General features: G+C 45.6%; 1 protein-coding gene and 1 long non-coding RNA gene across 4 annotated transcripts; both read left to right on the top strand.

The window, feature by feature from the left end:
* Positions 1 to 18071: 18071 nt before the first annotated feature.
* Positions 18072 to 40377, top strand: LOC119166792 (uncharacterized). Its single transcript, XR_012889141.1, has 2 exons — positions 18072 to 18890; positions 40056 to 40377. It is a non-coding gene; the product is annotated as an uncharacterized LOC119166792 (long non-coding RNA).
* A 1110-nt stretch (positions 40378 to 41487) lies between these two features.
* On the top strand, positions 41488 to 54286 carry LOC142786726 (uncharacterized). 3 transcript variants are annotated; one of them, XM_075884365.1, is made up of 4 exons: positions 41488 to 43019; positions 48012 to 48066; positions 50227 to 50315; positions 53730 to 54286. In XM_075884365.1, exons 1-4 carry the CDS (start codon positions 42873 to 42875, stop codon positions 54006 to 54008), a joined length of 570 nt encoding a protein of 189 aa, XP_075740480.1. In that variant the 5' UTR covers positions 41488 to 42872; the 3' UTR covers positions 54009 to 54286. The 3 variants fall into 3 exon arrangements, with proteins under 3 accessions (XP_075740480.1, XP_075740481.1, XP_075740482.1); XM_075884366.1 differs by having other exon boundaries at positions 53473 to 53869; XM_075884367.1 differs by having other exon boundaries at positions 42888 to 43019; positions 48004 to 48066.
* The last annotated feature ends 17803 nt before the right edge of the window (positions 54287 to 72089 follow it).

The raw sequence follows: 72089 nt of genomic DNA on the forward strand, positions 1-72089 counted from the left end.
ATCTTCAAAGCTATCAGCCCAAAGAAAAAAAAGCGCCGCACCACCTCCGGGTGGGCTCGAACCTCCAACCTTTCGGTTAACAGCCGATCGCGCTAGCCTATTGCACCACGGAGACAGTCGTGCTCCACTCTCACCACCGTCAGAACATTTCTTCAGAGCTATCACCCCAAAAAAAAAGAGCCGCAGCACCACCGGGTGGGCTCGAACCTCCAACCTTTCGGTTAACAGCCGATCGCGCTAGCCAATTGCGCCACGAAGACAGTCCTGCTGCACTCTCACCACCATCAGAACATATCTTCAAACTATCAGCGCAAAAAAAAAGCGCCGCACCACCACCGGGTGGGCTCGAAACTCCAACCTTTTGGTTAACAGCCGATCGCGCTAGCCAATTGCGCCACAGAGACAGTCTTGCTCCACTCTCAACACAATCAGAACATATCTTCAAAGCTACAAGCGCAAAGAAAAAAAAGCGCCGCACCACCACCGGGTGGGCTCGAACCTCCAACCTTTCGGTTAACAGCCGATCGCGCTAGCCAATTGCGCCATGGAGACAGTCCTGCTCCACTCTCACCACCATCAGAACATATCTTCAAAGCCATCAGCCCAAAGAAAAAAAAGCACCGCACCACCACCGGGTGTGCTCGAACCTCCAACCTTTCGGTTAACAGCCAATCGCGCTAACCCAATGCGCCACGGGGACAGTCTTGCTCCACTCTCACCACCATCAGAACATATCTTCAAAGCCATAAGCCCAAAGAAAAAAAAGCACCGCACCACCACCGGGTGGGCTCGAACCTCCAACCTTTCGGTTAACAGCCAATCGCGCTAGCCAATTGCGCCACGGAGACAGTCCTGCTCCACTCTCACCACCATCAGAACATATCTTCAAAGCTATTAGCGCAAAGAAAAAAAAGCGCCGCGCCACCACCGGGTGGGCTCGAACCTCCAACCTTTCGGTTAACAGCCGATCGCGCTAACCCAATGCGCCACGGGGACAGTCTTGCTCCACTCTCACCACCATCAGAACATATCTTCAAAGCTATCAGCGCAAAAAAAAATAGCGCCGCACCACCACCGGGTGGGCTCGAACCTCCAACCTTTCGGTTAACAGCCGATCGCGCTAGCCAATTGCGCCACGGAGACAGTCTTGCTCCACTCTCAACACCATCAGAACATATCTTCAATGCTACAAGCGCAAAGAAAAAAAAGCGCCGCACCACCACCGGGTGGGCTCGAACCTCCAACCTTTCGGTTAACAGCCAATCGCGTTAGCCAATAGCGCCACGGAGACAGTCCTGCTTCACTCTCACCACCATCAGAACATATCTTCAAAGCTATCAGCACAAAGAGAAAAAACCGCCGCACCACCACCGGGTGGGCTCGAAACTCCAACCTTTCGGTTAACAGCCGATCGCGATAGCCACTTGCGCCATGGAGACAGTCCTGCTTCACTCTCACCACCATCAGAACACATCTTCAAAGCTATTAGCGCAAAGAAAACAAGCGCCGCGCCACCTTCGGGTGGGCTCGAACCTCCAACCTTTCGGTTAACAGCCGATAGCGCTAACCCATTGCGCCACGGGGACAGTCTTGCTCCACTCTCACCACTATCAGAACATATCTTCAAAGCTATCAGCGCAAAGAAAAAAAAGCGCCGCACCACCACCGGGTGGGCTCGAACCTCCAACCTTTCGGTTAACAGCCGATTGCGCAAGCCAATTGCGCCACGGAGACAGTCCTGCTCCACTCTCGCCACCATCAGAACATATCTTCAAAGCTATCAGCCTAAAGAAAAAAAGCACCGCACCACCACCGGGTGGGCTCGAACTTCCAATCTTTCGGTTAACAGCCAATCGCGCTAGCCAATTCCGCCACGGAGACAGTCCTGCTTCACTCTCACCACCATCAGAACATATCTTCAAAGCTATCAGCACAAAGAAAAAAAGCGCCACACCATCATCGGGTGGGCTCGAACCTCCAACCTTTCGGTTAACAGCCGATCGCGCAAGCCAATTGCGCCACGGAGACAGTCCTGCTCCACACTCACCACCGTCAAAACATTTCTTCAGAGCTATCACCCCAAAGAAAAAAAAGCGCCGCACCACCACCGGGTGGGCTCGAACCTCCAACCTTTCAGTTAACAGCCGATCGCGCTAGCCGATTGCGCCACGGAGACAGTCCTGGTCCACTCTCACCACCATCAGAACATATCTTCAAAGCTTTCAGCGCAAAGAAAAAAAAGCGCCGCGCCACCACCGGGTGGGCTCGAACCTCCAACCTTTCGGTTAACAGCCGATCGCGCTAACCCATTGCGCCAGGGGGACAGTCTTGCTCCACTCTCACCACTATCAGAACATATCTTCAAAGCTATCAGCGCAAAGAAAAAAAAGCGCCGCACCACCACCGGGTGGGCTCGAACCTCCAACCTTTCGGTTAACAGCCGATCGCGCTAGCCAATTGCGCCACAGAGACAGTCTTGCTCCACTCTCAACACCATCAGAACATATCTTCAAAGCTACAAGCGCAAAGAAAAAATAGCGCCGCACCACCACCGGGTGGGCTCGAACCTCCAACCTTTCGGTTAACAGCAGATCGCGCTAGCCAATTGCGCCACGGGGACAGTCTTGCTCCACTCTCACCACCATCAGAACATATCTTCAAAGCTATCAGCGCAAAGAAAAAAAAGCGCCGCACCACCACCGGGTGGGCTCGAACCTCCAACCTTTCGGTTAACAGCCGATCGCGCTAGCCAATTGCGCCACAGAGACAGTCTTGCTCCACTCTCACCACCATCAGAACATATCTTCAAAGCTACAAGCGCAAAGAAAAAAAAGCGCCGCACCACCACCGGGTGGGCTCGAACCTCCAACCTTTCGGTTAACAGCCGATCGCGCTAGCCAATTGCGCCACGGGGACAGTCTTGCTCCACTCTCACCACCATCAGAACATATCTTCAAAGCTATCAGCGCAAAGAAAAAAAAGCGCCGCACCACCACCGGGTGGGCTCGAACCTCCAACCTTTCGGTTAACAGCCGATCGCGCTAGCCAATTGCGCCAGGGAGACAGTCCTGCTCCACTCTCACCACCATCAGAACATATCATCAAAGCTATCAGCCCAAAGAAAAAAAAGCGCCGCACCACCACCGGGTGGGCTCGAACCTTCAACCTTTCGGTTAACAGCCGATCGCACTAGCCAATTGCGCCACGGAGGCAGTCGTGCTCCACTCTTACCACCATCAGAACATATCTTCAAAGCTATCAGCACAAAGAAAAAAGCAACACACCACTCCCGGGAGGGCTCGAACCTCCAACTTTTCGGTTAACAGCCGATCGCGCTGGCCAATTGCTCCACGGAGACAGTCCTGCTCCACTCTCACCACCATTAGAACATATATTTCAAGCTATCAGCCCAAAGAAAAAAAAGCGCCGCACCACCACCGGGTGGGCTCGAACCTCCAACCTTTTGGTTAACGGCCGATCGCGCTAGCCAATTGCGCCACGGAGACAATCGTGCTCCACGCTCACCAACATCAGAAAATATCTTCAAAGCTATCATCGCAAAGAAAAAAAGCAACACACCCCACCCGGGAGGGCTCGAACCTCCAACTTTTTGGTTAAAAGCCGATCGCGCTAGCCAAGTTGTACAAGTAGCAGCCAATATGGGCGGAGCCATCCAATAAGACCGGCATTATTGGCCCGCCGTTTGAACGTTATTGCCGGCGTCAGCTGAAAAGTCAACATCACGATGTCATAATATTAGAATATGAGCCAATTTCTTCGTGTGCTGCTTTTTGGCGCTGTTCTGGCCCCAATTCACGCGCCGATTTTTCAAGTTAGAGAGAGAGTAATATATGTGCCGGGCACACTATTAGAACTATCTTTTCGTCATTAAACCATGCCCCGCCGCGGCGGTCTAGTGGCTAAGGTACTCGGCTGCTGACCCGCAGGTTGCGGGTTCGAATCCCGGCTGCGGCGGCTGCATTTCCGATGGAGGCGGAAATGTTGTAGGCCCGTGTGCTCAGATTTGGGTGCACGTTAAAGAACCCCAGGTGGTCGAAATTTCCGGAGCCCTCCACTACGGCGTCTCTCATAATTATATGGTGGTTTTGGGACGTTAAACCCCACATATCAATCAATAAATCATTAAACCATGCACAGCTCGTTGAAATGCATAATCGTTGGTTGAAGTTGTGCAAGGTAGACTTTTTAAGTGAGAAAAAATTACCGATCAAGTTTCTCTGTCAGACGTGACGTCCGATGCGGTGCTATCCGTACGTATGACGAAGCTGCTGCGGATACCGCTGTCTTACGCGTGCATGTAGACGTCGAACATCTGACGCAAATCTTAACGTATCATGTGTCGGGCTAGCTATCTACGCGACCTATTCTAATCTGTTTTGCGTTCACAGCACAGTACGGTTAACGGCACTTGCTGCTGCTTGACGCGTGGGAAGAGCGGGGGTCGTCAGTTGCGTTATGGTGACTGAATCATACAGCATATGCAGTTGCCGTGATCTAACACACAGACGCGCGTGCGCGCGCACGCACGCGCTATATTAATGCAACGACCACACGAATTCCCAACAACATCGCAGCGAACGGTTGGTAAGGTGTTGCGGAGTGTGTTGGGCGTCGTATAGGGCACCCTGTCGGTGCCCAGCTCGTTGCGAACGCGAATTTCGGCGTGGAACGCATCTTTTTTATGTACTTTTTTTACGTGTGCCCAAAACGGTAGGCTGCGCGATACGAGAAGTACGACACACAAAAAAAAAAAAGAAACGTGAATGCATAGGGCAAATTGTTAATAACAAAAAAAAAACCACGCACGGTCACGCCACTGCAGTGGCGTGAGCGTGCGTGTTTTTTTCTTATTAACGAAGCACATGTGCTTCCATAAAACATGACAGCCAAGAATGATGAAGTATTCATTTACATACAAATTACTATGAGTTGCTGAAACTCACGCAAAAGAACATAATTTTCTTCCTCGGATATTGATCGAGTGCCTTGGAATTATGCTATGTGAATTTGACACATCAACAGTGCATTATGATTCCCACCATAAGGGGCCACAATCTTGGCAAGTAATAGAAGTACTCTTCCCACCTGATGTGCACCTAACGTAAAGAGGCCTTGTTTCTCAAGTTAGCAATATATATCATATATATATGTATATATAACCACTGGAAAAATATACCAGGTGTAACCAGAAAAAGGTGCACCTGCAAATTTAAAGTTTAAAAGAAGCAATGACATGCCAACCATCCAAAATAGAACGCCTGAGAAAGGAGCATCAATCAGTATTACAGCAGCTAAAAGCCTGCTAACAGCTGAAGGTAGTCATGCTGCTCTTCCATTCAAGTATAGTGTACACTGAGAAAAGATACTGAAGATACACCATCAGCAAATGACAAAAGCAATACAGACCGAGCTTTCTCTTATAATACAAAAAGTTTTTAGCTGAGGAGGAAAATAAGTCATTGGCACACAATAAGTGCACAAAAAAAAAGCTGTCGCACGAGACTGTCAGCGCTTAGACAACACAGGCAAAAATACAGTAGACTGAAGAAGGGAAAACCCATAGCAAAAGTTACCATACTCCTGAGTTCTTGCTTTGCGTGCAAATGAAGCTAGCGTGAAGTTGAACACTAGATTAAAGCACCACAATCAAAATCTGGAAGTCAATGCTTTAGGAATAATACAAAGTACTGAAGAAGCATGCAAGGAGCATTCCTGTGAAGGAAAATATAAATAAAGACTGAAAGCTCTGTGGCCCTGAACAAGACAACACCACAATCAATCGAAGAGCCGTTCGGACACACCAGCAGTTCTGGCCAACACTGAAAAGTCACAAAAACATACCTTTAATGCCTTTTTTACAAGAGAACTTCAAAAGAAATGTGCATACACCAATGCCAGAAGTATCGATGGAAGCTATTACTCATATTCAGCTCTTCATTGAAACACTGACAGAAGATACTTGTACCTGGATGCTTAATTACTTTGGTACAACTCAAGAGCGTCGACGCAAAGTGGCAAAAAAATTATGATGGAAGACTACAATGTGATCAAATGCACACGTCAACCACCAACCAAGGTCCTATGCTAGAGTGAATATCGCAAAAGTCTTGAATGCCTAATGTCACTGGCTCATACTCAGCGTTTTCAATCAAAATCTTGACCTCCCACACAGCATATTATTTCAACAACCTGCCACCTCTCACCATGTCATGAAACAAGCTCGAGTATACACAAACCCTCCTCACCGTTAGGTAGTTAGATAGCTCCACTAGGGCTTCACTCTTGGAACACATAGACCAGGGCCGTAACTAGACGGGTAGTGAGGAGGTTCTGAGCCCCTCAAGTATTTTCATGCTCTGACTTTTCGTCAACAATAGCTTAATCTGGGCAAGTTGGTTCATCGTGGTTGTGTTCTAGTAACAGTGAGAAAAGTTGAGGAAGAGACAAAAAGGACAGGAAAGAGCGCTGACTGCCAACTAAATTTTATTGAAGGTACTACGCCCACTTTTTTACAGAGTACAAGAACAGTGCTCATGCACAACGACACATGTGAGACCATGATAATATAATCTTAACTGAGAAAAGAATACTCTCTCTCCGAATGGATGAGTGAAGGTATACTGATGCACTGATCCATGGCCTTCCTGACAAGAAAATGCTTTCACAGTCTCTCTTTCATTTCTTGTTCTTGCTTTTTTCAAAAACAGTGTTTTATGAAACATAGAACTGCACTTACATTCTTTACAGTGTATGGCCATGCGACTACCATAGCCATTCTTAACATTTTAAGCATGCTGTCTTGCTCAAACATTGGGGCATTGCCCAGTTTGTCTTATGTTTACGTTTCCACATGTCAATAGTATCTCATACACAACATTATATTGGAATTCAGTATACCTATTCTCGTGACGAATGGCTATTCCTGTTGCTTTTTAGTACACACACTTTTGAAAACTTGCAAGGGATGGCAAACAACAAGATAAAATCATATCGGCTCGCTATTTTCTTTATATTGTGAAACACCTTATGTACGTACGGTATAGCATGCAAAGATCTTTGGTCATTCTGTTTTTATTTTGGTCCTGTTTTGTTTAACTTGACTTTCTGCAGGAGGGTTTAGCACACGGGTGTGATGGTGCTGTTGGGATATCCAGCATCTTTTAGTCTTTTAATCTGGTTTTTAAGGCTTACCTCATCCTTGTGCTCACATGACTTCTGAAGGGTGGCCTCAATGCACGTGGTGGCAATTCCTCTGTGTAAATTGCGTAAATGTGTAATTATGTCTTATGATGTACTAAAAAAGATGTCCCAAGATTCAGAATAAGTGACAGTAGTCAAAGTTTTTGTCACTGCCTTTATACAAACACCAGTTTATTTGTTGCCTCCTGCAGTATTTTAGGGCCTCTTATATAGACAGGATGTTTTCTCACTTTTATTACATTTTTGTATTGATGATGCCATATGCTCAGGAGGTAGAATGTCGTTATGTTCTTTTTGATAACTTCTAGCTTCTGAGCAAAGATAATGTTTCAGAAAAATGAAAAAAGGCTAGCATAATATTAAGACATGGGAAGAAAGCAGAGTTTATCAAAAATGAATGCATTAGTTGGGACTGAGAAAAAAAGATGGATGACAGGTCAGTAATGTCAATTAATTTATATTAGGACACATGAAATGTAGCAGAGGGTGGCAGGTGATTAGTTCCAATGAGATCGAGAAATTATCAGCCATAATATGAAATTGGCTCATACAGGACAGGGAACATTGATTGGGCTTCCACCCTGCAGTGGACATAATATAGGCTTAACGCTAACAATGAGCAAAGCCTGTGAAATTAATGCTCCATGAAATGAGCAGTACTGCACAGATTGCTGTGCTAGACTTCCCATTTTGCATGTTTTTACCAGCTTATCCTGCTCGCTGTTCAGACACAAAGCTTCACCAGAAAAACAATGTTAAACTTGGTGAGGATAATGCCAGTGAATCCAGTGTTTTATCTACACCTTTCCTTGCTTAAGTCCTCCTCCAAACTATACGATTTTTCTTGGAAATGTTCTGCTTACAGCACACCAACCGATCAAGTGAAACAACTTTATTGGGGTCCTGCAGGACGCGCCCTAGTATGCAATCACCATTTCACTTCACGTTACAACATACTGGTGGTAAAAATATTCTCTGGCAGAGTACAGAAGTGCATGCACTGAGCTAGCTTGTGCAGCGCGGTCTATTCCAGAAAGCTGAACCTATGTTTGGTACAGAATTTTGTAACCACACGATGCTTGCACAGATTAAATGTGGCCACACATAGCAACTTCTTAGCTTTTTTATGAAATGATCTTGCAGTATCTGAAAACATTTGTTTTTTTGTTTACTTCATAGTTCCCAGTGAAATATTTCTCTTGTTCCTCTCATTGAATAATGACATTTGGTGTGACTAATGTGTTCCTAATGCCTCACTATGAGATCAGAAAAACGATTCTCCTTGAAGTTGATTCACAAGCATTTCCTAAGATATTGAGTGACACTGCTTGCACATGTACAAACATTTGCTAGTTTTATTGAGGGTTGATGATAAAGGGAATCAGTTGGTGCATCCAAGCCGGACAGAGATTGACTGGCCCTGAAAAGGGCCGTTTAGTTATATATCTTGCAGCTTGTTCCAGGTAGACAGGGCTTCATTCTGTAGAAATGGTAACTCATCACACTGGTTCCCCAGCATGAAGAACATAACTTGATGCTAACACTGACTCAGATGTTCTGAAATGTCATAGAGGGTACATGAAGGCTGGGTACATGAAGGTTGCAGTTATACTAACTGTACAGTCAGCATGCTTGTGTGATATGTGCATAGCTGCATCAAAGCCACGTGTGAGAATTGCGTGAACAGCTGAAAATCTCAATGGCAGCATGGCTTGAGAAGTCTGTCATCCCTTTTTTGCCAGTTTCCAATATCATCCTTCCCTTTTCATGCATCTTCTTTCAATATATCTGGGATTTTAATTCCCAAAACCACGATATATTAATGAGAAGCAAATTTTGACCATCTGGTGTTCTTTAACATCTTCACTTGTTTGCAGCGCAACACCAGAAACACAGGACAGGAAAGGAGCAAAAGAGAATGAAAAGACGGCACCGACTCTGAAAAAGACGGTACTGACATCATGACACGCACATGTCGTGATGTAAGCTGCCCAAAGAGTGGCCTCCCGTGAGAATAGTGAAGAATTGGGAATAGGATCTACCAGTAAGGGCTTTGTGTGCAATTCACAAACAGTGAAAAAGATCCACCAGGCGTGAACCACAGGTACATGGTGCACTCTGGTTGAGAGAGAGCAGAGTAAAACAGGTGTGGCAGACAGGAGATTATAAATGGTTTTGTCTGGAGCTGGTGCCAGACCGAGCTCTGAATAAGCGTAAGGGAGTATTGAGCGCCAGGCCAATCTGATCCCATTCCTGTGATGGGGTGCAATGTGATGACAGGTGCGAATACCATTTTCTTTTTTTTCCATGGGTTTAGGGAAATAATTTTTCAGGGATCAGATGAAAATGCCTCCGACATACATAATAACATGCTTATTCTTGGGCGTAGTCATGCCTAGCCACCAGATTGGGAGAAAAAGGAATGTTTCCCGAAATGTGCGATAAAGTGTTTGGTGCTACGCCTTGACGGAAGTATTGATAGGTGCTTTGGAAATCGATACGCCATTTCTGTAATCGTTAAATATGCAACTGCATGTGCCACTGCTAGGGATAGCGTGACACTCCCAGCCATTTCGGGGTAAGCCGTTTTAATCTACATGAAGATGTTAATGAGCCCGTTCTTTATCACAGCAGTAGCTGTGGCCATTCCTTCAACTAAGCCTACTGCAGCGCCAACTAAACGTCTGCATGAATTTAGCGCTAGTACCGTACATAATAATCAGCACGTGCCTTGGGTTCACTTCGACGGTGTTGTGAATTCATCTTGCGTGACAATGGTTTAAGTTGCATGCGTGCCTTAATCATTATTGCAATAGGAGACCATGATTTATCGTCACGCATGGTGTTGATTAGCTCGGTCCTCAGTGTTCGAAGCAGGTTCCGCCTTGTGAGTGCATGAGAGAGGCACAAGAGTTGATTTCTGCTCTGTGTTTCTATAATTCCCTAGCCTGTATTATACAGGAAGCGGATAGTGCTGGTGTGCGTCAGCTGCCTCGGTGCGCTCTCAACCGCCTGCCTGGTAAGACTGATAGCTCATTCTATCAGCGCCTTGTCGTACTCCCTCCTCACACTGCGACATGTCCTCCACTTGGAGGACATGATGACGGAACAAGATGATACGAAGCCCAAAACCGCAATGTTTGCAAGCCACAACCCGAGCAAACAATTCAACGGTGAGGCCAGAAAATCTACCTGACTAGGCCTGGAGCAACAAGCCAGAGAGCATATTCTTGGCTGGATAGATGGATGGATGTGGCCGTACCCTTTAGATCGGGCGGCGGCTAACGTCACCTAGCCGTAATGCTTAGTGAACTAACCACTAGATTTTTTTCCCCCTTTAAATAGTAAAGTTGGACGGGTACATTGAAGTGAAGGGTTTAATTTTCAATCGTGCCTTGACTTTAGCCACCAATCAGATAACCTCCTTCTAGTTAAGTCTACCCGCTTAAAGACTATTTTGCCCTCCCTGTCCCTAAACACCAGTGCTTTGAAAAACTCTGCGCCATCATCTTGAACTATAAGAGGGCACGGCGGCATCGCCTCGAGCATGTCTGACTGCGCATGGCTGATCGTGCAGGTTCTTCTTGTCTGCTCAACGCAAGGGCCAGCTCTGCTGGCTGATCCTGGACAACCGCCTTGGAACAATGACTCGCCTAACACGTGGAGCACTTCGGTGCCACCGGCTCATCAAAATATCAGCCCGATCACCGCCCTGACGCCCCATTGGCTGCCCAGCCCGGTGACGTCGCCGCTTCCTGCTATTAAGCCAGTGAACATCGTTTACCGCATCAGAGGGCACGGCGGCATCGCCTCGAGCATGTCTGACTGCGCATGGCTGATCGTGCAGGTTCTTCTTGTCTGCTCAACGCAAGGGCCAGCTCTGCTGGCTGATCCTGGACAACCACCTTGGAACAATGACTCGCCTAACACGTGGAGCACTTCGGTGCCACCGGCTCATCAAAATATCAGCCCGATCACCGCCCTGACGCCCCATTGGCTGCCCAGCCCGGTGACGTCGCCGCTTCCTGCTATAAAGCCAGTGAACATCGTTTACTGCATCAGAGGGCACGGCGGCATCGCCTCGAGCATGTCTGACTGCGCATGGCTGATCGTGCAGGTTAGTTTTTATGATACTTCCTTAGGAAAATGTACTAGTTACCATGGATTAGTAGTGCTGCCGTGCCCTCGGCGTTGTTTCTGTATAGTTGCTGATTGTTGGTCTGTGCTACTTCTCGTATTGTGCGGGGACGTAGAGACGAATCCCGGTCCCCAGACCCGGTCCGCTGTTGACCTCAATGAGCATAAAGATGTGTTAAGTGCTATTCTTGAGGAACTGAAAGAGATAAAGACTGCCGCGAGCAAGCGCGATGAAACTCTGACCCGTATTAGTTCAAACCTTGATGAAGTTCTGGAGCTGTCAAAAGCAAATCAAGAAAAAATTCATACCCTTCAGCACACCGTTGAACAACTAGAAAAAACTGTCGCAATTCAAGGCAAGAGGCTTAATGACTATGAAGATAGGTCACGACGGAATAACTTAGTAGTATATGGCATACCAGAAGGCCCAAAAGAAACCAGAGAAGTCCTTGAAGACTTAGTTGTCCGACGGGTTTGCAATGATGAACTAAAAGTCGCTGTAACCTCTCTCGAACGCATTCACCGAATTGGTAAACCGCGAAATGATAAACCCCGGCCAATCATACTCAGGTTGTACAATTACAACGAAAAAATAGCCATACTAAATAACTGTTTCAAACTAAAAGGCAGCAAAGTTTCCGTGTCACATGACTACTCCCAGGCAACGCAGCACATAAGGAAAAAACTTTGGCAATCCGTACGTTCTGATAACAAGGCCGACAATAAGATAAAACTGGTTCATGATAAACTACATATTAACAACGACATTTATGCGTGGGACGAAGCAAAAGATTGCCGGGTGCTCGTGCGCAAAGGTAAAAAACGAGAACTGAGCACTAAACCGAAAAACACGAAAAAGGCGAACGAATGACTTCCGGATTCTACAAAGCAACAACCGAAAACATTGAGGCTCATTTCCCTTAATATGCGAAGCTTATGCAATAAACAAGGCGAACTGGAACACATGTTGTTAACATATGACCCGCACATAGCTGTCATCTCCGAAACTTGGCTTTGCCCAGATTTGCCTGATAATTACGTGATTCCGTCTTCATATACGTGCTATCGCAAAGATAGACTTACACGAGGAGGTGGTGTGGCAATTCTTGTGAAGGCGGGCCTTTCATCTGTTTCACTGCCTGCTGTTAACCCTGACCACGAAAGTGTCTTTTGTAAAATAAATATTTCAGGAAACCATATTGTTATTGCGGGAATTTATAGGCCGCCGGGAGCTCCCTGTGAATTTTTACTTGAACTGTATGATCATTTGGCCGTGTATAAGGATCAGGACATTATTGCTGCGGGAGATTTCAACTTACCGCACATAGATTGGTGCTCGATGTCATCAGGGGGCACTGATACAAAGAACTCTGAAATCCTTCTAGATACTTTATTAGCTTACAACCTTACACAGACAGTACTATATCCAACACGGGTGACTAGCACTGCTTCCTCCATTCTAGATTTAATTTTGTGTTCAGCCAGCTTTACTGATCATACCACAGAAATTCACGAGGGAGTCTCGGACCACAAGCTCGTATATTTTTCCTGCAAGCTTCCAAACCGAATCAAGTTAAACAACGCTAAATTTGTAAAAGTAAAAGACTACAACGCAGCAGATAACCCAAACATTGCCCACCATTTAGAAGAAGCATTACTGACATTTCACGATGACGATGTTAACGTCGTATGGGCAAAGTTTAAGTCATGCTGCAATTATTGCATCAATAAGTTTATTCCAGATAAAATGAAAAAAATCAACAAAGCCAATCCTTGGATAACCAGAGAAATTATACATTTAAAACGTAAACTAAAACGGTACCGAAAAAGGAAGAACAAGGATGCCGCCCTCCTTTTTAAGCTAAGTTCTAAGTTGAAATCTAAACTACGAGAAGCTAAAGAGCACTTCTATTCAACTACCCTTGGGCGCTTTGCTACTGAATCCCCTCACAAATTCTGGCAATTTTTATCAAACAAGGACTCAAGAAGCGTAGATCAAATAGCTGTTGGTGCTCGCATTGTTACAGATAAAAAAGAAATTGCTGATACGTTCAATTCCTATTTCCAGAGCGTATTCTCAAGGCCAGCCACGCTGGGTAATACGCCTTACGTCAACGATAGCAACCAATATATCCATATTACTGTCGAAGGTGTTACTGAGCTGCTCTTACGATTAGATCCTAAAAAATCCGCAGGACCTGATAACATTCCCACCGCATTTCTCAAAAGATATGCAGAGCTCCTAGCTAGATTCTTGGTACAGTTGTATTCTAAGTCTCTTGAAACTTCTTGCCTCCCACTTGAATGGTTGTTTGCCCGAGTGAAACCAATTTTTAAAAAAGGCTCTGTCACCGATTATTGTAATTACCGACCCATATCTCTCACTTGCACAGTTTGTAAAGTTCTCGAACACGTAATTGCTAAACACCTAAATGATTTTCTTGACAACAATATACTTCTTACTAACGTACAGCACGGTTTTCGAAGAGGTTTTTCAACTGCAACTCAATTAGTAGTTACCGTTCATGAGATGGCACAGGTACTTGACGAGGGCGGACAGATTTACGCAGTTCTAATAGACTTCTCAAAAGCGTTCGATAGAGTTCCACACTCGAAACTAATAACAAAAATGAAAAACTTAGGCATTCCATCACAAGTCGTCAATTGGGTCATTTCATACCTAACTGGCCGCAAACAGTATGTTGAAATTGACGGTGCCTGTTCTCGTTTTCTTGATGTTTTTTCTGGCGTCCCACAGGGTTCGGTCTTGGCACCGGTTCTATTTAACATTTATATTAATGATCTTGGCCAAATTGTGAAGCCCCCTCTACGCCTTAAGCTGTTTGCAGACGATTGCATCATCTTTAGCCACATAGTGTCTGTCACTGACCAGCACGTTCTTAACCGTGCTTTGCATGCAATAACGGAATGGTGCAATAAATGGGATATGATTATAAATCTCGACAAGACAGTTTACATGTGCATCTCCAATAAGAATAAATCTCACTTCATGTATAGTCTTGGCAATTATCAGATTAAACAAGTGGAGGAACATAAGTACCTGGGGTTAACCTTGACGTCCAGACTTAACTGGTCAACACATATAAATAACATATGTTCCTCCGCGAGAAAAAAGTTAGGATTTCTGAAGCATAAATTAGGTGATGCCCCCTCATCGCTTAGACTCATTGCATACAAATCCATTGTAAGACCCACCCTAGAATACGGAAGCATTGTATGGGATCCCCATACTATCACTAATAAAGAAAAGCTTGAAAAAATTCAGAGATTGGCAGCTCGCTTTATTTATAAACGTTTTAGACGTCGCGACTCCCCTTCAGCTATGTTGGAGCTCGCACACCTAGAGCCATTGGCCAACCGACGTAAAAGTGCCCGCCTAAACTTTCTACACCAGCTATATTTTAATAAATTGGGAATCCAGTCGCAAGATTACATAGCTAATAACCCTAGTCGAGCGTCTCGTCACAAACATAGCCGAAGTATTACACCGTTCTTTGCCCGTACAGACCAATACAAATATTCATTTTTTCCCAGAACTGTTTCCGATTGGAATGTTTTGCCAGAGTGTTCACCCTTGCTGTCATCCAATGTATAATGACTGTATACTTACCTGTTGATTATGTACCCTCACATTCATGTGTCGATCTTGCATCCATACGCATGTCTGCTGGATATGTACATCCCTCTCCTGCTTGGACCTTTCAAGGTTCGCAGTATTGTCCAAATAAATAAATAAATAAAAATAAATAAGGTGAAGCCCTTTACAGAGCATTGTCAAGTGTTCGGCAGTTTTTTCTTTCTCTTCGCACGCACTGCATATTGTGTCTACCTCTTCATATTTGGCCCGATATGTCTTGGTTCGCAATACTCCCGTCCTGGCCTCAAACAGTAGAGAACTACCCTTAGTATTATCCTAGATTCTTTCTTTGGCAATTTCCTGCTTAAAAGTTCGATAGATCTCTAGTGCGGACTTCTTAATCATGCCAATTCTCCACATGTCAGTCTCCGTTTCCTGCAGTTCTTTTTTAACCGATAGTTCTTTCTGGTTTGGCCACCTGCTGTTTTCTAAGTATTTACCAGTCAATTTCCTGGTTCGCTTCCTCCATTGTGTATTGACATTCTTCATGTACAAGTAGCTGAAAACCTTCATAGCCCAACGCTCCTCCCCCATTTCTCTCAATCGCTTCTCAAATTTTATCTTGCTGCTGGCTTCCATGCGCTCAAATGATGTCCATCTCATATCACCTTGTACTCCCTAATTTGGTGTATTCCCGTGAGCTCCTAAAGCTAGCCTACATATTTCACGTTGCCTAATTTCTAATCTTGCTTGAACTTCTGACCTCGTGCACAAGACCGCGTTGCCGAACGTCAGCCCAGGAACCATGACCCCTTTCCATATTCCTCTCACAACATTATACCTATTGTAATTCCACAGTGCCCTATTTTTCATCACTGCTGCATTCCTGTTATCTTTAGTCGTCATGCATATTTCGTGTTCCCTCAGATACTCGGTCCCATTGCTTATCCATACGCCCAGTTATTTGTGTTTATCTGTTATCTCTAGCGTGACTTCCTGTATTCTAAGCTCACTACCTTTGTTATCATTAAAAATCATGACTACTGATTTTTCCTAACTGAATCTAAAATCTAACCTATCTTTCTCATTACCGCAGATGTCCATCAACCTCTGCAAATCTTCCTTGTTGTCGGCCATTAGCACTATATAATCTGCGTAGATTAAAGCTGATAGTGCCTGATCAATGAGTTTTCCTTGTTTGACTAAAAAGAGGTTGAAGCCAAGTCCCCTTGCCTCTAATTTGGCCTCTAATCCTTGTAGGTACATCATGAATAAGAAGGGTGACAGTGGGCACGCCTGCCCAAGTCCACGTTTCACCACTGTGGGCTTGGATACCTGTTTTTCCCACTTTTTAACTACCTTGTTAGTTTTATAGATTTCCTTTAAACGATTAGTGACTCCATCTTTTACACCCAGTGTGTCTAGTATTCCCCACAAGTCCTCTTGAACCACGCTATTGTACGCTCCCTTGAATTTCTGCAGGCCGGTAGGAAGCTTCACAGTGCAGCGCCTGATCTTGTGAAACGGCGCAGCCATGCAGGCAGGGCATTCAATTCCCTCCCTATTTTTTGTATACTACTGTCCTTGTGTACATCGTAGAACACATAACAGTAATGATAGCAAACAGATCATTGATTCGGGTAGGCTTGGTGTTTTTATTTAAAATGGAACAACGAGGAAGCTGCTGAAGCTCGTGCCTGTATACAGCTGCTTTATATGGAGATGAAACTTTAACGAAAAAAAAAAAGTAATGATAAACAGTAGGCTCATAACAAACAACATTTCTCTGAGGGTGCATGGAATATATGTCCCATGCAAGGCTATGCATTGCAGTCCTTACTGCATTAATTATGTACACGTACTGCAGGGCATGCAAGTGTATGCAGACACACGCTGACGAAATGACATTTTTTGCTACATACAAACGTGCACCGCACCAAATAAGACGCGCGTGTTTGTATAGTCAGGGAACACTCGTGAATATTGATGAAATCACACAGCTCGCTTACAGTATAAAACAAACACAATTGCGAACAATAAAATTCGACGCTGTTTAAAGAGGCGGACCCAGATTACGAGGAGAATTATCAGTATGGCATACACACCACGTGTCAAGCTTTTGCAACATCTAAAGAGACTAAATATGGAAAGTTGCCTTTGTAAGTTAACATGACAGTACCAAATGGAGAAGCCACACGAGATAACAATTCATCGTGGGCTAAAGAATGTGTTTTAATTATTATACACAGCTTTGCAAGATAATATCGACGAGTTTTACTCGTCTAGGTGTGGGAGGTGTAGGCCTGATAGAATGCGATGTTGCTTCAGAGCCTTTCTTTCGTAATATTGCAATTTTATTCAACTCTTTCAAACGCGGCACCGTAAATTTCTACTGGGTGCTCGAACACGGCAAGCAGGTCGCGGGGCAAAATCTTTGCAACATTTTATTACCGAAACAGCGATACTAGCAATGCTTGAGCTGCACTTGCTGTTTTCTAAATTGTAACCTCCTCAATCTCATCACTGTGATCAGGAAACAGAGAGGAAAAGTACAGCAGTAGTACGTAGAGAAATATTCAATTTCAAGCCCTTTAGCAATATCACCTAAACAAATTGCCAGTTCACTGTTGAATTCTCGATGGAAACAAACAGCTGATCACGGACGCAAGCTTGGCTTGGCACTGGCTTGGCCGTTCATACAGAGCCAAAAGCCGCTGCAGGAAACTGGATTGCGGATCGTATTGAGACAAAATATTTCATACATTTTTGTTTTCTTTGTTTCATTTCTCTAATTGCTCTTGTGATGGCGTGGACCGCGCTTCGTGATCTCATGTACCGGCGCACTGTTTTTAAGTTTAGTATGGCGCACGATAATACATGATTACGTGCTTTAATTTAAAAAGGTTCGCGAGTATGGCAGCAACACTGCAATGTCGGGAAGAGGATTGTAGTAGAACCAGTAGCAGCTGCATGCCCGGGTGCGCATTTGTAATCTGCAGTAGGTTCAACGCATGGCAACCGCAGCGGCGCGCTATTGGTCACACTCTCGCAGGGACGCCGCCACGACGTGCGCCTAGCAACGGCCTACGCGCCGTACTCTCGTTTCCAGGTTGCGCCGTCGCCCTGTTGCGCCCGCGAAACACGCCGGCCAAACATGGAGGAAAAAACAACTCAGTGCGCGCCACGGAGGAACTTCCTCTGTGGTGCGCGCCGACTGCGCATTTTTACGTGCGGCATGTTCGGCGCCTGCGCGTTGTCGCCACTTCAAGGAAGCCAATATGGGAAAACACGACGCTCCGTGCACCTTTGTTTCTGGTAGGAGCAGCTCGGAAAGAGTTGCAAGTTTAGTTTGACTGTGATGCTACTAAGGTACTGTACCACCGAACATTAAGGCTTATGATCTGCCCTGCCCGTCCGTCGAGATGTCTAAGCGCGTTTGGACGCCATCGAGGAACGACGAGGTACCGCACATCACGAAGTGGAAGTATTGTAGGAAAAAGGAAAATGAAAAAGAAATACTGTGTTGTGGGCGCCTTCTGCACGCAAACTTCTGCCTTGTCGTGGGCACTTGGGTTTCGCGTACGTGCTCGTCAACTACAAGCAACCGCATGCGAGTGCCCGCGCGATCTGCAGAAACTCGCATTTATCTGGTGAGTTCAAGCTACGTTTGCGTAACGCGCTTGTGCTCTCTTGCTGTGAACTTTTTTTTTTTATTTGAAGTAAACGCCCGGCCTCATAATCCAGGCCAGCGTTCTTTTCTTCTCTAGGAATGAACTTTTCTTATGTATGCGCTGGTGTGAAGCCAATAAAACAAGCGCGAGAGAGGCGGCAAGCCGCTTGAAGAGCTCTGTTCAAAGGATCCTTCACAGGATGGTCGACATTCTCCTCGCCATGAGTCTATCTGACAGAACGACTGTCCAGTGAATTAAGGATGGTAGGTGCGCAAAGTATTCTTTTTTAAAAACAATTTGTACCCCAGGAAGTTTTGTACTAAAAGTGTATTACTGCATGTATGCATTAAAGTGCAAACTGCATGAACTGAAACTCCTTCCAACGAAAGCTTTAAATTTTAAGCGATCTGTAGCTATGAAGGCAATTATTCAGCATCTGTATTAGAAGATTAAGCAAAAATATTTATCCTATAATATTCAAAATAACATCACTTTCAATAAAACTTCCAAAAGTATGTCAACAAAGCTGAGCCATTTGCTTCACGATATGCAGCACATCCTTCTATGTTCCTTCTTACTCAGACTTTTAAAGATCGCGCGGTGTTGCGAAATACACACATTGGTTTTAGCAAGCGGTTTTCAGCAATGAGCGTCCTAATATAAAACAGTTTTGGCAGCTTAAAGGAAACAATATGCCAGCTTGTTTGCCTTAAGTGCCACACCGTATTGTGGCTGTTTTCTATTGCCTCTGATGCTTCATAACTTATGCATTAATTTTGCTGACTAGGAGTACACCCAGGTGGAATGGTAATAGCGCACTAAAAATGAAGACACACAGAAGGCATACACACACACACACTTTTGGAGTAGGAAGACCTAGATAATGGTGGTCCAGCACGGGGTGCCCAATGGAACCAATAATCTTGTACCAGTGATATGCCTAACAATGTTGAAGATTTTATGAGCGGCTTGGGAGAAATAGAGCAGAAAGGTGCTGAAAGCTAACACTAATGAAAATAGCAGATGTAATTAAAATAAATACTTTCATTTGTAACTGGCTATTTTTTTACATATGGTGCATATTTATTCATTTCAAACAGTAAATATCATTGACAATAAGCAAAACAGTGTGCCACAAACAGATATTTCTTCATATACAAAACCTGTGCTTTTAGTAACTCACTCAATGCATCTTCCAGTCTCTCAGATGTTTGATTGCTTTTTGCTCACCTTGGGTAAGTCAGTGGCATGCTTGAGCAGCTTTTCTTTTTATGTTAGAAAGCCTTTTAAAAGCAAAGCATTTCTTTAAAGAACAAAGGCGCTTTGAGCATTTATATCTATCTAGAGGCCTGCATCTGGCTGTTATCGAGCTCACCTCCTTAACTTGGTACAACTGAAAAAGGCACAGCGAGGAATGACAATATGACGAACATGACTGTCTGGTTATGACATGTATACAATGAGTGTCCTGTTATGTACGTCATGAAACCCTTTTTTCCAGTCACAGGCAGCATAAGCCGGTACACTGTGGTTTGCATTGCACGTGATGACAGTTTATAAATATTGGCAAGTTAAATTTGAGCAATTTAAATAAAATCTGGCTTTGGCAGCATTGACCAAAATAATAAAAAGAATGACAATTGGGCTACTAGCAGGAATCAAAATCCGGTATTCTGCACAGCAGTCAAGTATTTTACCACAGAGCCACGGCATGTCTTGAGACGGCTTTTGAAAAAAGGTTCTATGCAGGCATCATATCAGTGTAATGTTAACTATGGCTGTAGGGCCGGCACTGTAGTCTGATTAAAAGGTAGTAAACTTGACATATGTGTACTTAAAATACAGCTGTCATGTTGGGTTAATGCCAATTGTAATTCCGGGGTGGCCTCCACTTTTGCAAGTCATAATAAACATTTCATATGACTCGGTAAGCTACATTCAAGTGTTGCTCGACCACGTAGGAATATGCTAATGAACAATCTTCACATTGTCGTACCATAGCATGCACTTTGTTGTGATGAAACTGGCAGCTGTGCTGTAAGATTAGTGCCGATGTGTCAGACCATAAGTTACCCTCTGAACTCCTGTGTAGTTAACGTTTTTGGTAAGTCCTTGATGAGCACGAAACTGCTAGATTTATCAAAACACATTCATTCATGCAATGACACTTGGCTCAATGCCAAATATTGTATCATAGGCATCATCATTATGGACTACTTTGCATGAAATAGATTGCCACAATGTGTGAAATCTTAATTTTCCTTCCAGAGTTCCTTTCTGCATTTTTTTTTCTTCGTGTTTAACCACCTCTGTTTCTCATGTGCAGTTCTTGATTATTTTTTTAACTTTCGAAAGAGCTCCAGTCAACGAAAAACAATCTAATTTTATTGTACTCTTACAATTGATACAGTGTTGGCTTTAACAGTTAGTAGAAGGAAACAACAGCCTTGTTATATACATTGCTATATCTTTCACTACACTAGCCTGTTCATTGTTAGTGTTTTCTCATCATTGCAGACAAAAGACATCAGTAATAGAAGGCATATTTAAGACAACGCATAGCACTGTGATGTCTTGAATGTGGCTTCTTTTGTTGATGTCCTTTGTTTGCACTACCATCAATTGTCATGCTACCATGCCAACTAGCCCAAATCACCATCCTCACAAATCATAGTATATGCATAGTGAACCACAATTCCCATTTCAGAACACTTGAAATAATGTAGCACAAGATTTATCAAAGCACTCGCTGCATGTGTATGCGCTTCATTTAGATGTAGAGTGCATCAGATCTTGTACTGACATCAATGTCTTTTCTTGTCACCTGCAGTATCATTCCTCTCGTTTGGGTCGGCCTAATATGCTCCACGAAGGAGGGCACTTTATGCTAATGAGCTCCTACTTCTTAGCACTACCTTGCTTTGTGCATTGTTTCAAGTCATGGATTTATATAACAGGGTAGCAACAATCACGACTGTGCATATTTTTGATAGTTGACAGTACTCATAACAAACAATCAAAACCCTCAAAAGCTTCTACCTAACAAGTTACAAATTTGTGAGGAGGGAATGCAACTAGCACTTTCAATATTGCATTAATAATGGTACTATTGACAACAAATGAAGAAAACAAAGCACAAACCCATCAAAAGTGTTTACAAGATTCATATTACATCCTTTAAAAAATTAACCATGAAATAATGCGGCAACTTGGCATGCTATTGTGCTGCTATCATTTGGGAATCCCATACTGCACTCTTTGACAGGAATATACACATTTCTGTGGAAACATCCCTACGTCGATCACTTGAATTTCATGCTTTATAAATTGCTCATGATTTTAAAAGAAAAGTTATGAGAGTATGATAACAGCTGATAGTTTTTGCATAGCTGTCTACCGCTGGCATGCACAATAAGGAAAGAAATGTTTAAGATTGTGTGGGATTTTAATCTGGGCAATCCACGTGGCAGTCAAGTGTTTTACTACAGGACCATGCTTGTGCTTGAAGCTACTTTTCAAAAATATCCAAATCAGGTGTCGTATAAGGTAAGGAACCACATCAACACAGGTTATATAGTGTGCTAGAGGAATAAGACAACAAGGTGCCATACATGGCAAGTTACTTAACAAGTGGGTGATTAAAGCTGCCCAACCATTAGAAATGGCTCAGCCATAATTTTGTCATCAGCTAGAGCATCAACAAAGTGCATATAATGCCTCTTCAGTGTGTATTGTACCTCGCTTCTCCTTAAAATCATTACGTAGAACGTATTTCTTACGTTGCAAAACACAGATTTATTGCATGCGTTTTTCTGTTTCTTGATGACTAATAAAAGTGGACAATTTAATAATTAAGAATAACTGTTCATTCTACCAGATGCCATAATTTCTAGTATGAATCCAGGTACTCAAGATCAAATCATCTGCCCGAGTCTTAGCCAATTCCCCTGGGTGGCTTGGTTCCAATCATCTAAGGAGCATAATTATCAAGATTAACATATGTATTATTTCAAGTACCACATATTTTGCTACACCCTTATAACTTCTTGCCACAGTCACATTTTTCCGAACCAAGTGCGTCAGAAAATTGGAAAATTTCAGCTCGTTTTTCTGACCCAAGGTAGCTGCCATTTTGTTTATCCCCACATGTGTACGAGCACTCATGAAACTTGAAACGACTCCCACAAGTTGCATACATATACGAAATGTGTTAAAAAAAATAATGTTTTTCACACTTTCACTGCTTGTGGTACAACATTTGAAGCATTTCTTCCCTCAAACTACTCCCCTCTACTGGCAATACAGTGTCGCAATCATTTCTTCCATTTTTTGGTAAGCTTCCTGGAACGCACTAATGGCCTGGAAGTATCTTCTTGTATTGTCCAGGACCTTCTGTATTGTTTGGAAATGGCATCTGTCAATGTAGTTTATGTTTGGAATAAAGAAAATAAAGTGAAATTTCATGACATTAACCTATTCTAACACCCACTTCGTCAGCAATTTCTCCAACAGTCAATAGAGATATCCTCAAATCACTGCACAAACTCTTAACGTGGTTATTATCTGTTTATGTACAATGTCGTCCAGGCTTGACATCGTTATCGATCTACATTATGTCATTATCAGAATGCTTGAACCACTCATAGCACTGAGTACAACTTCTATAATGCTCCCCGTATGCTTCATGAAGCAATTAAATCTTTATGTGAACGTTTTCCCAAATTTTAGCTGTACTTCACAAACACACACATCATTCTTCCAGCTCTTTGCCATTTATGCCCCGCCGCGGTGGTCTAGTGGCTAAGGTACTCGGCTGCTGACCCGCAGGGCGCGGGTTCGAATCCCGGCTGCGGCGGCTGCATTTCTGATGGAGGCGGAAATGTTGTAGGCCCGTGTACTCAGATTTGGGTGCACGTTAAAGAACCCCAGGTGGTCTAAATTTCCGGAGCCCTCCACTACGGCGTCTCTCATAATCATATAGTGGTTTTGGGACGTTAAACCCCACATATCAATCATCAATCAAGCTCTTTGCCATTTGGGCACTAATTCAAAGAAAATCTAGTCCATGTGCTCACTTTAGCAGCTGTAGCGTGCAAACCAAAGGTCAGAGTGAAACAGGGCTAATGACAGTTCTGGTTGAAACTTGCCACTATGTGGAATTAGTAGCTGCAGCCCGCTCCTTCTGGTAGTTGGCGAGCTATCAGAAAAGTTCAATACTTTTTACAGCGAAAGCTGTTATGTCATCACAACTCGGGTCACGTGCAGTTGTCCGCCACTGCCATCGGTGTCCTTAACCACATCGCTCGAAATTAAACCTACCACCAATGACACAGTAGGGCTCGAACCTGGGTCCGCTGGGTGCCAGCCCAGTATTCCACCACTGAGCCACACCGGTGCTTAGGACTTGTTGGCAAACTTGCCTTAGGAAGGCTTAATGTCGGAAAAGCAATCCCGTTAATACGACTTACAAAGCGTTTTAAAACAGCAAAAGAACAACCAGTCGCCGCACAATGCGAATAGTGTTACGAGGGGGTCATCCAATACTACAACCAATTACAAAAGTTTGTTCTTGTTCCCCTATTAACTGTGGCACAGACCCACTTCAGCTATTATTCCTCATCGTACTCAGCCACTGCATGAACAATTGGCTCAAAATTCTTTGCAAGTGTTTAGCAGATACACGCTTCTCAGAAAAATGACGAAAAATAGCATAGTGAATGTCGAATTTTATTATTAGTACCCTAGTGGGTATCATGCACCTTTGCTTGCAGTAGTTACCCAATGAGTGTTTTGAAAGGCTTTGAAAGGCCGCTCTTCTAGTTTTTGCTGTGACTGTGCTCCGTCTTCTGCGCAGGCCTGGCATTTTTTTTAACACAATTCATACATCCTGTTGTATCCCTCCATATTAGCTTTAGATACCAGCAAATCATCACCATTCATAATTTTTGAGTTATTATTTTATGTGCACGCTAGGTCAAAGGCTTCTGCCAATAATATGCAACTAACCCTACTCTGTGGGATCTGGTTTCACTTTATGTGAGTGAACTTTCAAATTTTGTGACTTTATCGATCCACTGCCATCCTTGCCTATGGCATTCATCCCTTGGTATCTATACTGTAGCTCTAACTGACCTGTGGTTATCTGTCCTGCACAATGTTGAACACAAGTACCTTCTCAAGTGCAGTTAGATTAGCAGAGTTATTTCAAGATTTGGAAAACTTCGAGTGGAATATAATTGACCTTAGAGATATTAGAACTGGAAAGGCACATACAGCACTAATGGGCACACTGCTACAGAGGGCTTTTCGATAAAAGAGTGCGGCATAGGGCTTCTAGTTCACAAAAACATTGCCGGAAACATTCAAGAATTGCATATTGTCTGTGAAGGGCCAGCAATCCTAGTCATCCAGCTAAATAAGATATAAACTTAAAGTGGTGCAGGCGTTCGCTCCTCTGTTTGCCCTTTACTGTGAAGAAGCAGTAATAAGCAAGTATATTGAATATGCAATGCAAGAGAACTATACTCAGTGCACCATAGTCATGAAACACTTCAGTGTGAAGATAGGAAACAGAAAGGTGAGATGATGAGCTACAATATTAACTTTAGGGTTGAAACTAGAACTTTATCTTGGATCAAGTAGTGCCATATAGCGGCAAAAAATATCAAATAGAATACTAAAGGTTTTATTGACAATTGAAAGAAATAACTAAGAAAATCAAATTTGCTCATGTCCTCGAGCACACAGCATGGTGAGAAACTGCTGTCGAACACATTGTCATGAAGAAACAAAAGTCATGCCTCATTACAAGTCTTCAGGCTCTCGTCGTGATCTCATGATGTTTCCAGCAGCCAAAAAACCTGCGGTCGCTGGCCACCTCAGTAGATGAGAACGTATCAGAAAGCAATTTTTGTAATACCTGTATAAAGTGCAGTTCAAAACTCTTTCCAGTATTTCAAACCTTTCTTTTGTTCACAAGCTCAGTGCAGTAATTTTTAGTTTTTGACTAGATCTGACTTTTTTGTTGCTTGCAATACAACAGTCTTCCATTACATTCCCTGCCTTTTTTTGCTGGAGCCACGACATGCAGGAATGGCATAATCTCAAGGGAAATATGTGCTGGCTTTAAAACCAGGGTATCAGTGAGAGTTTTAAAGCCTACTGTAATGACTTTCGCATTAGTATTTTGGACACCACCCTAACAGAGTTGCGCAATAAGGCTGTGTTTAGACACTTTAGATATTTTCCTGTATTTGATAGTTGAACCAAAGCACTCAATTATAATTCTAAACATGAATATTCACTCACCCTTAAATAATACACATGTTAGAAGAATGAAATGAACTCCACATAATGAACACCTTTTTCTGAAATTAAATAAACAGGAAGAGGATATGGAAAGTCCTCACAGAGAAACAGAGTGTTAGATTTTATATAATCCTGGGACCCAGGCAATGCACATGAGAGAAGTTAGGGGCAAGGTAGAATGTAATTATCATAGGCTGGTGAGGGTAGCCCTCAATGTGAGAAGACCAAGAGCCAGTTGATTTATTCATTCAAAATACCTTACACGCCGATAGGAGGACATCAGTAACTGAAAGACAGATAAAAAATACAAGGAAAAAACAATAAAACAAAAACTACAAATGGCAAGGGGCAATAATGTTACACAATACCAACATGTAACGAATCAGATTATCACTGAAAGTCTACTAAAAATTTTATAATTACAGTTAGATGCAATGTGATACAAAAGACTGATTCGAATATGCAAGTGCCTAGGTTGTAATGACAACTTAAATGCCTGCGTGTAACCATGAGTGCACATGAAACTAATTGTGCTGTGAATGTGCCAAGACGTGTACACAGGAGGATAAAGCAGTACTAAAATTCATCACAATACTCTACCAGTGAAAGAGACACATAAGAGCAGTGATGTGGCTGGGCCATGTCATGCATAGTTTACTAAAATTAACTAGAGGGGACTTTGGCACAGTGATCGTTCAGCGACCCTGGGAATGATGGGTAGTACACAGATTTGCCTACTCTTCGTACTTGCGGGTGGCGAACCCCACTTGTGGCTTCATTTATTGCTGTTTTCGGTTTTGTTTCAAAGAAAAGAAACTTTTTTGAACTTCATGACCTGATTTGAAATGGTAAGCCTAGAAGAATGACGTGGTGAAGTGCCATCACTGAATATTTGCTGATTTTCGTTTTGTGAGAAAACAGCTCCAAGCCACACGAATACACACAAATCCAGATGTATGAAGATTGGACAAATCCGTGTACTACGCACCATTCCTTGCTCGCTGATTTGCCATGCATGGTAGTTGCCATAGACACTATCGCCAGAGTTCTCTCTAGTGTATATTTAGGAAACTCTATGGTGTCATGTTTTATTGTAGGTGAATCTGCCTGCCCTATTTGTAATGGCTTCCAACATATGGACTAGATAATCTCGTTATGGTGACCATCTAGATGAAGCTTACTCTAAATGTGGGTAAAGATAAGATATGATAATGCATATACATTAGAAGATGCATTGCACAAGTTTCTGTTGAGGTAACCTGCAGATTGAGCTTTTGCTGAGATAGCTGCTACACGCCGTAGTATAGGATAAATCTGATGAAAGGTAAACACAAAGATATTTATTTGTATAAAGGGGCAGCTGAAATAATGGTATTGTTAATCGTATAATGAGTGAGTTCTGCCGAGTTGCACTCTACCTGAACATCAAGTTAAGGTCATTTGAGAAATGAAATGATCATCAAAAAAAGAGAAAGAAAAACTAGCCCATAAATTAATACTGCAATAGGTGATAGACGTGTTGTCATGTAACTAAATCAAGGATAAAAGGTCAGCGGGTAAGTCCTTAAAGGGGCCCTGCAACACTTTCTTTTTTAGCATTGTCAGAAAACGCTGCTGATTGGTAGTCGCAGCTCCCGAAAGCACATGAGCCAAACATTAGAGTGCAGCATGCAGTCTAAAATTCACAATTAATTTTCAAAGTCGGCCAGCAATTGCTCCCCCGTCTCTCTACAGGTGATGCCTTATACCTGGATTACTGTGTCATACCCGAGTCCACAGCCATTGACTGATTTGAGCATCATAGGCTATGCAAATACTGTGGCCACTGCAACTGCTGCCATGTGCCAGCGCTTGTGCTCACCCTGAAAGTAGCCATGCATTCTAAGAAAAAAAAGGAAAGTGCTCAAGGTCATGACGTGTGCTGACAAAACGGTGCATCTTTTTGCCCCCTTGTGTCCCTACCCAAGTTGCCTTCAGTGCACTCGCTTTTACGAAAAGAGAAAGCGCTTGAAGTATTCAGCAAATTCCTCGAACTCCGCTTGTAATCGGCATATTCAAAAAAATATTTCGGTATGTGATTTGTGAGGCATCATGAGCCAACAGTGACATCCATTTCAAAAGTGTTGCAGGGCCCCTTTAATGTATATTAGAAAGAGTAACCGACTTAGCACACTGCCTTGGGCAACACTGCAGGTGATGTCGAAAACATTAGACGAGATGTAGCTGACCACCAAGAATGAAAGTTTTTGTAGCCAAGATGGTGGTAATGAAGGAATACAAAGGACAGACAATGTAGAAATCAAATGGTAATTAGTTTGAGTATTGAACGCACAGCGAAATCAAAGAAGGGGAAATTGGTTCTATCGTTTGTGTCTAGATTACAGTGAATATTAGTCATGAACCTAAATAACTCAGTGTAACATGAGTAACCTTTTCTGAAGCCATGCCGACTAAGATAAAAGTTATTAGTTATAACCATTAAGAAACTGGCCCGCTTAGGTAAAATTAGGGCAAGAAATATTTGCCAAGATAGACTAGCGTGAATCCAGGATAGCCCTTAAAAAATAGGACGATGTACTAGAAAACGGAAATTATAACGATATAGAGAGAACGAACGAAATGAAATGGTTTCTGTAGCAGCAATGGTGCACAGAGGTAAGAAGCGAACTAAATTCTTCCCAACTAGAAAAAGCTTAATAGGTGCAACACATGAAGTTGACAAAATGAATGCATAAAATAAAATTTGTTGAACTAACAACGTTGGTCAATAAGAAAAAGAGAGTTACATAACCACAATGCAAAAAAGGCGAAGCAGCATCAAAAAAGAAAAAAAAACATGGCAGCATCAAAGCAGCTAGAAGAAAAATGTTAAGGCAGAACCAAAATGCATGCGTAAAATATACTCAGGGCAGTGACAGTGAAAGTGGCTGAAGACATACTCCACTGAGCTGCAGACGACCTGACTACAGTAACCTGATTGAGCCGCTATTTCGCAGGACGTCTTTATCAATGCTAGAGCCTTTTCGTCATTAGTCGTGGCAGAGCAAGAAAACATAAGTTGTCAATGGCAGAGACATTACGAAACACGGAGGTCTGTAAAACAAGCAACCACGCACTGCGAACGCACCGTTTCAGGGTGCCCATGTTGCTTGTGTGTTGGTTTATCTTGACTCGGATTTTGTCTCCAAAGCTTGTGTAAATGTAAAAAATTTTTTTTTTTATGTTGCGTATACATTTTTGAAATGCCACACAAAATTATGAATAGTAGTAAGTAATAAAATAAGAGTTATAATTTTAAAGATTATTGTGAACGTTAGCAGGTAAAAGTTTGAAAATCTGAAAATAAAAGCATTTGCATCATCATCGACATCAACAGCAAAGTGCTGAAAATGATGGCAGTATGTAAATACGGCATCTGCGTACACTCGCGGATGACTCATGTGGCGTTTGCACATACAAATTTGTAGTCATTTCGTGATTTATGGTGCAGAAATACGCTTCTGATAACCAGGTAATGTTTAGCATGAGTGTGAAAATAAACAAGTATTTGTACAAGCTGATTTTGGAGCATGGAGAGAGCCCCAACCAGTCACGAAACCAACCAGTACAGGTTTGTGCTTGTTTTGCTACCAGTAACCAACTACTGCCCTGTTTCTCGAATAATGACAAAGGCGGCAGGCTGCAGAATCCTCGGGCACGCTACAGACGTATTTAATGTGCAGAGTTAACTCCGCTTCTGATAAAACAAGTTACACGATATACGTCAGTCTTGTGCCACACGAAAGCTACTAGGGGTGCCGAAAAAATCGGAACGCTTTTCCACAAAAATTGAATTGACCATTAAAAACGTAATGGCTGACCCTGTTGCGTTACCTAAAAATAGCGCTGCTAACTGATTCCTTCAGGAAAGCACGATTAATTCTCATCAATAATGTGTTTGAAATAAGTGCGGCTACTACTGTCTGTTGCAGAACTAGATGAAAAACCCGATTTTGGTACTGCGTAACATGTTACCTTGATGTGTTTGCAGTTCAGTAGTAGCTGTTTTCTCAAGGAACTCGTGCAGGTGCTTTCGTAAGTTGCATCTTGTACCAGTTGACCATATTTCACTCGCAACAGCATCAGGGAAGCTTTCTGATGGGTGCGCTGTATTAGTTCCCGCAGTTTTTGGCGCCTATTGGTCGAGCAGTTTTTGGCGCCTATTGGCGCAGTTTTTGGCGCCTATTGGACACACACACAAAAACTTATGCAAAGACATGCTGTTCACACATAGCAAAAAAAAAAAAGTCCGCAGTAATGGTGCTTGCGCTGCTGTGAATACTGTCGCTCGTATCATTTGAGCTAGTTAAAAAGGGCTGGGGGCAAGTGGTGTTTCAAAATGTACCGAATTCGGTGGCGTTATGAATTAATTACCAAGCGTGCTAGTAACTTTTTTCTCGGTGAAAATGCGAAGTTCTACACGATGTGCGAGATGGGGAAAGCCACATTACAAAGTGTTGTATGAAACGTGAGAAATTATAACAAAGACTGAAAAGGCTTCAGATGTCTCGGTACTTTATTTTGTAATGCGAGTGAGCTATTACACAAATTAGATCAACTGGTTTAGACAAAGGAACAGCAAAAGTATCACAAGTATTTATTCTCCATGCCAAAGGCAAACATGTAATGAGCTGCAACCCTCAGTCAATTATAATCTGATGGAAATAGCAAGCCCACTTTAAAACACTTGTCACCTTTTTGGAAATTATTGCTATTAGGCATCAGAGATGCACAAGATATGGAAGAAGATGGCGCTCAGTGATCTTTCATGCAGTCTCTGACTGCAGTACATGTATTCTGAAAGTTGCACGAGATTGTCATGCTCAAACTGGTCCTGTGTGTTATGGGAATGACAAAATGGCCAAGCCATTCAACATAAAAACATAAAGTGCTTATTTTGATCAGATTTTTATTGTTAAATTACATCATATATACAATATTGTGAAGAGAATTCAGTCTGTGATTGTGGTAATGATGTGGGCTTGTGCCTTTTACACACAATAAAAATTTCTCCAAAAGATAGAGGCTTCAATGTGGACGCAGGATGGAACTGACAGGCACGTTGCACATGCAGAAACATATAAAACACGCTCCAGTCTAGTGTCTGTTCACGCACCGACAGCACACTCACTAACTCACGGCACATCAGCTGTGCAGCGACGACGCTGTCACCATAGATCCCGGTGTATATCGGGACAGAGCCCCAGTGCTAAGATGAACGTGCCTTAGATTAACCACACAGATGCCTTCAAGGAACATGGTTCCTATCTAGGCAACTCAAGCTGGAGCTATTGCAGACAGTCTAGCACATGCACTGCTCATCGGCACCTAGTATGTTCAGCTGTGGACATATAGGGAAGCTCGGTGAGGTTGCTTCTAAGCAAGTGTCCAGGCATAGCAGTAACACAGTCAGGCTCTTCAAGTCTGAAAAAGCAGTGGTATGGAGTGCACTGATGGAGCACAGTGTCAACACAGTCTTCATTCAATGATGGTTTGTGTGATTAATAATTTTTGGATGTTATTCTTTCACTTCATAAATCAAGTCAAATACAGACATAATAGAATGCGTCGTGTTCTTCATCAGCATCATCAAGGTTATTGACGGTGTTCGAGTAAGCAATCTACAGATAGAATATATAAGTGAGTACGGAAATGTTTGCATGCGCAGCTCATTGACCGAACATTCCGAATACGTTTTTCAAAAGTGTCAGACAGCATGGCACGTGGCCAGTGACTGCAGTGAAGTGTCTTCCATATAAAAGTGGTTAGCCTTTCACAACCGACCAAATAGGATCACTGTTTGTCTTGATGTTTCTTTGTCCTCTTGTTAATGAATTGAAACCAATTTGCCCAAATATCCGTGTTGCCCACGCTCTGTAATAACAAAATGGTTGACAAAGTGTGGGTGCTGTAACAGATTCCCTTAGCACTTATGTGTGTACGCTTCATTCCCTCTCCTGCAATCCAAGCTAAGCAGGAGGAGAGGGCAACTGCAAAAAAGTGGGGAAGGGGTACAAGGAGACGATGACAGACTACAATGATGAATTGAGTTGGTCATAACTGTTTTTATTGCCAGGTAGTATGGTGTGACCTGTGGCAGGCCGATGGAGAGGCCTGGCAACACGATGGTGTGTAGAGTGGTGGCAAAACGCAGACGAAACTCTGGCGATACTAGAGAATGTTGTCCAACATTTATTTTACCACATTTTTAAAGGAGGGGAAAAAGGGGTTATTGGCAAGCATTTCATGAGTCACATGACTTGTGTGGCCACACAGTTTGGCTACAGAAAACGGACATCATTGGACACCTCGCTCCATCCAGTGGCATAGACAGGCATCATGAATACACTGGTGAATTGAAATGACACCCGAGGTTGCACGACACAATAGGAAAGAGGCTATTCCATGAAAAAGGGGGGGGGAGGGGTTGTACATGTGTCTTTGAATTATGGTTGTCAGAGTGTATTAAACTTTTTAATATGGTGTGACTGCACATTTTCTATATCTTGGGGACTGGTAGTTTGTAGGATGTAAAGTTTGAGGTATACAGTTGAAGTCGTGAACTGCTACAATAAAATGTTGTGCCAGTGCTTTTGGTTATTTTTTCCCTGTGTCCATGCGACGCCTATTCAATCTAACATTAACAGCTTGTCCTGTTTTGCCAACGTACCACTTGTGACAATGTACTATCGATCTTCAACATTTCAACTAGTAACAGTAAAGCTGTATTTTATGTGATGTGTATCAATCAATCATTTTATTTCCTTTTGATTAGGAGGAGTACAGGACTAAAAGTTTAAGAGCTTGGCGAGGTCCCAATTCCGTTCACACGTTGGCAAAGCAGCAGGAATGGCAGACAATCATGCATGAATAATATCAAGTAAACTTATACGAATAACACTGCAAAAACTATTACAAAAATAATTCATTTCATTTATTGGTACCCTCAGGACCGGGAGGTATTACAGAAGGGAGTGGTATTAGCACAAAAAGAAAAAAAAAGGAATGCTGAAATGCAGCAATGGATATGCAGTTATTACAGTGGTGCGGCTCCTACTCACACAGTCTTAGCTAATGGCGTTTTTAAACAATTCATGATCTTGGATAGTTGCTATTGATGGGGGAAAATGATTCCATTCGATGCTCGTGCGTGGTAGGAATGATGTGTGGCAGCCATTTGTTCTGCATAATGGAACTCCGACCTTGTGACGATGATCTAGACGAGGTGATACATAATCTGGTAGTGAAATAAGTTCATTATGTAATTGGGGATGGTGATATATTTTGTGAAAAAGACACAAACGAAGAAACTGACGGCGAGATGCTAAAGATGGTAGGTTCAAGCTAGATTTCATTGCCGATATGCTTGCGGTGCGGTTATAGTTGGAAAAAATAAAGCGGGTAGAATTATTTTGAACCGTTTCGACTGAGTGTAATAGATTGGCAGGTACAGGATCCCAAATCGAGGCAGCATATTCTAATTTAGGGTGAACCAATGTTTTGTAGAGGGTGAGTTTTAAGGAAAAAGGAGCTTTAGCAAAGTTGCGACGTAGGTACCCAAGCATTCTGTTTGCTTTTCCAATTATGTGTTTTATTTATTTATTTATTTATCTCTCTGTCATCTCTCATGTGTTCAGTGTGGATTGCCCAATTTAAAGGGCTGGTTATGTGTAAGCCTAGATATTTATAGCTAGAAACGGTATCCAATGCAAGATCATTGAGAGAGTAGGTAGGAGGTGAATTAGTTGTTCTAGACACTCTCATAACCTTGCACTTGTTGACGTTGAGTTGCATTAACCATTTTTGACACCAAATTGAGACAGCAGTAAGGTCAGTTTGAAGAGCAGTTACGTCGGCATCGGAGCTTAATTCACGGAATATTACACAGTCATCAGCAAATAGGTGCACATGAGAGTAAAGACACGTAGGTAAGTCGTTAACATAAATAAGAAAAAGAAGAGGACCAAGCACTGACCCTTGCGGTACTCCAGATTGAACATCGGTGTGGCGGCTATTCACCGCGTTAGCAGCAACATACTGAGAACGATTGTTAAGAAAGAATTCAATCCAAGTTAGTAATTTCCTGTCAAGGTTTAGTTGATGTAATTTGTGCATTAATAAACTGTGGGAAACCTTGTCGAACGCTTTAGAAAAATCCAAAAATATGCAGTCGGCCTGAGAAGAGTGATCCAGTATAACGTTCAGTTTATGTGTGAAAGATGCCAGTTGGGTCTCGCAGGAGTATGTTTTTCGGAAACCATGTGTGCTAGGGTAAAGAATGAATTAGATTCGAGAAGTTTTACAAGGTTCGAAAATAAGATGTGTTCCAATATTTTGCACGGTATACTGGTAAGTGATATAGGTCAGTAATTAAGTGGAGAATGGCGGTTACCAGCTTTGTGAAATGGAGTCACCTTCCCGATCTTCCATTCAGCGGGCAAGCAACCTTGGTTGAGTGACTGCTGAAAGATCATTGTTAGTATGACCGATGAAGAAGCACACGTACTCTAAGAATTTCGGGTCAATTTGGTCACAACCAGGAGCGGAAGACAATCTTAAGGACCTAATTATCGCTTCAACACCACTGCAATCGATACATATTGGAGGCATAGTGGGATGGGGAAAGGGTTCTGCGTTAGGTAAAACATCATTTGCATCAAGGGAAAAGTGAGAGGAAAAAACATCGTTTAAAATGTTTGCACATAAGTCAAAAGGAATTTGATTTCCGCTAGCATCTTCTAGGGTGATTGCGTCGTCGGGTTTAGGGTTTATTGTGCGCCAGAATTTTTTAATATCGTTCGTTAGCATGGATGGTAACACGTTTTGTAAGTAATAACTTTTGGCCTTTTTTAGTGCTGTTACATAATTTTTAGACGCGAGCTTGTAGGCATTCCAGCGTTCTTCATTCCCGCATTTCTTGGCGTCATCAAATTAAACGTCATCTCTCATTTTCTCCTTTCAATGGATGCCATCTTGTCTAGGAAGTTAATTTCACTGGAAGAACATGAATAGTGAATTTAATACTAGAGTGAAACTTGTTATAGTGGTCAAAGAATGTGTTTAGTGCTCTTGTGCCATGTCCCTATATAATAAATATGTAGAATACGTGATAGAGATAAACAACTCTGAATCAGCAGGCATTACGAATGGTAATTGGCAAGCCTGATGAGCCATCTAGAGGAGTCACTCTAGGCAGTGGGAAGCAACCAGAAATTGCGCATAAAACACCATGCTGCCATTGAGCTGCCGTCAGGGCGTCTGTTACAGCTCTCCAGAGAAGACACATCCATTGCTAATCCTGTGGGCATCGATCACAAGGCGGCAGAACTCCTTTACCAGGACAGCAACTTGGGGAAGAAATTGCTCAACTGTTTTGGCAAAATACACCTGCAGGTGGAATAGTTGAAAAAAAAAAGAAGACTGTTGAAGTAGTTGAAAAACAGGACCGAGTGGCTTGCCGACTTGATCGGCTTCTTCCGTAACCTGGTGAGAAAGATGTTGCACTTGTACTATGGTTGCCTTCATGCCTGATTTTCTGTCTTTTCTAGCATACAGTAGACTCTCAGTAAATGGAAATCTGTAAAACTGAACTGCTGCTTGAATGGAACAACTTTCTCTGTTATGATTGGTTTCATACTGGAATGCTGCACCCCACTTCACCTCTCAGTAAACAGAACTCCTGTTAAATGAAACACATTTTCCCGGTCTCTTCAGGTTCCATTCAATGAGAATCTACTGTATATGATCTGCAAGATGTAACATCCCTGCAAGCTTGTACCATGGGCAGCTGTCCTGTCAAAGCATGATCGTGACCATATGCACCCATGGGAACATCGTGCCTCAGCCAGGAATGCCACGCGCACGCACCATTGTACACACACACACACTCAATCTTCTGCCCCGAGTAGTCACTAGGTAGTCACTAGAACATCACTTCAATGGCCATAGCCATGCAGCTTCACATGAGGAATGTTCTGGCTCACACTTTGCTGCAGCACATGGCGCCTCTTCTTTGCCCGTTTGGGTGAAGGGCCACTCGCTGGTCGTCCTGCAGCTACTCGCTTGGAGCCTCTAGTTAGTCCTGGACGTCGTCTTGAAATTGCTGTTGGCTGCACTTTAATATATCGTCCACGACGTAAACCCAGACCTAAAGCAGCGTTCATTGCCATCATGGCACCAACACCGCGCTTCTGCTCTTGGAGTCTTCGGAGGCGTTTAGTGCCGCTGAGGAGGTGCCTTCTGTAGACTGCATTGCTTTTCTCCTCTGCATGAACTCGCCGTAACTGCTCAATCAGCGCTTCAAGGCTGTTGTCTGCATCCTATAACAATCGTCACTTTATTAGGTATAGCTTCAAACATTAGGTTTTCAAATACTGGAAGCACAGTATTTTCTCAATAGTCTCCCAGTACACACTTCGGTACTTTTTAAGAACACTGAAGATACCTTTTTTTATCAAGATAGACCTCATAATTTAAGAAGCAATAACACATATTTATTTACAATGGCATGCCATAAAGGAGTACCGACACGATTTTCAGACACCGAAAAGAAACATTCTTCATTTCTACGGTGTGCGCTATTAACACTCTCTACACACCAGGCAACATGAATGAAATATTTAAATTTGAATTCAAAGTATTTATTGCCCAGCATCTCTAAGACAATCTCTCTGCAGTGGACATCATCACAGTACAACACAGTTACTAAGTTTGCGAAACCTGCGTCCTGCATGCAGCTTAAATAGCAGAAATCGCTGTCAGTCTTGGATGACATCTTACTCATCCTTTAGGTGAACATGTGCATATGACAGCAGAATGACAGCTGCTGCTACTAAGTTGCGAGCCGCAGTCTTTTTTGACGACTTCTGTTGACAAGTCAGAGCAGGCAAGTCACTAAGTATCTGTGGATGTAACCTGTGGATGATGCAATCGCACTTTTTACCGTGTGCCGCAGCTTCGTAGTGTAATCGAAATGGTTACCACAGTGGCTTATAAAAGAGCTGTATCAGGGAATCGCACACTGTGAAATGCTAGCGGGCGACTTCCAGAACAATTGTTTTTAAGGCTTTGGGGTGTAAGCATAGGCCAACCACCAAGTGTTAAAAAAAACAAAAAAAGTGAGATGCAGTAGTCAAATGACTGAATGGATCAGTCTTGTGAGTAACCATCTGCAAAAGTATCAGATTCCCCCTTTTGCTAAGATACAAATGTGGTTACATAATACTGACTTTTTCTCCAGATACCATGCCTAGTACAGCTAAACCCCTTAATAAGTGGCATTCTCCGGGCAGCAATTCTTGTCTCTTAATACAGATTACCACGTATGCATTTTTCCTATCAATCCGTATTTTACTCTAAGCACACTGGTGTTTCTTATATCCATTTGTCTCTTATATCAGTGTCTCTTATAAAAGGTTTCAACTATAGTACTCTTTATCTACTAAAACACTATCTTATTCTTACATAATGGAGGTAATCACATGACGTCATATGCAAGAGGCCCTAGCATGGAAGTCGCCATATTTGTGCTTTCGCGCATAAACATCATCATTCCACAACCAAAGTTCTTGGCAGTGTGTGTTTTGCTAATATTTTCATAAGAAAATGGGTTAGTGATGTGCACCGCCACCAAATAACACGCTGTCATAACCCAGATCACTGACCGACCAGGGCTATGGCAGCGCACGCACTGGTGCTTCCTGGCAGGAAGAGCTCATTGAATACCTCTTATCAAAACTAGGTAGTTGAGAATGCTGTCTGCAGAGTAATTTTGCAGAAGATGGTCCACACTCTAAGGTTGCCTGCACAACAATTACAGATACTAATGACTTATGGGTCAATAGCAGGTCATTTGCTTCATGGGCGTTAGACCTGTGCATGTTGCCTCAATGCTTCCGACGAAAAATTGGGCAGAAAGAAGTAATGACCGCATGAAGAGGTACAGCAACTGGTACATGACTGAAGCACAGTTAATGTAAAGAATTCTTTTTACATTGGTATTCAAGCAAGCATCTGAAAAAAGGTTGAGTGAGGGAGAATACAGGAAGACATATTTTTTGAAGACTTGAATCGGCTGAATAAATAACTAGTTATGAAAATATTGATTTGTATGACCTTTGTTTTTATTTCAATGAAAAATTGTGTGTTACATTGGGCTGCAGGGGCTCCACATCCACTTATTTGACGACAGCTTTTATGGTATCATTTTGAAAAGTTGTATGCCGATGCGAGCTAGAATCTCATCCACACCATGTAAATGCTGGAATTAAGCACCCCAGGGTGTAGCTGTAGTGTGCTGTGACCATTGAGCTGTTGTTGACCCAAATGTTTGGTGACAAGCCATTAATAGCCCACATATAGTTCCAAATGCTAACTGTACAGCATTGATGAGTAATAGTCAGAGGAGCACCACCTGCAACTCTGTAACCTGAGGTGCAGTTAGCCCAAGAGATAGTTGAAAAGCTTGTATGGTACTCAGTTGTTTTGTGAAAATGAAGCTCTGGGATGTGGTACTCATTTTCTGTTTTGCCACAAATTTATTATCCAGTGTTCTTAGCAATTTAGCAATTAGTAATTTAAGCTGGAAGTGAATATTATAGAGCAAAATAAACAGTCAGAACTTGTTCCACTTTTTTCATCTATTCGTCACTAGAAACTTTCATAAACAGGCAAACATATTTACTAAGTGACACCTAGTATGCAATTAATATAGAGGCATGTTGAAGTATTCAAACCGTTTTCACTGTGGGAATGAATGATAGTTTTTTCATAAAGAGATCTCTGTGCACTGATTTTATGTGCTTCTCAATTTCGTTACAAGCAAAATTATGGCATGTCATCCTGCATCGGCTACACATTGTTACAGCACCCTGGTGATGACATTATGACCCTTTACGAAAGAAAGTAGCTCTGTTCGTCATTACTCTATGCTGAACTTTTTTGCTAGCATTGGGTGTCATCTATAGCTTGTGAGTAGTGGCAATAATGTTGCTTCTACTATATGCAACTGCGTGATGTATGACTTTTCATTCTAGGAACTTGTATGGATTCCCTTTGAAACATTGGCCACAATATTACACGAATGTCTCATTTTAATATTGTAAACTTTACTGAACTGTTATAAGATTGGATGTATTATCTTTTGTGACTGAAAACGCTAAGTGTGGTACCTCTACAGCTCTCTTAGTGCTTTAGCAGTGTCCAAAATCTGTGAATTAAGTGCTGCACTGACAGAACATTTTAGAAAATTGGTTTCAAGATCTGTTGTAACTAAAAGTCTTCTAAAAATGCATGCAAATTAGGGCTTAGGATTTTAATAGCTTTTAATAATGCAAATATAATAATAATAATAATAATAATAATGTTTTATGTCTCAAAACCACGATATCATGACACTATATACGGAGACAACCATAATTTTGCCCACCTGGTGTTCTTAAACACACCTAAATCTAAGCAGACAGGTTTCTAGCATCTTGGCTCCATTGAAATGCAACTGCCCTAGCCAGGATTCAATTCTGCGACCTTTGGGTTGGCAGTCAAGCACCATAACCACTAGACAGCTGTAGCAAGTATGGAACGTATGGTGTAAGTGCAGTGCTGTAATAGTCAACTCACCATGTTTAGCATAAAGTGGCATCTCAGCTATCTTTAAGAGGGGGTCTACATCCTTTCCAAAGTTTTTTTCTCTGCAGAGCCTGTGCCAGTAGTATATGGCAGGAGGCAATGGGTTCACTGCAGAGTTGGCAACGAGGGCATACCCATCTTCTTGCACAAGCAATTTGCTCTCGTGAAGCCTGGTGGCTTCAGCTGGTGACATGCCGCTGTCAAAGTATGCCAAAAAGGTCTCTCTGGTCTGCATTGTTGGAGTAAGACGAGAAAGTGCGTCTGCTGCTGCAGTGCTGTGGCTGTGGTTTTTGTGATGAAAGAGCTTTATCACAGCTGGCAGTGGCTTTTCCCCACGTAAAAGGGCATCATTACGTTTTGTATTTCTGTTGACCTTCTTGATTTTCAGGTCAATCTTTGCTGGACAGTGTGCTGCAGCCTCACCACATGATTTTTCCTGCTTTGCCTCTTTGCAGCGCCATACTTTGTGGAACACCATCCTGCAAAGCAGTACGAATTTAGAATTTCAGTGACAGCAACGAAAGGGGTCTGCTTTGCCTGCAAATGCCATTTGATCAAAGGAAAAATACACCAGTTACTTGAGCACTTACTAGGTACCTGCACAAATCTCCTTGCAGTGCGTTTAACCCTTTTAGACGCTTTGTACACAATTGGGTACATCACTTGTTTTTGCTAGTTGTGTCAACTAGGGGCTAAAAAAGTGCAAGATACAATGAAGTTTAGATGAAATAATCAACCTCCTCCCTAATAAACATGTCTTTAACTTCAGTTTTCACACTACTGTTGCATATAATCACTTTTCCAGAAGCACTACCATAGTCGACGAGTCATTCAATGCAGCGCTTCGCTGGAGCCACTTCGAAATATCTTTTTTTCTTTTCTCAATATCCTTAAAATGAGAAACCAATATCCAGTATATATCTAGTCTGAGATTTCGTTCTATATATACAAGAATCAAATATGAATGTCTTTAGAATAAGTAGATGTTTCATAAAAGCTCAATTTCAATTAACTGCTATGAAATCCCTAATCAATCTATTATAAAATTATTGTTGCAATAGAATATAGACAGCCTTGAAATCATGTGTCAATTTGACGCATTTACAGGCAGTTCTTCACAGGTGGCATCTGAAAGGATGAACTCAACAAACCTGCCAAAAACACAATGATTAATTTTACTTTTTGCATTACCGAAGCACATTTAAGACATTTTCAGCTTGTAGGTTAGAGTTTGACGACAGTTCAGATGGTGAGGAAACATGATAATAAAGTTCCAGTCACTCAACAAGTTTAGGCGAAAACAAATGAGAGACGTTTCGGGACTAGTACAGGTGCCTAGTAGTAATCAAGGGGCTCTTACAGATCTCAGGGTGTCTCTCGTGAGTTTTCATTTTCACTTGTTCAGTGACTGCATTGTCATCATTAGGATAAATAAATCACGGAAAATGCCAATCCTGCTGCAAAGCTACTAGCTACCGTGGACACATCTTAGAGGCTTGCCACAACACTTGAAATTTGAACAAGAGATCACAGTTGTAAAGCCTGCACAAACTCTGCATTTGAATTTATCGTGACCATCAGCTCTTATTTGTGCAAGCTGTAACTTTATGGCACTTGATGCTCTCACAATTCCAAGAAAAGGGGATTCAGTCAATTAGTTTTCTGGCACAGTAATTGTTGAGTGAGACAATTTCACTAAATATTTTGCTAATGAATTGCTTTTGTATTAGCCAAACCGGGGGGAGTCGAGAGACACTCTCACAATAGCTTCCTGGAATCGGCACAAAGTTAAAAGTTGGCATTGGGGATCTAAGCTAGTCACTGCAGTCTCTACTGTGCCTGTAGTTCATCTGGGATGTGCAGGGGGGGGGGGAGGGGGGGGGGTAATACAACTTTTTTCTCAACTATTTCACAGTCCCAGAATACATGCTTTGAGGTGGTTCCTCTATTATTATAGAAGATACGTTTTGCCTCGCGGATGTAATTGCGAAAACTTACGGCCATGTTGTACCAGGTTTGTTTAAGTTTTCGTTCTTTTTTGTAGTGTTTCTGAGAAAAAGAAAAATGCACTCTATTCTGCCCCCCATGCGAGGACACTTGTAAGCGCATTAAGTTTTGGTTTGAAGGCAACTCCGGTGAATCACCTGAAGGGTGTCCAGTTTGTGGCTAGGCGGTGGGAATGCGCGTTTCGTTATTTCTATATATTTGAGAAATGTCACTGAATGAGCGGAGTCTAGTCCTCTCGTACCGATCATCTCCTCGTTGTCCACAACCATTGAGGTGGCGCATCGTTGGACATTATCCGCAAAACATGAAGTTTTATCACCAGAGACGACGTAAGTTATTTTTGGAGTTATAAGATCATTTTTTGCATTACCTTTCACACTTTGCTGTTGGCTTGACGAAGTCTACAACCCATGACGTATTCGTCTTCAAGCCGTAGTCTTCTACCCAGCTGCAGGCGTGACGTTCATCGGTGATGTTTGCTCGAAGCACGTCGACGTCAGGTGATGAGCTCTCATTGTCTTTGACGCATTCGATCGCGCTGTGCGCCGATGTTTCACACGCGCTGCTTTCACTAGCCATAGCCGTACAACACACTGCGATCGCGGCGATCACGTCTTGAAACACGTGGTCACCAGAGTATTCCGCGCCGCTAAGTTAAAAAAAAAGGGGGGGGGGGAGGCGAGTAGTTCAACACAAAGGTGATCGCGTCGAGCGACAAGGCGAGGGCTCAAGACACTGGCGGCACCAAATATACTTGAAAGCCAAGCGTGTTCACTGTAAAAAAAAAAAATCGCACAGTAGGACACAACGGCAGATCACTTCTTGCTGAAGGGCCAAGGCCGCAAAAAGGCGCAGGCGTCAACACAAATGTTCACTGAATTAAAAAAAAAATCACGCGCACAAAAAATGCACACTATACCACAAATTAGTCCAACGCCACGCCAAGCGCCTCTTCCTCAGTCAACGCGAGAGCAGTCCATGATGCACAGGTGGAGACGAAAATGCCACGGGCATTGAACGAAACAGCGCAAGCCTTTTCTTCCCATCTGCGCTGAAAGGAACGGCCATTAGGGATTCCTTCAGGGCGCACTCCGAGAACGAGAGTATTTCGTCATGAGGCGCGGCGGCCGTTGCTAGGCGCACGTCGCAGCGGCGTCTCTGCGAGAGTGTGACCAATAGCGCGCCGCTGCGGTTGCCATGCGTTGAACCTACTGCAGATTACAAATGCGCTGCCCGGGTGGAGCGACTGATGCCCAGATGGAGGAATGTCAACCCGATGCCTTTTGTGTTGGCCGTTCTGGCAGTTCCGCCGACTTTATAGGAAGAGACGACCCCGTCGCTTGTCCTCTTCTCTTTTCCTTCGCGCATCAGTGACAACATTGACGGACGACGTGTTCGACTTCACCGTGCACGTGAGTATAGGTTGGTTTTTCATTCGAGTGAATTCTTGTTCAGATTTGCAACTTGTCGACTTCATCCTGATCACCTGTCACCGGCAATAAGTCACATACGTGTGATATTTAGGTGAAATAAATGATAATGCACATTTTCTGCTCCATTTGCGTCACTTAGCTACACCAGGACATGAGGTACAGCCTTTGTCGCCTAGCCACTAGCAGGCAAGATCGATCACTCGCATCCTTCAGTGTGCGAATCAACGCGCCTGCCTTAGAATTAGTAAGCTGCTCGCAAAGAAATCTTACCGAGGCAATTTTGTTTTCTGTGAACAATGCACCGTAGATTTGTCTTGAATAACAAAAAAAAAACTTGAAAAATAAATGTCGCGACCTTTTAGAAAACGCCGTGTCTAAGAGCTAGACGCGGCATTTTGTAAAAGGCTAATCAAATTCAGTATGTTTTCGTAGTTTCTGCTTGAAATTATTATTGTCTATGAATTTCATGGCCCAATCTTTTGCTTTGGCTGAAAATCTCGGTGGCAAAAACTTTGTTCAGTGTCCCTTTAAGGGCAGGTGTAGATGCCATGATTTCAGTCGCAAATCTTTTTGCTAGTCGGCCGGCTGGTTAACAATAAGGGTACTAACTAGAGTTCCAGATTTCAGCAGCAACACATCGTCATGGCTTCATCAGATGCTGCATTATATACATTCTATCCTCGTTTTTAAATAGGTGTACCGTATGGTCCACTGTTACAGGAAACAAGCGAGCTCATGGACAGTTAGCCATGTGGTGCTAACTGGCAGCGAGGCTTGTGAATGGGACGCATGCGCATAGAATCAGGGTGCGCCCAGTTTTGTCTGCCATTTCTTTGCCTGTACGCATGACAGCATTGGAAAGCGCATCCGTATTTTAGCTGCGCAATTTATCTAGCCCAGTGCCTCCTGCTTCAGGGATTTCCTGTGAGCACAAAAAATGCATGATTTTAATCGTTGCTGCAGTGTTTTGCAAGTTGTCACCGTAAAGCACATCATATTTTTCGCATAATGCTCGCTGCAACTAGCAAGTTTCGATGACTCAAAATGCTGTTCAGGTCTGATGTAGCAAACATTTTAAGCTCGTCCTCGTGACCATGAAATATTGGTTTATTAAATAATGGAAGGCAGAGTTGGTATCAGTTGATTTACAGTGTGAAAATGAGAAGTGCGAAGGACCGTGCCTCGCAAGTAAGCCCCGAGAGCATGAGCAGAGAAGTAGCAGATGAGGATGCTCATGCGCTGCATTTCCAAATCTCACCAGCACTAATGCTTGACGGACTGCTTGCCACGCACTAGCGTGTTCTTTCTGAAACAGGACTTTGGCCCTGTAAGCAAGTTCTTGAAGGGCATAAGTAAAACGTAGAATGGGCCCCCTAAATGCACCCATCCTTGAACCATTGGGCTTATGAATTAGTGCCCTTTTCAAAATACAACTATTCTGAGCTATAAATTGTGACAGAACAGTGAACGAAGTTTAAAAATAGGAAAAAAGTCTTTAAATGTCCCCTTTATACATAGTGTTCTTGTGATGTCACTTCTGCCATTGTGGCCCTCTCCCGCCATGCCCGGGTAACTCCCTGGGTACCTACGGCAGTTCACGTGCTGCAGTGCGGTTTGTTGGGGGCTCGTCATCTGTTGCTGTGAACGATGTGGAAGCATTGTGGTTTTTTGTTGTCTTACTTTAACGAGCTCATTGGATTAGGAAGGCCTCGCTCGTTCACTCGATACAAGACCAGATAATCAAGATGTGCGACACATATACCAGCCACGGCGTACACCGGCTGCCCGCCACAACCTATGAGGGCCTATTATCTTGCTTTCACTACAAATTGCCTGGCCCAAAAACAAGTGAAAGCTCAAAATCTCTCGAGCCGCAATTTCAAGAGTGGATGTGCGAAGCGCAGCTGCTCCCATCGAAAACTAGTCGTGCAGAGCTAGGCAAGTTTACAAGAGATATAATATTATGAATATATTGTCACGGCCTACGCCACCAAAGTAGCAATGCCCCCCCCCCCCCCCCTTCCCCCCCCCCAAGTGTTTTAAACAGTGCTGATGTTGAGCTTGAGCCTCTTTGATTGCAATTTGTGAAAATAGTCGAGGAAAATATTATACAAGGCAGATAGAGACTTTGCGTGGTGTGTGCCGCGGTAACGCCAGTCATCACTTTATTTTTCGCGTATGCTTTAACACACTTTTCACTTTGTATTTTGCTTTTGTTGTACGCTAATGTACAGTGGAGTCACTGAACATGATAGAGACCGTGTATAGAATTAATTGACTAATTAAAAAAAATCCTGACACCCAACTTGAACCGATCGGCTATGCTTCAAAGTGAACTAATATTGTTTCCCATTCTTTATAGTTTGTTTCAATGCAATACCAAATCTCCGCGATCGCCGTCACGATTTTAAACGCCTTCCTCGCCATCATGATTTTAACTGCGGACAAGCTTGTATGTACAGTATCTTGGTAAGCTATATCTGTTTGCAGGTAAATACTTGGCTATGGCACTTACCCATAATGAAGTTGCACCTGAAGATGCAAATATTGCAAAGTTTCTTCAAGTAGCTTTTGTTAATCTGCACCAGCCAAATACGCTGGTACTTTTAGGAAAATCGGAATGTGTGTTCTCAATTTCAGGTTATAACTTTCAGCGAAGAAACACCCTAAGCTCTGCTCCCTCTGCGTGGACTACTAAATCAACTTGCCTCACTAGCAGCTCATAATTTCTCAAACTTGCATCGTGAGGCAAAACTAAACGGGTGCAAGCATGAGGAGACAACATGGCAGTTGTAGGCGATAGATTCGGTTGGTGCCCGGGCATGTTGGTGGCGCATTTCGGAAGTGATGAAAAGGCGCTGCGAGATGCACGTGCACACTTTGTATAGTTTCTGTATTGGACAGCAAACTTTTTTTCTTATCTGAGCAGTTTTACCACAGGAAGCTTCATCATATGGCGTGATAAATGAAGCGAATCCACAGGTTGAACCACATCATAGCCTCGCTGTGCTTTTGTACTTTTTTTAGCTCGCGAAATTTATTTGTACATATAAGTGACAACTTGCCAGTAATAAGGCAGCACTTGTTTCTTTACCATATGATCATCTCCGGTGTGCTGCTGCCTCAATATTTCAAATTCTAAGCATTTACACCATTGTATGCTAACTTTTCCTTCAAAGTGAGACAAGCCACATGTGTATCGTAGATCGAGAAGCATGCCAGTTTTACGTACTTGCAAGGTAAACATCAGAAATGCACAGTTGATCAAAAATACTAGTTTAATGGTGCATCTACATAGCAGAGCACCTGTGGCACCTCGGGAACAAGATAATGCCACATATGTTACAAGAGATAATTAAAAAAGACAGGGGACGTTTCGTGAACAAATAGAAACAAAAATAAAATGGCACGTGGCAGCGAGCGAAGGCGACAAGGGGGTGGGGGGAGCCCGTGGGACTTCAGCGGATGAACGTAAGGTGTGTGTTTAATATGTGGAAGAAAAAAAAATTCAAAATTTTGGCGACTGAAATGAGGGTGACTTAGTGAGTGCGCTCATGACGAGAGTAAACACGGTTATTATTTTTTTTTTTCAAATCTCTTTTGAAAGCCACAAAAAATTTGTATGTGGTGCAGCCTAACAGAAGGTCCGTGAAGGCAAATTATGAATTCGTCGTTGTACAAGGGCCTATTTTTTTTTTTTTTTTTTCATGCGCACCATCCCCGCCGCGGTGGTCTAGTGGCTAAGGTACTCGGCTGCTGACCCGCAGGGCGCGGGCTCGAATCCCGGCTGCGGCGGCTGCATTTCCGATGGAGGCGGGAATGTTGTAGGCCCGTGTGCTCAGATTTAGGTGCACGTTAAAGAACCCCAGGTGGTCTAAATTTCCGGAGCCCTCCACTACGGCGTCTATCATAATCATATAGTGGTTTTGGGACGTTAAACACCACATATCAATCAATCAATCATGCGCACCATAAATAGTGCTCAAAATTTATTTGCATATGTTGTTTTCATCCTCGCTGTATTCCGTGCTGTTTATGATGTAAAAAAAAAGTTGCACGCTGAAGTGGTGCTGCTTTTGGGCAACAGTTGAAAATGGCGGGGTGCATGAATGCGGAATACTGCCGCTTGCACTCAAATCACTCTTGTGGTCACCTCCCACTGTTTGCAGCATGTGTTGTGTATACACAGCTGCATATTTCCTAGCTAGAAAAATTTGATTTTAGGTGTTTCACGCCATTTTCCATGTAACTATTCCACAATTGCACACACTGATCAGCAGGCTTTCAATTGCGCTGAAGGACACAGGTGCCATAAAATTCATAGTCGATTCTTTCAAGAAACCGTATGTAAAGGCTGAAGCTTCATGTGTACATACACACACACATATTGTTTTTTGTACTTTATGAAAGCTGCGAAGGTCCCATGTGCCTCCAAGCGTAACCTGTCTTATTTATTCTCCATCACCGCAAAAGTTTTGTGAGTTTCAAATAAAAGTGCTTTGCGCATGGCCACTTTTGGGTAATTTTTTGGTGTAGGTGTTATTTGAGCAGCCTACAGTGTTTACCTTATAAGCCTGTATGTATATGTTGCATTATAAGGACGCAGAATGTGTGTAGCTGTACAATATAGATGAAGTGTAAAAATTAAGTGTGTCTATTGTAGTGTTCTTGCAACCAATCTTACCCCCGTATTCTAGAACGTCCCTCCACTCAACGCTTCACCTTCACTTGAGATGGCTGATGGGAGCGCCGTCTTTAAGCAGAGAAAATTGCTGCATGTCAGCAATAATCTGCTGTGATTCTCGAGTAGCGCAGCGTCGCTTTCAAACGAGTAGCGGCACAGTGCTCAACTCTGTCAAGTGAAGGGTGAAAGTCGAGTCGGGGAGCGTTTATGAATATGGGGGTTAGTTTTGTTGTCTTGTTAGCCTGCCATTAACACTGGATTGATGCTACTTTGCTCTAGCTGTACAGTGCTCTCCAATGCTCAAGGAGGCACCGCACGGGGAAGGCTCGGAGCAAACCATGCGTGAGTTTCCTTTCATTGTTACCCTATGCACGTATTAAGTGATAGACTTTAATGTATGCTATTTGTATTGTGCAAGTTTTTGGGGACATACAACTTCCAACACTTATATGTTCTGATGAAAATCACGCAAGAATGAGAGAAGCTTGTGCAAAAATTATGCAAGAGTGTAAGAAGCTTTTGCAGAAGTCTGTGAAATGAAGTTTTGAAATTTTGTGGCAATGTGTCATTGTACAGTGGTCAACAGTCTTGCTCAGCATGCTTGACTGCAGGGCTCCCGGCTGCACAGGCGCATCTACGGAGTGCCTGATGCATGATGGGCCAAATGTCAGCCTGCACACTGGTGCCTCTTATCCCCGTTTGTCTGTTACATCAGTGTCTCTTGTAAAGGGGATCAACTGTGCTACCTTTTTTTTTTTCGAATGTAATGAGTTCTTTTTCCAGATTATTGTTGTTTTAAGGTAGAGCCTCACATTTCTATCAAATACTGAAGATTCTATTTTTCCTTCTAGATGCTATGAAGTCACTCCTTGTGTTACAATAGAGTGAACACTGTTATGAGAAAAGCTACTTTATGGAGTTAACTCACTCCATATTGACTTAACACACAGAATTGGTAAAAACTACACTCCATTCCAGCTGCATTAGGAATAATATTCATTTGCATACTTCTGTTTCTTTTGTTTGTTTGTTGGCTGGAGGTTTGGAGTATAGGGTGGCCAGAGGGCACTGTGTAGTCTTTTTTCATCTTCCCAATTTTGTGAACATCAATTGATAGCCGTATCGGAAGCAGCCAGCATGCTGAAACAGCGGTGCAAGCATGCAAGATATTCACCATTGCATGCAGTCAGTTGCTGTGAGCAACCTACTGCATACAATTAACTGCGAGTGGTGAACTAACGCTGCACTATGTGTGCCTCCTGGAAAGCTGCAATGGTAAAGTGCCACAATCGTATAGTAACATGGATAACATCGCAATTTGTTTGTTGAATAATTTTGCAACAGAATCAATGGAGTTTTGGATAAATTTGTGTATCTGCCTGGTTCATCAAAGCTACAGAGTCAAATGCGGTATATACTCGCGTATTATGTGTACTTTTTTTGTCAATCCGATCATGTGCGAAGCTAGTAGGAATCGCTGGCCTAAAAGCTCAACTGGGAATATATGTTGCAGGCGCTGTCACAGCTGTCTCAAAGCGGATTGTCATTTGTTTGCTAAGCCTGTTCAAATGCCCCCATTTTCTTGAAGTTCTTCCGAACAGTGCTCACAAAAACCAGTTCCCACGACAGGATTATACCAGAGAACATAAGTACTCTCCAATAATTGTCGGGAACCCAACGTAAAGTAAGATGCAGACAAGGAAGCACGATGCCAACACAGTGCTGTGTGTGTCGCCCTTCATGTGTGTGTGTGTCCATTCCTTGTCCCAGTCTTCTATTGCGTTGTGTTCCCTCCGATATCTAACCAACACACCCAAGCTTCTATGCTAAGTCTTATTCAACGCACTCTTCTGCTGGCTCCCATACTGAATATTGCATGTCGAAGAACTCCACGCTGATGTGCTTAGCGGTAGCACGGTTTCAGTTTTCTTCGGTAAGCTTTATAACAGCAATCTGCCTCATATATAATTATTGTAGCCTATCACAAGGAACGGTAAAAACGCAATGGCCAGATGGCGAAACGGGGAAAAAAAAAAAAAAAATGAGTGCGAAAACCTGCCTCATCTTGTTGATGTGACAGGTCCTTGCACGCGTTCAACATCTGTGCTGTGTCTCGGGAATACATTCTTGCCGTGGAAAAGGTGGGAAGATAGGAGGCAAACCTTTAGGCATTTCGGACTACACATAAACAGGTTTCAGTTTTCAAGTTCAATATTCTAGGGAAAGCATAAAAGTTCATGGAAGAAGGGACCTTGCACTCAGTCCATTTTGTGTAAGACTGCACTCGCCTGCTCGACAAGAGATGTGCCTGACCAGAGCATCATGAAGTCAAATATGTCTGTGTGTGTGCTGGCAAGGTGGCTCGGGCTGGTTGGGGAGGGCAAAGTATGCGAGCAAAAAGTTTCTTGTAGTAAAGCAGGCTGGCTAATTATACTGGTGAGCAAATTATGTGAGGATGCAAATTGTGCGAGTAAATATGGTATGTACTCTTGTATGTTTCAGCTCTATTGCTATTGATCCTGCGGATCCAACTTGGCATCCGGCAGCAACAAAGAGAGGTTCTGCAGGAGGTGCGACAGCTGAAGCACAAGGTACGGCTCTTGTCCGTGCCTCGGCACGCCCAGCCAGCACAGCGCCCCTCTGACCTTCCGCGGCTGCCTGCTGGTACAATTGGAGAAGTGGAGGCAGCAGAGGCAGCTGTGCAGAGTAAAGCTGTGGCTGCGGCTTTGGTGTATATTTCTTGATTTTTAATATGCCTATGTAACATGCAGAAATTTAGTACTGCTTTAAGATACTGTGTTTCGGGAAACAAACTAGTCAGGTTATCTCATGAGCCACTGTACTACAGTCGAATATGAATAATTCGTACTCAAAGAGGCCAGAAAATTTGTTCAAATTAAAAGAAGTTCAAAATAATGAAAGTTACCGTAATTACTTGAATCTAACACGCACCTTTTTTCCGGTTAAGAGAGTTCATAAATCGCATGTGCGTTAGAATCGAGTACGAAAAAAAAAAATGAATATGGTCATTCTATTGCCATCGCCACTTACAAAATGGCCGCCCCCTACGTGCGTCGGCATGGCGCGTCGGTCATTTATGCCTATGTGTTTCCCATGCGCAGCACTTCATACGTGTGCTGAGGAGTTCGTCGTCATCTTGTAGCACATTAGCATCGACGGCATGGTAGGGCCGACTCCAAAACCTCGACGAGTGCACCACAATGCTGCTTCTAAAAGAAAAGTCGTCGCGTGTGCCGGAACGGACAGAAATCGGGCCGCATCGCGGTCATTCGGAGTTCCCGAAACGTGCGTGCGGGACTGGCGGAAACAAAAGCAGAATATTGTCGACAGCAAAGATTCACGCAAAGGCTTCAGTGGACCACAGCAGGGTCGGTTTCCAGAAATTGAAAAGCTGCTCGGCGAGTATGTGATTAAGCAGTGAGCGGCACAGCGGCCCGTGACGACAGAACTGCTCCAAGTGCAGGCTATGCAGTTAGCCTTAGAAAAAGGGCTAATGCAGAGCCATTTTAAAGCGAGCAGGTGCTGGCTAACGAACTTTATGAAGAGAAAAGGCTTTTCCCTCCGAAGGCGAACGGGCATATGCCGGAAGTTGCCGTAGGAGTACGAAGAAAAGCTTCAGAGTCTTCAGAGGTTCCTCCTAAACTTGCGGCACAACAACGGCTACCTGCTTGGGCAAATCGGGAATGCCGATCACACGCCTCTTTACTTCGACATGCCTGGCACCACAACCGTCTAGGAGAAGGGGGCGAAGCAAGTTTGTGTACTGACATCGGGCCACGGTAAAACTAGAGTGACAGCAATGCTTTGTTGCACGTCAGATAGGCATAAGCTTCCCCCGTACTTCATATTTAAACGGAAGACGCTCTCAAAAAGAGTCGTTTTCGCGAGTGGTGTGATCAAGCGGGCCAACGAGAAAAAAGGGGGTGCGCGTTGCAACCGATGTCTTAGTTTTTTTTTTTTTTTTGTCGTGGAAACCGGGCGCGCGTTACAATCAAGGGCGCGGTAGAATAGAGTAAATACGGTAAACGAGCGGAGGGTTCACCATGCAGTGATGCATGTGCATGGAGAAGGTTTATTCACAAATTACAGGACATCCGTGATTAATTAAAGTAGTCAATACATGTCTGTACACGTTGGCCTTGCAACGAGTCAACAAGTTTTGCGTGCAGTTTGCAAAGCTTTTGTACTTCGGCTTCAGTATTCTCCTGGCAAAAGAAGTTGAGCGCGGCAATGTCCAGTGCTGACACTCTTCGAAGACAACTGTGTTTCCACTGTTACCATCTGCGCTGCAGCCGGAGCGTGGCCAGCACACATGATGAGAATGGAGGAGTGTCTCCACCTGGAGAAAAGCAGATCGGCATTCGAGAGAGAAACACTCCGCGGCAGCTTTTTTTTCTCTCTCTCTCTTCATGCGCGGTGTTGAAAGGAGAAGAGTCTCTACATAGCAGGAACGAAAAACAGGGGAGCGTGACACCGGCGCGTTGCAGATCGGCATGAGAGAGCCAACTCTCTGCGACAGCTTTTTTTCCCCTCTTTCTCTTCATGCGCAGTGTTAAGAGGAGAAGGGTCTCTACATGGCAGGGACAGAAACAGCCAAAGCGGGGCACAGGAATGTCGCAGATTGGCATTTGGCAAACATTCCACCGCAGTCTTTTCTTTCCTTTTCTTCATTTTCTTCTTCAAGCATAGCGATGAGGTGTCTGAAGTGCCACCGCAGGATTGGGCGGGGTGCTGAGAGCATTTTCGGAGCGCGGTATAGCTTTGATAAGACCACAGCGTCAGTTCGAATTAAGTGTGTTGGAATTAATGAGATTCGACTGTATTTACTATAGTCTGTGAAGTCCGAGTGAACTGTCCTAAGCTAGCAGACGATGTAGGCGGCATCGTGTGTTTGATGGGCAGTGACTAGCAATAGCCTGCTTAAAACAGACATTCAGTAATTTTGTTCATTTATCACCCTATTTCGTGTCCGCTGCGGCTCTCTCTACTTTGAGCTACAGTTCACCCTGCCTTGTGTTAGCCGATTTCTTACCTTTTTAAAAATCTAACATGCACCCAATTTCGCAGTGTGAAGAAAAATGCACCTTTGTTTATTGTGATGAGATTTCTATAGCGACATGCCTCTTTGTTGGCTATCACAGAAAAAGATAAACAGCAAATGGTGCGACCATCTAGTGCGACCTTTATTTTTCTATCAGTTTCATCTATGACCAAGATTTGGTCGCTCTAAGGTTGCCTCTTAGTACACCTTGATCATGTTCATTTATCTTGTTGTGCTCTGCTTACAATGCATTGATTAAAAACATGTCCAAGCTTCTTTTTGAATTCCACATATTTTATCGTTTTTCACCTGTAGAAGCTACTCCTGGTCAACATTCAGGCAAAGACATTGTAACCTCGAAGAAACGTGGTACAAAGTAATTATACTATTTCATAGCTAGAATCAATATTTATTAAGGGTTATAACAGTGTTGTATTTGATTTCATAACCGCGAAACTGCATTCAGAGAAGGACTTTGAAAGGTTCTCACACTGAGTGTGAGAGGGCTGATGTGGAAACCATTTTAGGTCAAGTGAGTTGAAGTTAGCGTAAAAAAACAATGAAATGTGATGCCCAAAAATTCAAGTTGTTGTTTTCAGTGTCCTCTTCTTGCAGAATTTTATCATGAAAACATTTCGATGTGCTGTAGCGTTTACCCCATCTATGCTTCTTGCATTTTTTTACAGCGCAAGCACCTCCTGCAGATTGGGGGACGTGGCCTCCGAAAAATTGGTGTGAATGCCATGAAGGCTGTATTGGCACATGACGTGCAAGTGCTGTACAGCCTTCATGGCAGAAAAGGGAAAAGGGCCTTTGTGAACCTGAGGCTCTGTAGATTAGTGATAGGTTAGACTTGTTCATTGTTTTATGTGTGTGTACCCTTGTGTATTCTCTGTACAGCAGTGCTTCATGTGTACTATGGTATTTCTGTTCTTGTATGCAGATGTCATCTGCCAAAAAGCTGGGTGCGACCAGGCGGAGGCCCTCAACTTTATTAAGAGGTGGCTGCCAGGGTCTGGTGATCGCTGTGGGGGCAGGAAGCGGCGCTTCAGAGAAGAATTTGTTGTGGAGCAGCCCGATGATCCCCACTCTCAGAGTGCAGATTATCGGCTGCTCGCGGCAGCTGGCTTCCTGCCCAGCCACAGCAGCCAGGGCCTTGACAGCACCACTGTCACTGTGCCCCCAAAGCAACCTGACCTGCACTAGAGCGGGCCTTTTTTAGTTGTGTATATATATTTTTCAATGTATACATTTTTTGTTGTACCAAATAAATAAAAAAAAAACAAAGAATAAATAGTCTGCAGACTGTCGGTGGTGCACTGTTCGGCTAGCTTATGCTGATTCGGAAGCACCATCACCATGTTTTAGTTACAAAAAATGCTCTAAACTATGAATACTCTCGATTACCATGTGGGGGACATATGTGGGGATTGCAAGTGGGGGACATACGCTTTCAACATTTACTTCCTAACGACTTTTTTCGATCTGCTGTACCAAATACCAGTACCAAATAAAGCACTCGCTATTGCAAAAGATAAATTGGTAAAAAAATAAACTACACTTCTAGTGTTAGCAAAGGGAATGAGGTATAAAAGATGAAATAGATCGAGTAACTGCTTTCAGTTCTCAGCATTCAATTTTCTGTTGCCCCAAGTATACAGGGCTGCAAAGCTACAAGAGCGGGTCACCGAGGCATATTGTTTAAATATTCCGGTAAGAAAAATTCCCTACTAATAATGGTTACATAATGGCAAGCCAATCAGTAGCCAATATTCGTCGTGCAGGAAACATCGGTGTAATAACGGCATTTGATGGGCTGCAATGTGGCCCTGGATTGGTCCAATGTCGGTCGCACATCCGTAGCCAATATTCCTCGTGCAGCAAACATCGGCGTAAAAATGGCATGTGATTGGCTGAAATATGGCCCAATGTTGGCCGAACATTGGCAGCTTTGTCGGCAATACGATGGGCCTTCGTCGGCCCAATGTTGGTTGCATACTGGCTTAAACATCGGCAAAACGTCGGTCCATCATTGGCTTGAACGTCGGCCCGACATTGGTTTGAAGTTGCACTTCCGACGTCGGCCCGACGTCGGTGCCGATGTTAGCCGATGTTGGTCCAAGATCTGCCTGGGTATCTTCAAACTATCAGCGCAAAAAAAAGCGCCGCACCACCACCGGGTGGGCTCGAAACTCCAACCTTTTGGTTAACAGCCGATTGCGCAAGCCAATTGCGCCACGGAGACAGTCCTGCTCCACTCTCACCACCATCAGAACATATCTTCAAAGCTATCAGCCTAAAGAAAAAAAGCACCGCGCCACCACCAGGTGGGCTCGAACTTCCAACCTTTCGGTTAACAGCCAATTGCGCCACGGAGACAGTCCTGCTTCACTCTCACCACCATCAGAACATATCTTCAAAGCTATCAGCACAAAGAAAAAAAAGCGCCACACCATCGTCGGGTGGGCTCGAACCTCCAACCTTTCGGTTAACAGCCGATCGCGCAAGCCAATTGCGCCACGGAGACAGTCCTGCTCCACACTCACCACCGTCAAAACATTTCTTCAGAGCTATCACCCCAAAGAAAAAAAAGCGCCGCACCACCACCGGGTGGGCTCGAAACTCCAACCTTTCGGTTAACAGCCGATCGCGCTAGCCAATTGCGCCATGGAGACAGTCCTGCTCCACTCTCACCACCATCAGAACATATCTTCAAAGCTATTACCACAAAGAAAAAAAGCGCCGCAACACCACCGGGTTGGCTCGAACCTCCAACCTTTCGGTTAACAGCCGATCGCGCTAGCCAATTGCGCCACGAAGACAGTCCTGCTGCACTCTCACCACCATCAGAACATATCTTCAAAGCTATTACCGCAAAGAAAAAAGCAACACACCACTCCCGGGAGGGCTCGAAATTCCAACCTTTCGGTTAACAGCCGATCGCGCTCCACTCTCACCACCATCAGAACATATCTTCAAACTATCAGCGCAAAAAAAAGCGCAGCACCACCACCGGGTGGGCTCGAAATTCCAACCTTTTGGTTAACAGCCGATCGCGCTTGCCCATTGCGCCACGGGGACAGTCTTGCTCCACTCTCACCACCATCAGAACATATCATCAAAGCTATCAGCCCAAAGAAAAAAAAGCGCCGCACCACCACCGGGTGGGCTCGAACCTTCAACCTTTCGGTTAACAGCCGATCGCACTAGCCAATTGCGCCACGGAGGCAGTCGTGCTCCACTCTTACCACCATCAGAACATATCTTCAAAGCTATCAGCACAAAGAAAAAAGCAACACACCACTCCCGGGAGGGCTCGAACCTCCAACTTTTCGGTTAACAGCCGATCGCGCTGGCCAATTGCTCCACGGAGACAGTCCTGCTCCACTCTCACCACCATTAGAACATATCTTTCAAGCTATCAGCCCAAAGAAAAAAAAAGCGCCGCACCACCACCGGGTGGGCTCGAACCTCCACCCTTTTGGTTAACGGCCGATCGCGCTAGCCAATTGCGCCACGTAGACAATCGTGCTCCACGCTCACCAACATCAGAAAATATCTTCAAAGCTATCATCGCAAAGAAAAAAGCAACACACCCCACCCGGGAGGGCTCGAACCTCCAACTTTTTGGTTAAAAGCCGATCGCGCTAGCCAATGGCGCCACGGGGACAGTCCTGCTCCACTCTCACCACCGTCAGAACATTTCTTCAGAGCTATCAGCCTAAAGAAAAAAAGCGCCGCACCACCACCGGGTGGGCTCGAACCTACAACCTTTCGGTTAACAGCCGATCGCGCTAGCCAATTGCGCCACAGAGACAGTCGTGCTTCACTCTCACCACCGTCAGACCATTTCTTCAGAGCTATCGCCCCAAAGAAAAAAAAAGCGCCGCACCACCACCGGGTGGGCTCGAACCTCCAACCTTTCGGTTAAAAGTTGATCGCGCTAGCCAATTGCGCCACGGAGACAGTCCTGCTCCACTCTCACCACCGTCAGAACATTTCTTCAGAGCTATCAGCCCAAAGAAGAAAAAGCGCCGCACCACCACCGGGTGGGCTCGAACCTCCAACCTTTCGGTTAACAGCCGATCGCGCTAGCCAAATGCGCCACGGAGACAGTCGTGCTCCACTCTCACCACCATCAGAACATATCTTCAAAGCTATCAGCCCAAAGAAAAAAAAAGCGCCGCACCACCACCAGGTGGGCTCGAACCTCCAACCTTTCGGTTAACAGCCGATCGCGCTAGCCAATTGCGCCACGGGGACAGTCTTGCTCCACCCTCACCACCATCAGAACATATCTTCAAAGCTATCAGCGCAAAGAAAAAAAAGCGCCGCACCCCCACCGGGTGGGCTCGAAACTCCAACCTTTCGGTTAACAGCCGATCGCGCTAGCCAATTGCACCATGGAGACAGTCCTGCTCCACTCTCACCACCGTCAGAACATATCTTCAAAGCTATTACCACAAAGAAAAAAGCAACACACCACTCCTGGGAGGGCTCGAAACTCCAACCTTTCGGTTAACAGCTGATCGCGGCAGCCCATTGCGCCACGGAGACAGCCTTGCTCCAATCTCAACACCATCAGAACATATCTTCAAAGCTATTAGCGCAAAGAAAAAAAGCGCCGCACCACCACCGGGTGGGCTCGAACATCCAACCTTTCGGTTAACAGCCGATCGCGCTAGCCAATTGCGCCACGGAGACAGTCCTGCTCCACTCTCACCACCATCAGAACATATCTTCAAAGCTATTAGTGCAAAGAAAAAAGCAGCACACCACTCCCGGGAGGGCTCGAAACTCCAACCTTTCGGTTAACAGCCGATCGCGCTAGCCCATTGCGCCACGGGGACAGTCTTGCTCCACTCTCACCACCATCAGTACATATCTTCAAAGCTATCAGCACAAAGAAAAAAAATGCCGCACCACCTCCGGGTGGGCTCGAACCTCCAACCTTTCGGTTAACAGCCGATCGCGCTAGCCTATTGCCCCACGGAGACAGTCGTGCTCCACTCTCACCACCGTCAGAACATTTCTTCAGAGCTATCACCCCAAAGAAAAAAAAGAGCCGCAGCACCACCGGGTGGGCTCGAACCATCAACCTTTCGGTTAACAGCCGATCGCGCTAGCCAATTGCGCCACGAAGACAGTCCTGCTGCACTCTCACCACCACCAGAACATATCTTCAAACTATCAGCGCAAAAAAAAGCGCCGCACCACCACCGGGTGGGCTCGAAACTCCAACCTTTTGGTTAACACCCGATCGCGCTAGCCAATTGCGCCACAGAGACAGTCTTGCTCCACTCTGAACACCATCAGAACATATCTTCAAAGCTACAAGCGCAAAGAAAAAAAAGCGCCGCACCACCACCAGGTGGGCTCGAACCTCCAACCTTTCGGTTAACAGCCGATCGCGCTAGCCAATTGCGCCACGGGGACAGTCTTGCTCCACCCTCACCACCATCAGAACATATCTTCAAAGCTATCAGCGCAAAGAAAAAAAAGCGCCGCACCACCACCGGGTGTGCTCGAACCTCCAACCTTTCGGTTAACAGCCGATCGCGCTAGCCAATTGCGCCAGGGAGACAGTCCTGCTCCACTCTCACCACCATCAGAACATATCTTCAAAGCTATCAGCCCAAAGAAAAAAAAGCACCGCACCACCACCGGGTGGGCTCGAACCTCCAACCTTTCGTTTAACAGCCAATCGCGCTAGCCAATTGCGCCACGGAGACAGTCCTGCTCCACTCTCACCACCATCAGAACATATCTTCAAAGCTATCAGCACAAAGAAAAAAAAGCGCCGCACCACCACCGGGTAGGCTCGAAACTCCAACCTTTCGGTTAACAGCCGATCGCGCTAGCCAATTGCGCCATGGAGACAGTCCTGCTCCACTCTCACCACCATCAGAACATATTGCCACAAGGCAGTAGTGGGATTGGGGCATAAAGCGGTAGAGGGTCCCTGGCAAAAAGAGAAGACTACGAAGTGGATAGAGACTGGTTCCAGCCCGCCAGTGCGCCAGGCATTGTCATCGCGTGTAATCGTTGTAAATATCTGTAAATATACGTTTTCTTGTAAGATTATTGGTGGAGGTGCGGGGTACGCCTACCTGGCTTTTCCGGCAAACCAACACGGAACTTCGGAGTGGTTGCCACCTTCATTTTTCTGCAATGGCTCAACAGGCCCACTCACAAGAGCAACAGCAGCCGCAGCTGCAGCAGCAGCAGCAGCAGCACCACCAGCACCAGCACCAGCAGCACCAGCAGCACCAGCACCAGCAGCAGCAGCTGCCTCCTCTGATTCTCCTGCCTCCACGAGACCCCGGAACCTTCTCGGGCACAGGCAAGGACAAGGTGAATGTTGAAGATTGGGTCGCTTTGTACGAGCGCGTGAGCGAATACTATAGGTGGGACCCTACGTTGATGCTGGCCAACGTTGTATTTTACTTGCGGGATACGGCGCTCACCTGGTATGAGACGCACGAGTCGGAGTTGACCAGCTGGGACGTTTGCAAACTGAAGCTTCTCGAGTTATTCAGCAGGCCATTTGGGCGACAGCAGGCCGCGAGGAAAGACCTGGAATGTCGCGTGCAGACATCGACAGAATCGTATGTATCTTACATACAGGACGTATTGGGCCTCTGTCGAAAGGTGGACGAGAACATGAGCGAAACTGACAAAATCGCTCACATATTGAAGGGAATTGCCGATGACGCGTTCAATCTGTTGATCGTTAAAGATTGCGCCACCGTCGACGCGGTTGTGAAGGAGTGTCAGCGCTTCGAGCACGCCAAGAACCGTCGCATAACCCGCCAGTTTGCGCGTCTGCCTAATACTGCAGCCACTTCGACCTGTGAATACAGCCCCAAGTTCACGCAAGCTACATCGTCCGAAAATGTCACCCGAATCGTTCGTCGCGAACTCGAAGCAATGGCTCCTGCAGCCATCGCCTCTGACGGTCCTCAAGACAACGCATCCACCGTCTCCCTCATCCAAGCCGTCGTTCGCCAAGAAATAGCAAATCTCGGCATCACACCTGTTTGCGCTGTTCGCACCACCGAGAGCTCGGCTTCTGTTAACCAGATTCCGGTGTACCCTTCACGCTACCCTTCCCGCTACCGGAACCCTGCTGAATGGAGAACGTCGGATGATAGACCAATCTGCTTTCACTGCTCTCGCGCCGGCCACATTGCACGCTACTGTCGCAATCGTTGGTCATCCAATTCATCTTGGAACACTGGGACATGGCGTCGCTTTGAAGGCAGTTCTCGCCGCTTTTCTACTTCGTACGATCCACAGCCTGCTCCTACTAACGTTCAGGGCCGAAGGTTCAGCCGGTCGCCTTCACCCCAAGGCCGCCGATCTCTCTCGCCGATGATTTCTCGATCCAGGTCCCCTGCACGACCTGGGCCCTCAACCTCGGGAAACTAGACCATGCAGCTCCCGGAGGTGACGCTGCATTAACGACCCATTCTGCAAATCCTCTGTTGACGATTCCTACACGCCGCAATATTTTGGACCTTTTGGTGGATGATGTTACCGTTACAGCCCTGATAGACACTGGTGCACAAGTTTCAGTCATGAGCGCTGCTCTCTGTACTAAACTGCGAAAAGTGATCACGCCTCCTATTAAGTGTGCAGTAATGCTTGCCGATGGGAGCACATCTGCCGTTCTCGGCATGTGTACTTCTCGCGTATGTATTGCTGGGCGCCAGACCGTCGTATTGTTCACCGTGCTTGAGCAGTGCCCACATGACGTGATTCTTGGCCTCGACTTTCTCTCTGCGCACTCCGCCCTTATCGACTGCTCGACAGGTCTTCTTCAGTTGGAACTGCCTTTTGACGCCGCTGTTGCCCATAACGCTCAAAGTCGCCTTTGTGCCACCGAGTTCCTGCATCTTCCGCCGCAAGCCGCGACTTACGTGCAGCTCGTGTGTGATCCGCCTGTGCGCGATGGTGAATATGTCGTTTCACCTATTACCGACGTTGTGCTAAAGCACTCCATTGCTGTCCCGCACACCGTGGTGAGAGTATGCCACAATCAGACCCATTTGTCTCTTTTGAACTTTGGTTTCTCCACGCATGTGCTGCCTGCTGGTATTAAACTAGGCGTCATGTCGTCGCTGCAAGAGTGTGATATTTCTGAACTGTCGGCTCAGCAACCTACTCCACATGTCAACTTGCTCACTGCGCCCAACCTGTCAAGCATTGACATTGCCAAAATGATAGCGCCAGATCTTTCGCCCTCCGAAGCACAAGACCTCCACCGTCTGTTGACATCCTATGCGGACATGTTCGATCTTGACAACCGCCCTTTAGGCCAGACATCAGTTGTGACCCATCACATCAACACCGGCGATGCCAACCCAATTCATCGCCGCCCTTACCGCGTCTCGGTCGCCGAACGCTCTGTCATCCAGAAAGAGGTCGAGAAAATGCTCGCCAAAGGCGTCGTCGAACACTCATCTAGTCCGTGGGCATCCCCGGTAGTGCTTGTCAAGAAGAAGGACAACACATGGCGATTTTGTGTCGACTATAGACATCTCAACAAGGTCACTAAGAAGGACGTTTACCCTTTACCAAGAATAGATGACGCCCTTGACTGCCTTCATGGCGCAAAGTTTTTCTCGTCCATTGACCTTCGATCTGGTTATTGGCAGATCGCTGTTGACCCACGGGACCGAGAAAAAACAGCATTTGTAACCCCCGATGGGTTATATCAATTTAAAGTAATGCCGTTTGGGCTTTGTAATGCGCCGGCCACCTTTGAGCGCATGATGGACTCCCTTCTGCGCGGCTTCAAATGGTCCACTTGCTTATGCTACTTGGATGATAAAATTGTTTTTTCACCGACGTTCGCAAGCCATCTAGAGCGACTGTCCAGTATTCTCCAAGTATTTCGCAACGCTGGTCTTCAGCTGAACTCTTCCAAATGCCGTTTCGGCCGTCGCGAAATAACTGTACTTGGTCACCTCGTTAACGCATCTGGGGTACAGCCCGATCCGGACAAAATTCGCGCATTGACTCAATTTCCCGTGCCCTCTTCTCATAAGGATGTCCGGAGCTTCCTTGGTTTGTGCTCCTATTTTCGCCGCTTCATCCGAAATTTCGCCGATATTGCGCGGCCTCTCACCGAGCTTCTTAAAAAAGACGTCCCATTTACTTGGAATTCGCCTCAGAGTGCTGCATTTTCGGCGCTCATTGCAGCCCTCACGACTACGCCAATATTAGCCCACTTCGATCAGACTGCCCCGACAGAAGTTCGTACGGACGTGAGTGGCCACGGAATTGGTGCTGTTTTAGCTCAGCGTCAGCATGGACGTGACTGTGTCATCGCCTACGCCAGCCGCCTTTTATCCCCTGCCGAGAGGAACTATTCAATCACCGAAAGAGAGTGTCTTGCTCTTGTTTGGGCTGTCGCTAAATTTCGCCCGTACCTCTTCGGCCGCAGTTTTACTGTTGTAACTGATCACCATGCACTCTGCTGGCTTTCCTCGCTAAAGGATCCCACGGGACGTCTCGGTCGTTGGTCTCTACGCCTCCAAGAATACACCTTCTCGGTCGTGTATAAATCTGGTCACCTCCATCAAGACGCCGACTGCCTGTCACGGTATCCAGTGGATCCACCAGACGCCACAGAGAGAGCTACGGAGGCTTGCGTCTTATCAATATCAGACTTTCTTGATATAGCTTCTGAGCAACGCCGCGACCCGGATTTACTTCCCATCATAGAAAGCCTGAGTTCCGCTACTCCACCCACTTCTCTGAACTTGTATTTCCTTCATGTAGGAGTTCTCTACCGCCACAACATGCGCCCTAACGGCCCTGACCGCCTTCTCGTCGTGCCTTCCCATTTGCGTGTAGATGTTCTCCGACAGCTTCACGATGAACCTGCCGCCGGTCACCTTGGAGTCACTCGCACTTATGATCGCGTCCGGCGCCGTTTTTTCTGGCCACGCCTATATCGCTCTGTGCAAAAGTATGTTGCCAGCTGCGACCTTTGTCAACGTCGAAAACGACCAACATCGCTTCCAGCTGGCCTTCTTAACCCTATTGATATCCCTGCTGAACCATTCTACCGCGTAGGGCTCGACCTTCTCGGGCCATTTCCCACTTCTGCATCAGGGAACAAATGGGTTGCCGTGGCGACCGACTACGCGACACGTTATGCGATCACCCGCGCTCTTCCAACCAGCTGCGCTACCGATGTCGCCGACTTTCTGCTACATGACATCATATTGCATCACGGCGCTCCTCGACAGCTCGTTACTGACCAAGGCCGATACTTTTTATCTCGCATCGTCCAGGATATCGTACGTTCCTGTTCCACGAACCACAAGTTCACAACGGCATACCATCCACAAACTAATGGACTTACAGAGCGCCTGAATCGCACTATCACGGACATGTTGTCAATGTATGTTTCTCCAGACCACCGTGACTGGGACGCAACGTTACCCTACGTCACCTTCGCTTACAACTCCTCCAGACATGACACCGCAGGCTCTTCCCCGTTCTACCTTCTTTATGGACGGGAACCCTCGCTGCCTCTTGATACACTCCTTCCCGCTGGTTCAAGCTCCCCTGTCACATACGTCCGCGATGCCATAGAGCGAGCCGACGCAGCACGACAGATTGCCCGAGAACGACTCATGCTTTCTCAAGCCTCTCAGAAATATCGATACGATCGTCACCACCGTGAAGTTTCGTATGCACCAGGTTCTCTCGTACTCTTGTGGACCCCATGTCGTCACATCGGCCTCTCCGAAAAACTTTTATTTCGCTATGACGGACCATACAAAGTCCTTCGCAAGATCAGCAACCTCTCCTACGAGATACAGCGAGTCGTCGACGAAGCGCACTCAATGCAACAACCATCCACTGTTGTGCACGTCGTAAGACTGAAGCCTTATGTGTCACCCAACACTCCCCTTTCGTGACAAGCGCCGGGTCGGCGCTTTAACGCCGCGGGGTAGTGCCACAAGGCAGTAGTGGGATTGGGGCATAAAGCGGTAGAGGGTCCCTGGCAAAAAGAGAAGACTACGATGTGGATAGAGACTGGTTCCAGCCCGCCAGTGCGCCAGGCATTGTCATCGCGTGTAATCGTTGTAAGTATCTGTAAATATACGTTTTCTTGTAAGATTATCTTCAAAGCTATTACCACAAAGAAAAAAGCAACACACCACTCCTGGGAGGGCTCGAACCTCCAACCTTTTGGTTAACAGCCGATCGCGCAAGCCAATTGCGCCACGGAGACAGTCCTGCTCCACTCTCACCACCATCAGAACATATCTTCAAAGCTATTAGCGCAAAGAAAAAAAGCGCCGCGCCACCACCGGGTGGGCTCGAACCTCCAACCTTTCGGTTAACAGCCGATCGCGCTAACCCAATGCGCCACGGGGACAGTCTTGCTCTACTCTCACCACCATCAGAACATATCTTCAAAGCTATCAGCGCAAAAAAAAGCGCCGCACCACCACCGGGTGGGCTCGAACCTCCAACCTTTCGGTTAACAGCCGATCGCGCTAGCCAATTGCGCCACGGAGACAGTCTCGCTCCACTCTCAACACCATCAGAACATATCTTCAAAGCTATCAGCACAAAGAAAAAAAAACGCCGCACCACCACCGGGTGGGCTCGAACCTCAAACCTTTCGGTTAACAGCCGATCGCGCAAGCCAATTGCGCCATGGAGACAGTCCTGCTCCACTCTCACCACCATCAGAACATATCTTCAAAGCTATCAGCACAAAGAGAAAAAAGCGCCGCACCACCACCGGGTGGGCTCGAAACTCCAACCTTTCGGTTAACAGCCGATCGCGCTAGCCAATTGCGCCATGGAGACAGTCCTGCTCCACTCTCACCACCATCAGAACATATCTTCAAAGCTATTACCACAAAGAAAAAAGCAACACACCACTCCTGGGAGGGATCGAAACTCCAACCTTTCAGTTAACAGCTGATCGCGCTAGCCCATTGCGCCACGGAGACAGCCTTGCTCCAATCTCAACACCATCAGAACATATCTTCAAAGCTATTAGCGCAAAGAAAAAAAGCGCCGCACCACCACCGGGTGGGCTCGAACATCCAACCTTTCGGTTAACAGCCGATCGCGCTAGCCAATTGCGCCACGGAGACAGTCCTGCTCCGCTCTCACCACCATCAGAACATATATATCTTCAAAGCTATTAGTGCAAAGAAAAAAGCAGCACACCCCTCCCGGGAGGGCTCGAAACTCCAACCTTTCGGTTAACAGCCGATCGCGCTAGCCCATTGCGCCACGGGGACAGTCTTGCTCCACACTCACCACCATCAGTACATATCTTCAAAGCTATCAGCACAAAGAAAAAAAAACGCCGCACCACCACCGGGTGGGCTCGAACTTCCAACCTTTCGGTTAACAGCCGATCGCGCAAGCCAATTGCGCCACGGAGACAGTCCTGCTCTACTCTCACCACCATCAGAACATATCTTCAAAGCTATCGACCCAAAGAAAAAAAGCACCGCACCACCACCGGGTGGGCTCGAACCTCCAACCTTTCGGTCAACAGGTAATCGCGCTAGCCAATTGCGCCACGGAGACAGTCCTGCTCCACTCTCACCACCATCAGAACATATCTTCAAAGCTATCAGCACAAAGAAAAAAAAGCGGCACACCATCACCGCGTGGGCTCGAACCTCCAACCTTTCGGTTAACAGCCGATCGCGCTAGCCAACTGCGCAACGGAGACAGTCGTGCTCCACTCTCACCACCATCAGAACATATCTTCAAAGCTATTAGCCCAAAGAAAAAAAAAGCGCCGCACCACCTCCGGGTGGGCTCGAACCTTCAACCTTTCGGTTAACAGCCGATCGCGCTAGCCTATTGCCCCACGGAGACAGTCGTGCTCCACTCTCACCACCGTCAGAACATTTCTTCAGAGCTATCACCCCAAAGAAAAAAAAGAGCCGCAGCACCACCGCGTGGGCTCGAACCTCCAACCTTTCGGTTAACAGCCGATCGCGCTAGCCAATTGCGCCACGAAGACAGTCCTGCTGCACTCTCACCACCATCAGAACATATCTTCAAACTATCAGCGCAAAAAACAGCGCCGCACCACCACCGGGTGGGCTCGAAACTCCAACCTTTTGGTTAACAGCCGATCGCGCATGCCCATTGCGCCACGGGGACAGTCTTGCTCCACTCTCACCACCATCAGAACATATCTTCAAAGCTATCATCCCAAAGAAAAAAAAAGCGCCGCACCACCACCGGGTGGGCTCGAACCTTCAACCTTTCGGATAACAGCTGATCGCACTCGCCAATTGCGCCACGGAGGCAGTCGTGCTCCACTCTTACCACCATCAGAACATATCTTCAAAGCTATCAGCACAAAGAAAAAAAAGCGCCGCACCACCACCGGGTGGGCTCGAACCTCCAACCTTTCGGTTAACAGCCGATCGCGCTAGCCCATTGCGCCACGGAGATAGCCTTGCTCCACTCTCAACACCATCAGAACATATCTTCAAAGCTATTAGCGCAAAGAAAAAAAGCGCCGCACCTCCACCGGGTGGGCTCGAACCTCGAACCTTTCGGTTAAAAGCCGATCGCGCTAGCCATTCGCGCCACGAAGACAGTCCTGCTCCACTTTCACCACCATCAGAAAATATCTTCAAAGCTATTAGTGCAAAGTAAAAAGCAACACACCATTCCCGGGAGGGCTCGAAACTCCAACCCTTCGGTTTACAGCCGATCGCGCTAGCCCATTGCGCCACGAGGACAGTCTTGCTCCACTCTCACCACCATCAGAACATATCTTCAAAGCTATCAGCACAAAGAAAAAAAAAGCGCCGCACCACCACCGGGTGGGCTCGAACCTCCAACCTTTCGGTTAACAGCCGATTGCGCTAGCCCATTGTGCCACGGAGACAGTCTTGCTCCCTTCTCACCACCATCAGAACATATCTTCAAAGCTATCAGCCCAAAGAAAAAAAAGCGCCGCACCACCACCGGGTGGGCTCGAACCTCCAACCTTTCGGTTAACAGCCGATCGCACTAGCCAATTGCGCCACGGAGACAGTCGTGCTCCACTCTTACCACCATCAGAACATATCTTCAAAGCTATCAGCGCAAAGAAAAAAGCAACACACCACTCCCGGGAGGGCTCGAACCTCCAACTTTTGGGTTAACAGCCGATCGCGCTGGCCAATTGCGCCACGGAGACAGTCCTGCTGCACTCTCACCACCATCAGAACATATCTTCAAAGCTATTAGCGCAAAGAAAAAAAAGCGCCGCACCACCACCGGGTGGGCTCGAACATCCAACCTTTCGGTTAACAGCCGATCGCGCTAGCCAATTGCGCCACGGAGACAGTCCTGCTCCACTCTCACCACCATCAGAACATATCTTCAAAGCTATTAGTGCAAAGAAAAAAGCAGCACACCACTCCCGGGAGGGCTCGAAACTCCAACCTTTCGGTTAACAGCCGATCGCGCTAGCCCATTGCGCCACGGGGACAGTCTTGCTCCACTCTCACCACCATCAGTACATATCTTCAAAGCTATCAGCACAAAGAAAAAAAAAACGCCGCACCACCACCGGGTGGGCTCGAACCTCCAACCTTTCGGTTAACAGCCGATCGCGCAAGGCAATTGCGCCACGGAGACAGTCCTGCTCCACTCTCACCACCATCAGAACATATCTTCAAAGCTATCAGCACAAAGAAAAAAAAGCGGCACACCATCACCGCGTGGGCTCGAACCTCCAACCTTTCGGTTAACAGCCGATCGCGCTAGCCAAATGCGCCACGGAGACAGTCGTGCTCCACTCTCACCGCCATCAGAACATATCTTCAAAGCTATCAGCCCAAAGAAAAAAAAAGCGCCGCACCACCTCCGGGTGGGCTCGAACCTCCAACCTTTCGGTTAACAGCCGATCGCGCTAGCCTATTGCCCCACGGAGACAGTCGTGCTCCACTCTCACCACCGTCAGAACATTTCTTCAGAGCTATCACCCCAAAGAAAAAAAAGAGCCGCAGCACCACCGGGTGGGCTCGAACCTCCAACCTTTCGGTTAACAGCCGATCGCGCTAGCCAATTGCGCCACGAAGACAGTCCTGCTGCACTCTCACCACCATCAGAACATATCTTCAAACTATCAGCGCAAAAAAAAGCGCCACACCATCATCGGGTGGGCTCGAACCTCCAACCTTTCGGTTAACAACCGATCGCGCAAGCCAATTGCGCCACGGAGACAGTCGTGCTCCACTCTCACCGCCATCAGAACATATCTTCAAAGCTATCAGCCCAAAGAAAAAAAAAGCGCCGCACCACCACCGGGTGGGCTCGAACCTTCAACCTTTCGGATAACAGCTGATCGCACTCGCCAATTGCGCCACGGAGGCAGTCGTGCTCCACTCTTACCACCATCAGAACATATCTTCAAAGCTATCAGCACAAAGAAAAAAAAGCGCCGCACCACCACCGGGTGGGCTCGAACCTCCAACCTTTCCGTTAACAGCCGATTGCGCTAGCCCATTGTGCCACGGAGACAGTCTTGCTCCCTTCTCACCACCATCAGAACATATCTTCAAAGCTATCAGCCCAAAGAAAAAAAAGCGCCGCACCACCACCGGGTGGGCTCGAACCTCCAACCTTTCGGTTAACAGCCGATCGCACTAGCCAATTGCGCCACGGAGACAGTCGTGCTCCACTCTTACCACCATCAGAACATATCTTCAAAGCTATCAGCGCAAAGAAAAAGCAACACACCACTCCCGGGAGGGCTCGAACCTCCAACTTTTGGGTTAACAGCCGATCGCGCTGGCCAATTGCGCCACGGAGACAGTCCTGCTGCACTCTCACCACCATCAGAACATATCTTCAAAGCTATTAGCGCAAAGAAAAAAAGCGCCGCACCACCACCGGGTGGGCTCGAACATCCAACCTTTCGGTTAACAGCCGATCGCGCTAGCCAATTGCGCCACGGAGACAGTCCTGCTCCACTCTCACCACCATCAGAACATATCTTCAAAGCTATTAGTGCAAAGAAAAAAGCAGCACACCACTCCCGGGAGGGCTCGAAACTCCAACCTTTCGGTTAACAGCCGATCGCGCTAGCCCATTGCGCCACGGGGACAGTCTTGCTCCACTCTCACCACCATCAGTACATATCTTCAAAGCTATCAGCACAAAGAAAAAAAAACGCCGCACCACCACCGGGTGGGCTCGAACCTCCAACCTTTCGGTTAACAGCCGATCGCGCAAGGCAATTGCGCCACGGAGACAGTCCTGCTCCACTCTCACCACCATCAGAACATATCTTCAAAGCTATCAGCACAAAGAAAAAAAAGCGGCACACCATCACCGCGTGGGCTCGAACCTCCAACCTTTCGGTTAACAGCCGATCGCGCTAGCCAAATGCGCCACGGAGACAGTCGTGCTCCACTCTCACCGCCATCAGAACATATCTTCAAAGCTATCAGCCCAAAGAAAAAAAAAGCGCCGCACCACCTCCGGGTGGGCTCGAACCTCCAACCTTTCGGTTAACAGCCGATCGCGCTAGCCTATTGCCCCACGGAGACAGTCGTGCTCCACTCTCACCGCCGTCAGAACATTTCTTCAGAGCTATCACCCCAAAGAAAAAAAAGAGCCGCAGCACCACCGGGTGGGCTCGAACCTCCAACCTTTCGGTTAACAGCCGATCGCGCTAGCCAATTGCGCCACGAAGACAGTCCTGCTGCACTCTCACCACCATCAGAACATATCTTCAAACTATCAGCGCAAAAAAAAGCGCCGCACCACCACCGGGTGGGCTCGAAACTCCAACCTTTTGGTTAACAGCCGATCGCGCTAGCCAATTGCGCCACAGAGACAATCTTGCTCCACTCTCAACACCATCAGAACATATCTTCAAAGCTACAAGCGCAAAGAAAAAAAAAGCGCCGCAGCACCACCGGGTGGGCTCGAACCTCCAACCTTTCGGTTAACAGCCGATCGCGCTAGCCAATTGCGCCACGGGGACAGTCTTGCTCCACCCTCACCACCATCAGAACATATCTTCAAAGCTATCAGCCCAAAGAAAAAAAGCACCGCACCACCACCGGGTGGGCTCGAACTTCCAACCTTTCGGTTAACAGCCAATCGCGCTAGCCAATTGCGCCACGGAGACAGTCCTGCTTCACTCTCACCACCATCAGAACATATCTTCAAAGCTATCAGAACAAAGAAAAAAAAGCGCCACGCCATCATCGGGTGGGCTCGAACCTCCAACCTTTCGGTTAACAACCGATCGCGCAAGCCAATTGCGCCACGGAGACAGTCCTGCTCCACACTCACCACCGTCAAAACATTTCTTCAGAGCTATCACCCCAAAGAAAAAAAAGCGCCGCAACACCACCGGGTGGGCTCGAACCTCCAACCTTTCGGTTAACAGCCGATCGCGCTAGCCAATTGCGCCACGGAGACAGTCCTGCTTCACTGTCACCACCATCAGAACACATATTCAAAGCTATCAGCCCAAAGAATAGAAAGCGCCGCACCACCACCGGGTGGGCTCGAACCTCCAACCTTTCGGTTAACAGCCGATCGCGCTAGCCCATTGCGCCACGGAGACAGCCTTGCTCCACTCTAACACTATCAGAACATATCTTCGAAGCTATTAGCGCAAAGAAAAAAAGCACCGCGCCACCACCGGGTGGGCTCGAACCTCCAACCTTTCGGTTAACAGCCGATCGCGCTAGCCAATTGCGCCACGGAGACAGTCCTGCTCCATTTTCACCACCATCAGAACATATCTTCAAACCTAATAGTGCAAAGAAAAAAGCGCCACAACATCACCGGGTGGGCTCGAACCTCCAACCTTTCGGTTAACAGCCGATCGCGCTTGCCCATTGCGCAACGGGGACAGTCTTGCTCCACTCTCACCACCATCAGAACATATCTTCAAAGCTATCAGCCCAAAGAAAAAAAAAGCGCCGCACCACCACCGGGTGGGCTCGAACCTCCAACCTTTCGGTTAACAGCCGATCGCGCTAGCCAATTGCGCCACGGGGACAGTCTTGCTCACCCTCACCACCATCAGAACATATCTTCAAAGCTATCAGCCCAAAGAAAAAAAGCACCGCACCACCACCGGGTGGGCTCGAACTTCCAACCTTTCGGTTAACAGCCAATCGCGCTAGCCAATTGCGCCACGGAGACAGTCCTGCTTCACTCTCACCACCATCAGAACATATCTTCAAAGCTATCAGAACAAAGAAAAAAAAGCGCCACGCCATCATCGGGTGGGCTCGAACCTCCAACCTTTCGGTTAACAACCGATCGCGCAAGCCAATTGCACCACGGAGACAGTCCTGCTCCACACTCACCACCGTCAAAACATTTCTTCAGAGCTATCACCCCAAAGAAAAAAAAGCGCCGCACCACCACCGGGTAGGCTCGAAACTCCAACCTTTCGGTTAACAGCCGATCGCGCTAGCCAATTGCGCCATGGAGACAGTCCTGCTCCACTCTCACCACCATCAGAACATAACTTCAAAGCCATCAGCCCAAAGAAAAAAAAGCACCGCACCACCACCGGGTGGGCTCGAACCTTCAACCTTTCGGTTAACAGCCAATCGCGCTAGCCAATTGCGCCACGGAGACAGTCCTGCTCCACTCGCACCACCATCAGAACATATCTTCAAAGCTATTAGCGCAAAGAAAAAAAGCGCCGCGCCACCACCGGGTGGGCTCGAACCTCAAACCTTTCGGTTAACAGCCGATCGCGCTAACCCAATGCGCCACGGGGACAGTCTTGCTCCACTCTCACCACCATCAGAACATATCTTCAAAGCCATCAGCCCAAAGAAAAAAAAGCACCGCACCACCACCGGGTGGGCTCGAACCTCCAACCTTTCGGTTAACAGCCAATCGCGCTAGCCAATTGCGCCACGGAGACAGTCCTGCTCCACTCTCACCACCATCAGAACATATCTTCAAAGCTATCAGCGCAAAGAAAAAAAGCGCCGCGCCACCACCGGGTGGGCTCGAACCTCCAACCTTTCGGTTAACAGCCGATCGCACTAGCCAATTGCGCCACGGAGACAGTCGTGCTCCACTCTTACCACCATCAGAACATATCTTCAAAGCTATCAGCGCAAAGAAAAAAGCAACACACCACCACCGGGTGGGCTCGAACATCCAACCTTTCGGTTAACAGCCGATCGCGCTAGCCAATTGCGCCACGGAGACAGTCCTGCTCCACTCTCACCACCATCAGAACATATCTTCAAAGCTATTAGTGCAAAGAAAAAAGCAGCACACCACTCCCGGGAGGGCTCGA

This window comes from Rhipicephalus microplus, unplaced genomic scaffold (genome assembly GCF_043290135.1).
Source record: "Rhipicephalus microplus isolate Deutch F79 unplaced genomic scaffold, USDA_Rmic scaffold_29, whole genome shotgun sequence".
Classification (NCBI taxonomy): domain Eukaryota; kingdom Metazoa; phylum Arthropoda; class Arachnida; order Ixodida; family Ixodidae; genus Rhipicephalus; species Rhipicephalus microplus.

Excerpts from the sequence above, each read along its gene's own strand:
- LOC142786726 (XM_075884365.1), top strand. The coding sequence starts at position 42,873 with ATGTCAACCCGATGCCTTTTGTGTTGGCCGTTCTGGCAGTTCCGCCGA. Across the intron at positions 43,020-48,011 it reads TGTTCGACTTCACCGTGCAC|TGCTCTCCAATGCTCAAGGA; the intron begins GTGAGTATAGGT and ends CTAGCTGTACAG. Across the intron at positions 48,067-50,226 it reads AGGCTCGGAGCAAACCATGC|CTCTATTGCTATTGATCCTG; the intron begins GTGAGTTTCCTT and ends TGTATGTTTCAG.